The sequence below is a fragment of the Ciconia boyciana genome, chromosome 1, assembly GCF_034638445.1.
Source record: "Ciconia boyciana chromosome 1, ASM3463844v1, whole genome shotgun sequence".
NCBI lineage: Eukaryota > Metazoa > Chordata > Aves > Ciconiiformes > Ciconiidae > Ciconia > Ciconia boyciana.
In genome coordinates this window covers 208,542,521-208,614,609 of record NC_132934.1, presented here as the reverse complement: position 1 = coordinate 208,614,609, position 72,089 = coordinate 208,542,521, and the positions used below count along the sequence as shown (strand labels likewise).

General features: G+C 38.7%; 1 protein-coding gene across 1 annotated transcript; it reads left to right on the top strand.

Annotated features, from left to right (window-relative positions):
• The first annotated feature begins 13,196 nt into the window (after positions 1-13,196).
• Positions 13,197-61,614, top strand: DEUP1 (deuterosome assembly protein 1). Its single transcript, XM_072858888.1, has 14 exons — positions 13,197-13,217; positions 20,595-20,620; positions 22,802-22,973; positions 24,315-24,410; positions 30,826-30,960; positions 33,946-34,059; positions 36,493-36,705; positions 41,441-41,586; positions 42,213-42,318; positions 43,882-44,076; positions 45,112-45,198; positions 48,131-48,330; positions 54,764-55,064; positions 61,444-61,614. The coding sequence occupies exons 1-14, from the start codon at positions 13,197-13,199 to the stop codon at positions 61,612-61,614; spliced, it is 1,983 nt and encodes a 660-aa protein (XP_072714989.1).
• Positions 61,615-72,089: the final 10,475 nt, after the last annotated feature.

Genomic DNA, 72,089 nt, shown 5'->3' with positions numbered 1-72,089 from the left:
AAATGAATAATTAATGTCATGGCCACTGAGTTATTGAATCCCAGCCAAGAGAATTATTGGATAAAATGGGAGGACTTGCTAACGAAGCCAGGACTCTGTTTCCTAAATATTGCACGTACAATAAATAGGAAATGGTCATTGCTGCAACAGCCAAAGATAAAGGATAGATAGACAAATGAGAATATAATTAATATTACATCAACTTTCCATATCTGAAAGTTAATCCAAATGGTTTGCTGAAAAGCATATAAAGCCTATGACAAAGTTCAGAGTTGAGTCCAGAACTCATGAGTTCACAGAACCACCCTCCTTATTTGCTAAAGGTTATGACTGAATAAATTTGGCCTTCATAGTTTCTTTTTTTGCAATAACCATATATAAGAAGTCCTAAAATCCACACAGACTGACTGCTTTCAAGCATCCTCTGATACTTCAGGTGATCAGTTATCCTACCAAATAGTTCCATTGGCGTTAAGTGCATGGTTTTGGCACAAAGCATGAAATGCTTCAGGAAAATTGCTGAAATGTAGGTGTGGCTGACCCCACCTCACTGGTCTATACATTATGTAGGAAGAGGAATTTTTTGGGTGGGAGAAGTGAAACTAAGTAAAAGAAAATCCTGGACAAAGACCCAAAAAATACTTACACCAGTGAGATCTATCTACCTGTTGAAGAAAACCTCCAGAAGAGTGCCACTGTTTCAGTCAATAAAATCTAGCCTGGATATAAAGATCATTAGAATTGGCCTTTAAAGATCATTATGACCTTGAGAGAAGTAGGTAATGCAGGAGGTTCTTTATAATACTATGAATCGAGGGGGGAAAGCTATTTTTAGTCAGCAATTTTATATTTGGTTTTTCAATTTAAACTACTGGGAATGTGGAGAGCTGAAAATATTGCTTTAATATCTCCCCAGCTGTGGACTTTTTCTGATAAGATGGAAAATACTAATATCACCTTATATGTATGCAGCTGCCTTTGTCCCAGAGGATCCTAGGACATCGACAAGCTATTCATAAAGAAAAGTATATTCACTCAATCATAGATTGCAGCAATCACATATTCGTCAGAAATGCAAAACCAGTTAGAACGAGAGACTAAATAAGGACATTTTGCTCACTGATCTCATACGCAAACCCCTGTGCTCACAGCGTATGATTAGACAACCCTTAAAGTCAATAACTTAATTATTCTACAGTTGGATTTGAAAAGTAAGTGGCACCAGAAAGGGAACAAAGTGGAGCCTTTCCTGAGATGGTAGAGGATGCAGAATACAGCATTTCTAGTCAAAGGTAATTTTTTGCCTGAGTGTTCCTAAACAAGAATGTGCAAAATAGCTGTGAAGGATTGATATGGAAGATTTTAAAGAGATGGAACTGGAATTGTTTTAAGGCAGAGCAAGAATATTCAAGATTGTGAAAGGATCACTATAGAACAATTCCATGGTGGCTCTCATGTTACTAAATAACCATATTATTTTGTTATTTAGGAAACAATTATGTTCTTACTGAACCAAGACCTTCTCTGCAGACCTATGTCCACAGTACATCTGGTTTTAATGGAACATTATGAGAGTAGCTACTTTAGTTCTGGAAATAAAACTATATTCACCATTCAAACTTTCTCCTTCGTACCTGTTGCAAAAGCTTGAAAGGAGGATTGATTCTCCATTTCCTATTTGTTCAGTCCTCTGTTTCAGCTGACCTGTAATCCTTTCCTGCTCCAGCAGCAATGGAGCCATGAAAGGCAGCATGCTTGCATGCACGATGGACTCAACAATTACATAACACAGGTACATCATAAAATTGGACCAAAAAGCATAAGCATTGTATTATGGATACAATTTGTCTTTTGAATGCCCCTTTGCCCAGCACCAGTGTCTGTATAGCTAGCAGCTCGCATCCCAAACAGCCCCAAATATACAAAGGTGATTTTGGTCTGTACTGGCAGAATCTCATTCCTCTTACTTTACAGCGAACTACTGTTCTCCCAACTCCCTTCACACGTGTGCTCTGTATCTACCCTGTCTGCACCAGCACTGCTCCCATTCCCCTTATTCTTTCATCTACCTAGTCCTTCCTCAGCCTTTCTCAGGTCTTCCCTTAATCCTGGTGTTTTTCACACACCACTCTGGTGTCTGTGAGGGCTGCTACAGGACCATCTTCTTTCTCAAGTCTTGTGTTTCAGACAGGAAAAAGGAAGCAGAAAGTAAATCCCTTTGAGCAAAGGCCAGAGACAGAAATAAAACCAGGGCTGACTTCTTTCCTACTTTCTTGTCACCACTTTACAGTAATGGTATCAGCTTCTAAAGTATGCACACAAAAGAAAAACAGATCTAATGGCTGTTTCCTAGGAAGGACAATGGAAAAGGTGACTAATCAGAGGTTGAAGTTCTTGAAATTCAACAGTGATGCTCCTTCTTATGCTACTGAAAAACTGGTGCAAACTCTGGCCAGTTATTCACAAGAAAAACATAAAATTTGACAATGTCCAGGTAAAATCAGTCTTTGATATCAGTAGCATCAGAAAACCATTCCCTGGATATACAGTCTTTGCTGCTGGTATCTTCATTGCTTTGCCTTGAGATCTGGTCAAGGTCAGGTTGGAACCAGCAAGTAGCAGAAGAAGGCAGGTTTGAATATACCAGCGAGGAAAAACACAGCCCCCAACCCAAGAGGGCTCAGCCAAGTTCCGCCAGGGCGGTCAGCAAGAGCAGCTCCTTTGAGAAGAACTACGCCTAATGCCCCAGAAATGTCCAGCAGCAACTTGGCCAAGCAACCCCAAAGCTATGAAAGGGCAGAGGTCAGAGTCAGCTGTAGTGTTTGTCTTGCCGCACCTACTGAGTTGGGAAATCAGATGCTTCAAGAGCCATGCCTCTCCAAGAATCTTTTGTCCTGGCCAGTCAATCACCCAGAACAGGTGTAAGATTCAGAGTGCACATTTGGGTTTGTGTGTGCTTGCATACATGTGCGTGTCTGTGTGTTTCCCCATGGGTCCTGCACATTTTTCCCCTCTAATTTGAACAGCTACTCTCAATAAAACTGAATTGACTGTGACTTATATCTGACCAGTTATTCTTTTAGATAACAGCATAATGCTTACAATATAATAATTAGCGATGCCTGGGATAAAGTTGTATTGTGGTCTTATGAGGTGGTGGTGTCCAGGTTGGGAGGGAAAGTCGAGGATTAAGGCTCCACCCTTAGAAGTCATCTGGTTCCTCTGCTGAAGAGTGGGTGAGCACTCCAACCCTCATTTTCAGCTTTTAGAAAATGCAGAGTATTTCTGTTAGCTCAAATTCTATAGGAAAGTCTTGCTTGCCTTTGCTTTTTCCAGCAAGCTGAAGCAAAGTTTCCATTGCTGCTGTTGCTGTTACATATCTGAATGCAGTTGGCCCTGCAAGGAGCACTCATACTAACCAAAGTTTCATCACTGTGAACTGCCAGCTGTTAAGCAGAACTTTATGTTCAAGTAGGTGCAGTATTTGCTCAGTCCAAACTCAGCCTTGAGCATGCAAACGATCAACAGCCTGCAGAAGGCAAAGACAGTAAGCAAATGTTGTGATACTGTGATACTGTGATACGGGTATTTGCACTCTAAATAGAATGATGACTCCCAAGGTCAGAAGGTTGAGTTTAGATGTTAGATTGTTAAAAAGCAGTTCTCTGTTTCTAGAGAAAAGCAAGAGAGTGACATAGCCAGTATCATATCTGCCTGTATCATATCTGAGTCATATCTATCATATCTGAGTCCCTAACCTGACTGACCAAATACTCCTTTACAGTCAAGTCAAACAGGGCCTTAACTTTGCCAGAGAAGCCAAATAGCTCAGGCTTCATAATGAACTTCTGTAGAAGGTAACATAGCAATACATTTTAATTGCTCTATCACTGTACCCCAATACTAATTCTAAAAATAACGACATTCAGATCATTAGAAAACCAAACAGTGAACCCAAAGATAAAAGAAATAAAATTAGTTAGGGCAGAGTACATGATCGTCCAAGCATAACCTGAAAATACCATCTTAATATAACCAATATAGTGTTGCATTCTATATGAATACATTCTTATGCAAGTGAGTAATGTGAACTCCCATGTCATCTCCTCAATTGCTAACTCTGAAACCCTGAATGACAACCTAAATGTCAGCACTGTTAATTATTTCCCTACAAGTTTTTTTCAACAGGATATTCACTTAATGTGCTTGAGTCAAAAAAGTAAATCTTAAATCTATGCAAGATTACAAAAGTTCCAATTATCCACCCTTCAGCTGTCAAACTTAAATGTGACCAAAAGTAGCTTCTACAATCCTTATCAAATTTCATGCCATTGAAAACTAAATTTGTGGAGATACCATGAAATAATTTTAATTTAAGATGAAACAAAATGCACAATTTGTTTCCTGTAATCCCTTCAGACAGTACAAACTCAAGTTTATGCTTTAGAGAGCTTATATTTTTCTATAACATCTATTTTAACTAGAATAATTTTTAATAAATCCTTATGTCAGTGTGGCACAATATAGCAACTGAAGCAACTGTGGCACGATATATAGCAACAGATGAAATGCACGATATGAAGTTTAACAGAGTCTTTTCTCTTTTTTTAATTACAGACAAGATCACAGACAAGAGACTATTTCATTTTATATTTGTAAGTAAAAAAAAGTTAACCAAGAAATATTCTTGTCTATAGAGCACTAGAAACCATCCCCATGCTGCTAAACCATAAAGTATTATTTTTATGTTGCAGTAGCAATAGCTACAAAGGAAAGACTATGCCATGCTAAAAGATGTTGCAGTAATGCTAAACATTATTATGAATTTCCAGAAAAAAATAATCAGAAAGCTTTAAAAAAAGAGATTTTTCTTTTGTGCATACATCATCTAGCATTACATGGATGAGGTTCAACAAGGCTAAGTGCCGGGTCCTGCACTTGGGTCACAACAGCCCCATGCAACACTACAGGCTTGGGGAAGAGTGGCTGGAAAGCTGCCGAGCAGAGGAGGACCTGGGGGTGTTGGTTGACAGCTGCCTGAATATGAGCCAGCAGTGTGCCCAGGTGGCCAAGAAGGCCAATGGCATCCTGGCTTGTATCAGGAATAGTGTGGCCAGCAGGACTAGGGCAGTGATCATCCCCCTGTACCCAGCACTGGTGAGGCTGCACCTTGAATCCTGTGTTCAGTTTTGGTCCCCTCACTACAAGAGAGACATTGAGGTGCTGGAGCGTGTCCAGAGAAGGGCAACGAAGCTGGTGAAGGGTCTGGAGAACAAGTCTGATGAGGAGCGGCTGAGGGAACTGGGGTTGTTTAGTCTGGAGAAAAGGAGGCTGAGGGGAGACCTTATTGCTCTCTACAACTACCTGAAAGGAGGTTGTAGAGAGGTGGGGGTCGGTCTCTTCTCCCAGGTAACAAGTGATAGGACGAGAGGAAATGGCCTCAAGTTGCGCCAGGGGAGGTTTAGACTGGATATTAGGAAAAATTTCTGCACCGAAAGGGTTGTCAAGCATTGGAACAGGCTGCCCAGGGAAGTGGTGGAGTCACCATCCCTGGATGTATTTAAAAGACATGTAGATGTGGTGCTTAGGGACATGGTTTAGTGGTGGACTTGGCAGTGTTAGGTTAACGGTTGGACTCGATGACCTTAAAGGTCTTTTCCAACGTAAATGGTTCTATGATTCTATGATTATTTTTTGTCATCATTAAAGAATGACACAGAAGGATTAACTTGTAATTGTCACAGCAACAGGCCTAATGGCACCTTTATCCCCTTTCTGCATTCTCTCAGAGCACTACCCTTAATTTTCAGGTTTCCTATTACAGGATAAATTCTTACAGTTCTCCACTTTTAGACTAGGTCTCAGCCTACAGTATGACTCATCAATAGGTTTACCTGGCAAATCCAACTAAATCCAAGCTCTTTCTGTTCTTTCCTTCAGTGATCTCATAAGCTGCTTAAGAAAAGAGTAGTTTTCAGTTTAAACTAGAAACAAAATATTTAGAAACAGCACTTTGCCTCTATGTCTGTATTATGTCAGGATTTGTCATCTCCTGCCAGTAAATTACTTAGGCACCTTCAGAATCCTCAGGCAGATTTTATGCCTGTCTAATTTTCACAAATGGAAATCCCTCTTGCAAAGGTTCTTTTCTAAATGTCATTCTTCTCTTATTGCTTATGTCTTTGGGATTTTTTGGTAGGTTTTATTGTCTCTCAGTGACTTCTGCACATTTGTTGATGGATGGCTTATACTGAGCTATTCTTTTTCCTTTCTGTCTGTTACTTCTAACAGAGCTTCTGTAAATTAAGTTGGTATGTTCATAAACATCCAAACTAACATAGAGAATGTAATTCTTAAACTATCATAGACCTGCTAGGAATCCATCACGTAAATATCACTAAACCCCTGTGATTTCTATGCTAAAGAAATGAGCCTGTTTCTTATGAGAGCTACACTGAGCCTACTGCAACAAAATGTTCAATCAAATTTGTCATCTGAGATTGCAAGGTAAGGTGTGAATATATCCTGTAAATAAAAACTGTATTTAAAGTTAAATACACAAATGCACTTAGCTTTTACCTACCATTACATATTACACTACAAAAATAACACATCCTGAAGAATTCAGTGACAAATATCTAGGAAGGATAACCAGTAGGTATATAACCATTCATCACTTAAATTACAACTCAATTATGCTACTCCCTTAACACCACTTCTTTTATTCTGCTCTGGAAATATGCTATATTGAATTGGATATTATTGATATATTATTAGAAATGTACCAAATTCTCAGAATGATTATTAGACTAAAAGCATTTTGCTTTACTTAGGACTTCTTTAAAATCTCTTATTACAATTTGGTGGTGGAATGGATTTGTTAACAGGATTAATGTTTCCCCTCTTTCAGCAAAGTCTGTTAAAATAGCTATGTGCTTCACAAATATTATCAACAAGAGCTCGACTTCACGTAAAGCCCACACCAGTGACAAAAGACATCTTGTACGACAAGACTCACTTTCCATGCTTCTCTCCAAAACAGGAACATCTGTGGCATATACTCTGTTGGTGACAGGATACCTGCCAATTATGTGTTGCAATGTGACATAAGAGAAAAAGTGGAAAATAAATTCAGAGTTGCAGACATTGAAAGATCAATATTTCTCTTTACACTACTTCTTCCAGTTTTTCTACTGGAGCTGTATAATCTCACCTTGGTGCATGCATTCCAGGACCAGGCTGAGCAAGGAGCATGCTGTTGAAGGTATAGAACATTATATCCTCTGGATCATTACTTGGCTTTCCCTATACTCTCTTGTTACCAGCTAGTTGTGACAGTGGTATCTTCCTAGCTAATTCCCCTTGTTTTTGTAGAAATATCAATGTTGTACCTTGTCTTGTTTGACATTTGGTCATACCCTGTTGTGTTCCTGCCCTGATCTACCTCCTTTTTTTCTGCAGAAATGTGCTTATAGCTTTCCATTAATTTTAATCTATCAACTGATTTGAAAGTAGTTTCCTTTTTTTTTGCTGGCTATCATAATTTGTAAAGCATGTGTAAAGCATGTTCTTTAAAGTCAACAAGTAAAAGTTTGGGGTCTCATAAGACAAGCTCTAGTCAAGAGATGATGTGGATGAGCAAAAGCAAATAGAAAATGTCAAGAATTTGATATGGGATTTTTTTTAATATAGTGAATGAGATATTTAAAGGCACATCAGGGAGTTAGAAACACAACTCTGGCTAATGGCAGTGGGAATTGTCCTTCTAAAAAGCTTTGAAAATGTTGATATGTAATTTTAAAATCATTTTTCTGTATTTTTTTAAGTTGCCCCCCCAATTCTATTTGACCATGACAGATGGAAGTTAAATTTCTGAATAACTGATTACCACTGAGAGACAATGAGACAGGAAGGAAATTAATATATATGCACTGGGAATATGGCTGAAAAGTTCACTTCAGTTGCTCCAGATGAACAAATAGAAACTTGCTGGCAGATACATTAAAAATTATTTCTAGTACATAAGACTTTAAATCATCCTAAATTGAAGTATTTAAAAAAATGATTGTAAATTTCACTATTTTTTAAAAAAACCTTAAAACAGTATTTCAATTAGAAGAAATTATATTTGAAACATTTCAGGTATCAAGAATCAAATGTTTCAGTGTGATTTCTTCACATTAATTCTATCACAGTAAGTAAATAATGAAGAAAAGTGTAATTACAGAAGTGTAACGAAGAAAATGTCTTCAGGGCTCTGAGTGCAGCAACAGGTCCCGCAACTTCCTCCCCTCTTCCCCAAAGGTTTGGCTGTCTGTCCTCAAGGCCAGCTCTGACATGGTGCAGCCATAACCTGGGGTCAAGGCTGCTACAAGACAGAGCCATGAGATGCTGTGTTGAGGGCCTGTGCCCTCAGCTCAGGAGTAGCTTTTTAGCTCAGGGCCATACCCCTGGGCCCTGTCTGAGCAACACCATAGCTGTGCCTGTGCTCAGCACCGCACCTCGCTGCTCCTAATTTTGCTGACTTGCCTTCCAGAGTCACCTTAGGTCTGCCCATTGCTGTAGGCTTGTCTGGCTATCCCTTGGCTGTGGCGGACCTCAGTCACTGTCCCTGTCCCCACTCTGCTCTACTGGCCGGGTGCTGTGGGACTGCGCTGTGCTGGGGAGAGCAGTGCCCTGCACCTCACCATTACCCTCAGCTCTGGGCTCGCCTGCCCTCACCCAGCAGCTGCTCCTGCTGCTGCCTGACAAACAAAGATCTAAAGCATTCCTGGGATACTCCTGGAATGAAATACAGCCATGAAAAAAGTGTAAAGCAAAAATAAAAACATTTTTAGTCATCTTTAAGAAAACTACAAAGGAAAATGGTCAGTTATTTTCTAGAGTGAGTAAGCAAACTTTATCAGGAACTTTCCTGAAACTCTGCATATAATTTTATTTAAATCTTTCATTTTAAAAAATACTTTTCACAATTCACAGCTTGAAACAGTATTTCTGCTGACATGAAAATCATCTGCCTTAGCACAGTAGGTAGGAAACAAATGAAATAGATTATTCCTTAGAACCAATATTAAAAATGCAGATCACTCGGCTAATTTAAGTAAATAGTCCAAGCAAAACAAACCAAAAGCTCAAAATTTAGTGTACATAAATAGACTAGCAGCTCCTGAAAATGCTCCATGCAATTTCAGGACAATAAATACAGAGTGAATTGTACTGTCCAGGTAGAAAAATTCCCTGGTGTTTGAATAGATCTATAAACCCTAAGTTTGGAAGCACAAATTATTACTGTAAAAAGTTGAAATAGCTGTGAGCCTTCAAGTGTTTTGTTGTTGAATAAGACAGACCGAAGTTCACAAAAATGTAGAGAAATGTCATCCAAATCTAGGTCGTTTGCACAATAATCTGAAAATCATTCGAAGCCATTTTACAAAAGCATAGCTAGTCATTCAGAAAGAAAAGGGTAATGTTCAGCCTTTTCATTATCTAGTAATAATAGCTTTTTAAGGGGGGGGGGGGAGAAAAAAACCCCACTCTGCCTACTGATTTCTTAAATTATGTTAAAGCAAAAGTAAATGTTCTGTATCCCGGGTGTTATTGCCTGAGGTGAAATTCGCTCCAGCTTCCTTCAAATCGATGGGCGGCTACTGGAGGCTCGGGGCCCTGCGAGAGACACGGGTGACACCGGGGGGCCCGCGCCGCTCCCCCTGCGCCACAGCAGCTCCGTGGCGGCCCCGCGGGGCCTCTTCGCACCCTCCCTCCCTTCGCAGAAAGCAGCGACAGCCCTGTCACGCCCGAGCCCGCCGGGCTCTGCCCCAACCCCGCCGCCCTTCCCTCAGCTCTTCAGCAGCTCCCCGCCGCGCCCTCCAGCACCCAGCCGGAGCTGATGTCCTCCCCTCGAGCCCCCACCACCCCCGCCCCGCCCCTTGCCCCACCGCCCGCCTTGCTCCGGTGGCCGTCCCGCCCCACCCCGCGGCCCCCGGCCGTCCAGCCCGCCTCCCGCCTTCCCGCCTCGCCCTGCCGCCCTTCGCGTTACCGCGGCGACGGGAGAAGCCGCCCGGCGCTGCCCGCAACGGCCGCTGGGCGCGGCGGGCGGAGACGGCGACGGGCGGGAGTTGGGGCGGGATGGGCGAGCGGGAGTGAGCGGGCTGCGGAGCTCATGCCGCCACCACAGCGACATCGGGTGCGAAAGGAGCGGCGGGGAGAGCCCGGCAGGTAACGCTCGGGGAGGGGGCGGCCGCGGCACCGCCGCCCTCGCCGCCTGGCCCGCCGCGGGGGCCCGGGGGGCGCCGTGGGTGCCCGGTCTCCTCAGGTGCCCGGCGCAGCCAAGGCTGCCCCGGTGCCTGTGTCACCTCAGGTGCTGGTCTCCTATGGAGTCAAGGGTGGTGATCCTGTGGCAGTGTCACCTCAGTTGCTGGTCCCTGTTAGAGACACGGCTGCCCTTGTGGCAGTGTCACCTCAGGTCCTGGTCCCCTGTGGAGCCAAGGGTGCTGGTCCTGTGGCAGTGTCACCTCAGGTGCTGGTCCCCTGTGAAGCCAAGGGTGCTGGTCCTGTGGCAGTGTCACCTCAGGTGCGTGGCCCCTGTGGAGCCAGTGCTCCTGTGGCAGTGTCACCTCAGGTGCTGGTCCCCTGTGAAGCCAAGGGTGCTGGTCCTGTGGCAGTGTTACCTCAGGTGCCTGGCCCCTTTGGAGCCAGTGCCCCTGTGGCAGTGTCACCTCAAGTGCCAGGCCCCTGTGGAACCAAGGCTGCAGTGCCATGTGGTGGTGTCCGCACATCTGTATGTACTGGTACCTATGTCCTGGAGAGCCCTACTGCTCACCCCCACGAGGAATTAGGGCTGTTTCATGCCACCCTGTCACCTGTAATGTGGCTGGTTCCTGTTCTTGCATGCAGCCAGGCTTGCTCCACGTCCTTGTGTCCTGCTGGACCTGCAGAACCGGACTGGTCCCAGCAACAGTCTTGTTCTGATCTTTCTGCCGAGGTACTTGAGGGCTGTGTGTGTCAGTGCCACATCTGCTAAGCAAGGGAGCGAATAGTCAATGGGAATCCAAAATTGTGTTTGAGAGCAATTATAGCCTGAGTACAGGTTAATTAGGGTGTGTGAAGGTATGAGAAATGGTTGATGAATGCAGCCATAGATCTATGACAAATTTAGGTTTATGTATTTTAGAGTGTCTTGGCAAATCATTGACATCACACAACAGGGAATGATCCAAACCAAACTGTTCCACATAGAAATCCAGGGCTATCCTCAAACTAGCACCACCTCTAGTAATGTCAGTGCTACACCAAGTGCGAGAGCTGCTGAGCTGACTCCAGAAGTTTTTGTCTTGCCCGTTCCAGCCTGTAATTAGAGCTACATTCCCCTGCCCCTGTTGTTTGCAATGAGAAAATTAGAGAAATTGAAAGGAAAGCATAGAACTATCCAGTATGCACTACTTGGCTGTGTAAATGCACGCATTTAAGAATCTGAATTATTTGATTTTTGTTGTTTCAACAGGTTAAAACGACAATCAGTAATATGGAGCAGGACTTAGAAGTGTTTCAGGAACAAGCTGTTGCTAAGTAAGTAATGACTTACTGTCTGGGAGTTGAATATGTAATGCAATTGAAATATATGTGTTTATTAAAAATGTGAAACACAAAATATTAATGATTTTAGAAGCAAATGTGATTCTCAATTTCTTCTGCTGCTTTCTATGCAAACTAGAGGAGTTACTGATAATTAAGACAACACATCTTATTGCTTTAGCTAATAATCTACTGACAGTTTCTGTTAGTTATTTAAATTTTTAAATCTTCATACCTGAACAAAAGAGGAAAAAATGAGAGCTCTGTGCAGTTTTACTAAAATGTTAAGAAATGTTATTCTAAACTGTTTTAAAAAATAGTTGAAGTTGCTAGGCTACAGCAGTATAAACTTACATATCACAGCTCTTAAAACATTCAAAAATCTTAAAAACAAGGCTATTAATTGCTAAAGCCTTAGTCTTATTTTGCACTCATAATAACCACAATTGTTCCTACCAAATATTAAGTGCACCTTTCATCACAATGCAATCATCTTTTTTTGACATAATCCAGGTGTAGTTCTTTTAGTGTTAATCTAAAAAAATATTAGTACAGCAGAAAATCTTTCTAAAGAAGTGTAAACATGGGTGAGATTTGATGTAGGACCTCATCCCATCCAGCCTGTTCAAGGAACACAGCACTATGAAAAGTACTTCCCCATATAATGAGCTAAATAGAATATTTACCTACCATAATTTGTAAATAAATTTATTACCTATTTTTCATATAAACCAGTTTCTTTTATCATTATTACCAAGAAGCAGTTCAAGGTAATATGATGCATATTAAGTGTAAATGTATTTCTTAAAATAACAGAAACACACATATTCTGGCCCAGTAAAGTGTGGAAGTGTGCTCTGTTGTACTGAAGAATAATGTATGCAGTTTCTGTGATAGAAAAAAAATGCTGCATTAAAATACTATATTCTGAACAATGTGGCCCTTTTTTTTTTGGCTTTGAGGGGCATTCTTTTTGTCAGTGATATGACTGGTAAATATGGTCATACAAAAACTTGAATTTAAAAAAAATCAAAATATTGCTATTCTTTGGACACTTTTTTAACAAATCAGAAGCTTATTTCAAGAGTTCAGATCCTGCCTGGTCTTTGTTGTAATTGACATACGCAAAATTTCAGGCCATTGCAGATGAATCTAGAGAGTGATTTGTCCCATCATAAACCAGTATTCTAGGTAACTATTTATTTCTACTAACTATACAAAGAATCTGGAAGAGTAGTTTAGAATGCGCATGCAATGATAGGAGACATTTGTTTCAGTCTATGCTGACAGTATTCCAGAAATAGTGCAGATAGCTTTAAAATTTGGGAAGATGGCTAAATAATGGTGGTAGAAATTATGACTATTACATCCCAGCTGCAAGAACTCATAAATCACAAATTATCCATCCACAGATGTGGATGATTCTGTATGGCTGCAAATTGTTAAATAAATTAGTTGTAGTTCATATAATGGAACTTTGGAGTAGAAGATTCTAACGGACTATTGTATCACAACAGGTTTATATATTTCCTATTTCTAAAGCAAGTTTTAAGAAGAGAAAAGGAATGAATATTGGCTCTGAAAGCTGGGTTAAGGATCAAAAACTAATGAATGTACTATGTAAGATGGAAATCTTTGTTGACATTGTTCTGCATAGGTTTTGCTTGTGTTTGCATAAATATGGTCATACATAGTTTCCTATTTGTCAGCAAACCTGAGTAATAAGGGAAGAAGGCATGAAGTGGAGACTGACAGAGTGAACCAAACATTTCTTAACATGTCAGTTTCTAAATTACAGCTTTATTCTAAAGTGTATGGACAATAATATTCTTTCTATGTCTATTAGGAAACAATCAGAAAAATACAGATCTGTGCACAACTCCAAATCAAAAGGCAGATAAATAGAGCTAGAAACATCTAGTGCAAAAATCATTTGTGATAAAGGTAAAGGCCTGGAGTTGGTAAAACTTACTATCTGGATTTTGGTTTCTCTAAATTTGGAAACATTATATTTTACATGAAGATAAATAGTTATTAATGACAGCAGAATATGAATAATCTCTATTTTCACCAATATGGAAATAGAATGAAAGAAGACTAAGAGCTTGCCTACATCACTTTAAAAATGAGATACCTTTAAGTGTTTTGGGCTGTTTCAAAGCAAACGCAACCAAAAAAAAAATAGCTGCCACTTGCTTAAGTATAAGTCATTACTTCCATGTATGAAAAATCAATTTGATGAATGTGTTCAGCAAAGTGGGGATGCTGAATGCACATGGGTAAAAAAACGTATGTATACTTCCTTGTTTTATGGGAAAACTTGTTCTTTGTGTGCTTGTTTACCTGATGGCATATTAAACAAAGGATACCAGAGTTTTCCACATTCCACATCCAGTGATCAAAATAAATTATCATGATTGTGTTACTATATCATTGGCCATATTCCGAGGGGGATAGTTAGCACTCTTTTCAAAACACTGAAGGGACTAAAATAATAGTTACAGCAGCTAGTAGTACCTCTGTGCTTTGGTGGGGATAACTGCCAAATACATCTTTATGCAGATCTGTTTGTAATGCCACAGCCATGATACAGAGTAGTTCTGGTAGTAGAACAGCAGCAGTAATCTACAGCTTCAGGTACAGCTTTCCTTTTTCAGCTGCAGGTGTACCTAGAGGATCTAGGTAAGGAAGTAGACAGAGAAGGTGGAGGTAGACTGGGAAGCTGTTTCAGCAGGGATTTTTCCTTCAACAGCTTCCTTTTATATATTGGTGGTTCTAGGTTCAAGAAACATGCAAGAACTATTCAAAGAAAGTTTTCTAGCAACAGCTGCAGAACTTGCCTTGCGCGGGATGATCTGAAAAGGATAGGTGAAACTTAAGAGAGAAGGATGTCAGCCATGGTGGGTCTGAAAGGGTAACCTGATGATCCAGGCTAGAGGTTGCATTTCCTTTGAAATTTTTAGATGAGCCACGTGACACACAATAAAGAAAGTACCTATTTCTGAAGGCTAAAACCAAATAGCTGAGTCATTGCTGGTGGTTCACCAAAGTGTTGCCATGAGGCTGGAAGGGCACAGGTCCTTGTAGCAGTGTCATAGAAAAGGTAGTCCTGATGCAGTATCACTTCATCTTCTGATTTTAAAATCCCATTTTATGTTCCACTTAGAGGGAATGAAAATTTGCTGCATCATTAATGCTATTTTGAGATGAGTTTCAGGCACCTGGGGAGCGGTCATTTTTGTTTTTGTGATACGTACATCACAGTGTACTACTTGCTTGCACTTTGGTTATTACCATTCTATGACTCATATTAAATTTTAAAATGGCATTGCTAACAGATTTAACATTAAAAAGGCATTAAGATTTAAGTGTGTATTTAAAAATACTTTCCAAGCTTAACATTGATAATGTTAAAGTTTCAAAGATTTGTTGATATCAAAAAGTTTTAAAGAATTTTACTTAAAAAAATCATATTGAGTTTTAATTATCACAGAATCACAGAATTGTATAGGTTGGAAAAGACCTTTAAGATCATCGAGTCCAACTGTAAACCTAACACTACCAAGACCACCACTATACCATGTCCCTAAGCACCACATCTACACATCTTTTAAATACTTCCAGGGATGGCGACTCAACCACTTCCCTGGGCAGCCTGTTCCAATGCTTGATAACCCTTTCAGTGAAGTAAAATTTCCTAATATCCAGTCTAAACCTCCCCTGGCGCAACTTGAGGCCATTTCCTCTCGTCCTATCACTTGTTACCTGGGAGAAGAGACCGACCCCCACCTCTCTACAACCTCCTTTCAGGTAGTTGTAGAGAGCAATAAGGTCTCCCCTCAGCCTCCTTTTCTCCAGGCTAAACAACCCCAGTTCCCTCAGCCGCTCCTCATAAGACTTCTGCTCCAGACCCTTCACCAGCTTCGTTGCCCTTCTCTGGACACGCTCCAGCACCTCAATGTCTCTCTTGTAGTGAGGGGACCAAAACTGAACACAGGATTCAAGGTGCGGCCTCACCAGTGGCAAGTACAGGGGCACGATCACTTCCCTACTCCTGCTGGCCACACTATTTTTGATACAAGCCAGGATGCCATTGGCTTTCTTGGCCACCTGGGCACACTGCTGGCTCATATTCAGGCGGCTGTCAACCAACACCCCCAGGTCCTTCTCTGCTGGGCAGCTTTCCAGCCACTGTTCCCCAAGCCTGTAGTGTTGCATGGGGTTGCTGTGGCCCAAGTGCAGGACCTTGCACTTAGCCTTGTTGAACCCCATACAATTTACCTCGGCCCATCGATCCAGCCTGTCCAGGTCCCTCTGTAGAGCCTTCCTACCCTCAAGCATATCAACACTCCCGCACAACTTGGTGTCATCTGCAAACTTTCTGAGGGTGCACTCGATCCTTTTGTCCAGATCATTGATAAAGATATGAAACAGAACTGGCCCCAACACAGAGCCCTGGGGAACACCGCTTGTGACCGGCCTCCAACTGGAGTAAACTCCATTCACCACCACTCTTTGGGCCCGGCCATCCAGACAGTTCTTTACCCAGCGAAGAGTACACCCGTCCAAGCCATGAGCAGCCCGTTTCTCCAGGAGAATGCTGTGGGAAACCGTGTTGAAGGCTTTACTGAAGTCTAGATAGACAACATCCACAGCCTTTCCCTCATCCAGTAGGCGTGTCACCTTATCATAGAAGGAGATCAGGTTAGTCAAGCAGGACCTGCCTTTCATAAACCCATGCTGGCTGGGCTTGATCCTTTGGTTATCCTCTACATGCCGTGTGATGGAACTCAGGATGATCTGCTCCATCAGCTTCCCCGGTACCAAGGTCAGGCTGACAGGCCCGTAGTTCCCTGGGTCCTCCTTCCAGCCCTTCTTGAAGATGGGTGTCACATTTGCTAATCTCCAGTCAACTGGGATCTCCCCAGTTAGCCAGGACTGCTGGTAAATGATGGAAAGGGGCTTGGTGAGCACATCTGCCAGTTCCTTCAGTACTCTCGGGTGGATCTCATCAGGCCCCATAGACTTGTGAGTGTCTAAGTGGTGCAGCAGGTCACTAACCATTTCCCCCTGGATTATGGGGGCTCCATTCTGGTCCCCATCCCTATCTTCCAACTCAGGGGGCTGGGTACCCAGAGAACAATTGGCCCTGCTATTAAAGACTGAGGCAAAGAAGGCATTAAGTACCTCAGCCTTTTCCTCATCCTTGGTCACTGTGTTCCCTCCCCTGTCTACTAGGGACTGGAGATTCTCCTTAGCTCTCCTTTTGCTGCTAATGTATTTGAAGAAGTATTTTTTGTTGTCTTTTACAGCAGTAGCCAGACTGAGCTCTAGCTCAGCTTTGGCCCTTCTAATTTTCTCCCTGCACAGCCTTGCTACACCTTTGTAGTCCTCCTGAGTTGCCTGCCCCTTTTTCCAGAGGTCATAGACTCTCCACTTTTTCCTGAGTTCTAGCCAGAGCTCTCAATTCAGCCAGGCTGGTCTTGTTCCCCGCCGGCTCATCTTTCGACACCTGGGGACAGCCTGCTCTTGTGCCTTTAGGACTTCCTCCTTAAAGAATGTCCAGCCTTCCTGGACTCCTTTGCCCTTTAGGGCTGCCTCCCAGGGGACTCTGTTGACCAGTCTCCGAAACAGGCTGAAGTCTGCCCTCCGGAAGTCTGAGGTGGCAGTTTTGCTGACCCCCCTCGCCGCTTCTCCACGTATCAAAAACTCTATCATTTCGTGATCACTCTGCCCAAGATCGCCTCCAACCATCACATCGCTCACAAGTCCTTCTCTGTTTGTGAACAAGAGGTCCAGCGGGGCACCTTCCCTAGTTGGCTCACTCACCAGCTGTGTCAGGAAGTTATCTGCCACACACTCCAGGAACCTCCTGGACTGTTTCCTCTCTGCTGTATTGTATTTCCAGCAGACATCTGGTAAGTTGAAGTCCCCCACAAGAACAAGGGCTAGCAATCGTGATGCTTCTCCCAGCTGCTTATAGAATAGGTCGTCAGTCTCCTCATGCTGGTTAGGTGGTCTGTAACAGACTCCCACCACAATATCTGCCTTGTTGGCCTTCCCCCTGATTCTTACCCACAGACACTCCACCCTAACATCACCATCATCGAGCTCTAAACTATCCAGACACTCCCTAACGTATAGGGCTGCCCCACCACCTCTCCTGCCTCGCCTATCCCTCCTGAAGAGTTTATAGCCATCCATCGCTGCACTCCAGTTGTGCAAGTCATCCCACCATGTTTCCGTGATGGCAACCATATCATAGTTTTCCTGGTGTACAATGGCTTCCAGCTCTTCCTGCTTGTTGTCCATGCTGTGTGCATTGGTGTAGAGGCACTTCAGCTGGGCTGTTGTCCATGTCTCCTTCATAGAGGAACACCCCTTGTGTGCTTTGAGGTGTTTCACTGGTGTTTCCCTCTTGGCTCCTCTTGCCTCAGTATCCCCTAGCTCAACTCTGTTCGACTTAGCTGTGCCCCAGCGTACCCCGCACATCTCAGAGACACAGGCTGAGTGCCCTCGCTGGCACCCGCTCCCTCTAACCGTGGCACGTCATCCCTCAGCTTCCCTCAGGCAAGCCTGATATTATCCCCCTCCCCCTTCGAGTCTAGTTTAAAGCTCTGTCGATGAGCCCCGCAAGCTCCTGAGCAAAGATTCTCTTTCCCCTTTGAGAAAGATGAATCCCATCAGACGCCAGCAAACCTGGTACTGTGTAGGCCATCCCGTTGTCAAAAAAACCAAATCCGTGGTGATGACACCAGCCACGGAGCCATGAGTTAATAGATTGGGTGCCTCTGTTCCTTCTACTGTCACTGCCCACAACTGGAAGGAGAGAGGAGAAAATAACCTGTGCTCTGGAGTCCCTTACTAGCCGTCCCAAGGCCCTGAAGTCTCTTTTGATTGCCCTGGGACTTTGTGTTGCAGCTTCATCGCCCCCCACTTGGAAGAGCAGTAGTGGGTAATAGCCCGAGGGCTGTACCAGGCTAGGGAGTATCCTCGTGATATCCTTCACCCGGGCCCCAGGGAGGTAGCAGACTTCCCTAAGAGGAGGGTCTGTCCAGCATATTGGACCCTCGGTTCCCCTCAGAAGGGAGTCACCCACAACTATAACCCATCTTCTCTTCCTTGTGGAGGTGGTGTTAATACGAGAGGTACGTTCTTCTGACCTGGGCAACACCTCTGGTGTAGATGGACCGTCATCCCCATCCTCCATTGACTGGCCTTCCACCTCCAGGGCCTCATACCTGTTGTACAGAGGCACCTGGGGAGGAGAGGTGGGCAGGGAGGGCCTTTGCCTGCCGCCATGAGCGTGGACTTGCCTCCATTCACTCTCCTCCTTTGAGCTGCTGCCTTCAGCCCGGTGTGGGGAGAATACAGGATCCCCTTGATCGTGGGTTCTTACTGGTGGCTGCTGCTGCTCCTGTTCCTGTCTCGGGGGGGGCAGAGCATGGCACCACCAGTCGATCTCTTTCTCAGCCTCCCTGACGCTCCTTAACCTTTCTACCTCCTCCCGAAGCTCTGCCACCATGCAGAGCAAATCATCCACCTGGTCACACCTCACACAGCTGTCCACTCGGCTGCCATGCGTGAACAGTGAGAGGCCCAGGCACTCCCTGCAGCCCGAGCCCTGGGTGGCCGCATGTTTTTGTGGGAGCTCTGTCTGGGTAGCCACATCCACTCTGGCGAGCACAGAGGGGATCGCTTTCTGACGAGTGAATACCATAGCTTAGTTTCTTCTGAAAGGATGGGGACTACCAAATGAACTCACTTTTCACAGTTCCTCTTGAGCTAGTAGGGTGCCTTCGCCTTCCCTACACGCCCTGCCTGCACGAACTGCCACGCAAACTGACGTGCCACGCCCTTCTCATGTGCCACACCCTTCTCATGCGCCATGCCCTGTTTGCCCGTCCTGTTCGCCGTGCTCCTGGTCGCTCGAGCTCCCTGGGGGCTGCTCTTGTATGGGAAGGGAATTGCCGCCGTCACTCTTGTCCCCTATCTTAATTATGATATAGTAAATCTAACAGATTTGCTCCAATTTCCTGTAATAATTATCAAAACAAGGGATATGCACCATTTAAGCACCAAAAAAATATATTCAATAAACACATATCCATGTTAAGGAACTCTTTTTGTGTGTGAGACCAGTGCTTGACCCAGAGTACAACCTACAGACAGGGGACTACAGACAGTGTGTCTGCATGGGCACTGGGAGAGCAGACATTTGGAGAATTGGTTGAAGAGCTGGGGTGTGAAAGATTACTAGAAAAGAGAGGAAGCATTTTCATGCTAGCATTCACACAAGATGGTGGTATCAACTACCAGTTTTAAATTAAAACTTGGCTTGCACAGCTATTTACATAAGAGGAACATGTTAGTTAGCTTACTGTTCTTCAGCAATGTGCTGGCAGCATGCTTAGCAATTGAAGGCTCACTGGCAATAGGGATATTACCTCTGAGTGCGTGGCTCAGCTTGTGTTTGGTTAAGCGTGGTTCTGCGGAAGTAGAGTTCCTAATTGCTTGGCACATTCTTGGTTGCAATGTCCCCCAAAAACATATGCCAGATTGTAATGTTCGTGACACAAAGTGGCATTCTGTGCTAATTTGGGGTATTGAAATCCTCTCCAACACTTCCTAGGATGGAGCGGTTACAGGCTTTTTATCATTAACCCTTTTGTAGGTTGCTGCTACATTATTCAGGTGCTGCACCATCTTTTGTCTCTGTGTGACTGTCTCTATGGCAATTATTTCATAAAATAATAGCTATGCTCATTTTAAGGGAATAGCTATTGCTCATTTTAACAAACCATCATGCCATAGAGTTATTAGAATGACTGCAAACTGATTAGCGATTATAAAGGCACTTTATGGGCACACAGAGGTGCACACAGAGGTGTGTACTGTCAGCAATTAAGAGAATACACAGCTTTTAAATTTTTATAAATTAAAGAACCAATTAAATTACAACCAGTGGCTATCACTTTTACTTTTGGGGAAAATGTCAGTGAGATAAATAATATTATTAAGAGGAAAATGGAACATATCATAACTTAGTGTCACAGCATTCTTAGATTATTTTAAGTGAAGAAACTTGTTTATCAGAAGGCTAAATTTATTACCATGAAAAGTAATAGGTTACAATACATTTTTTGCATCAGCTTAGATATCAGGAGGGATAGTTAACAAATTTATGAAAGAATACAATTGCTGGTTTTATCAACAGGAAATTCAATATAGGCTTCTAATCAAAACCATAAAAAGAAAGAAGATACTTGAAAATTATGCAATAGTATGAGGAAATGGAAATTAAATGCAGGTTAAACTTCAGTTGTACAATGAATAGTCACTGTGACAGATGAAAAAAGTGAAGAGAAAGCAGGTGTACCCCTAAGTTTATTAACAGTATAACTGGTTGAGATAAGGGAGAGAGAGTTGACAGTGGAGAAACAACATTTTGTTATTTGTACCTTCATTTAGATATGGCAGTAATTGGATACACTAATCTCTACATTGTTGCAGAGGGAAAAATGCAGAAATTTTCACAATGATCAGATCATACCATTGAAAAGAATAGTTTGAAGACTTTAAATGAGAAATTTTTTTTCATGGCCAAGATAAGGTTGCAATGACTAAAGATGACACATTTCAATACATTCCAATATGTGATAAAGATAAGATAAAAGTATGTCTTCTAAAGAAAGTAATAAAGCTGTATATTAGGGTAATTTATAAATAGAATCTCGTATTTAGAAAAAAAAATGTAAAGCAGTTAAAACTATAACAGGAAACAAGAAAGGTATAAAAAAAGCTCTAAAAAAGAAGTGGAAAAGAAGTAGAAAAGTTTATCAACAGTTAACTCATATGAGAACCGGATATGCAGATAACAGATGCCACTAAAAAAATTGTGTGGAAAGTAAATGTTTACAGAAAGTGAAATGAAAGAGATGCTACTCCTGAAAAGTCTGAAGGTTCAGTACATTATTCCACTGCCTAAAAACAATCAGTGAAAGGTTTTCCTTGACTCCAGTGAGATACATGCCCCTTTTGGTACTTAGTATAAAAATATCTACATCCAACATTCTATGAGCTCTGAACATACTAAAAATGCTTAGAAGTTGTGGTATTTTTTTAAAAAATGAAGTGGATAAAAATAATTTTATTTCAATAAATTATATGAAGCAGGCATTACAGTGGTAAGTCTGCTAAAGGCTTTTATCAAAAATACTGTCTTAACTAATTCTGATCTCGTATCTCAATTTAAGTAAACTGAGATCAAATTGAAGTCTAATGATTGACAAATGATAGATTGTTTTTGGTGATTTGTAGTTAATCATAGTTATAGAAAACAGTCTGATTTTTTTTCCATATGACTTTATGAAAATTAAGTTTTATAGAAAATGTATGGGCTTATATACATAGTTAAGCAATTAGTTCAATAGCTAACTCTTCTTTGTAACAGTCCAAAAGCAGGTCTGAGTGTTAATAGAATAAAATTCCCCTTCTTTATTTTACGGGGAGGAATTAGGCAGGAGTGTACATTGTGTCCTTTATCTTTTTCCCAAAGCCTAGAATCCTAGGTTAAGTGGATAAGAGGCAGTAAGTCAGGAAAATAAAGTGTTCAGGAACATTTCAATAAACAGTTGTATTTAATTGTGATATAATTTTTTTTTCCAACTGGAATGTTTCACTGAAAGTTGAAAAGATTCATGAGTTCTAGAAAGATTCTGACTTTTAAATAAATCATTGCAAATCTGAAATGCCAGCTATAGATTTACAGATTGAGAGAAGCTATCAGTTCATAAAACAATCGAGGTTAACTGGGTAATAAACTCTCCAAAATACTTCAGGAAAAAATACTTCAGCAACTTAATATTCATCTTCTCCTACTCTTGTCCATTGAGGTTTGGGCCTGGATACTTTCAACTCAACTTATGGTCATTTGACAGTTCATCCCTGAAAAAGTGAGAGGATATCAAACAGCATTTAAGCTAGGCAAAAAGTCCAGAACATGCTAAATAGTCTGATTTTGACTTCAGGCAAACTTAAGAGAGATGAAGGGAGATTCCACCTGCATTTGAAGGCATCATTTAGCTTTCCCATTTGTTTCTTTCTGATGTTGAAAAGTGGTTATTTCCATCAGAATTAAAATAAAATCTTAGCAATGTAAATAAAAAATTGTTTTCTCTCTTATTCTATTCTTTATTTGAAAAAATAAATCTTTTTTATATATTATTAGAGCTTCTCCATGTGAAGCTGAACTTCAGGAATTAGTGCATCAAATTGACATCATGGTAAACAGCAAGAAAGTGGAATGGGAAAGGAAGATGAAAGCTTTAGAAGCAAAGATGGATATCCAGGATAAAGAATTAGCAAGTGCCCAAAGCAAACTGGATCAAAAAGGTCAAGAGGTATTTAAGAATATCACATTCTATAAAGAAAGTATTTACTCTGGGAGTTAGTTAATAGTATGCTTTAAAAGCTCTATAAGGAGACCTGTTTGTTCTATCATGTAAAAATACCAAACACCCTTTAAAGGTCACAAATTATCCTTAGTGTTTTGTTTTAAAGTGTGCTTCTGTTCTGAAAAGTGATTGTAAAAATGTCATTGAAAGTCTCATATTTCTTCTGTTTCCCTAAAGTCTAAATTAAATATTCTCAGTTTAGCTGTAAAAAGATAATTTGATGCTTTTTCTAAATGCCAACACTTCTAGTTTCACCAGAAATTTTAAATGGAAATGTACAGTTCAAAAAGTTTCACAAAATTATGCCTTTGTAATTCCTGTTTATACCTGATTTTTATCATTTTACATGATATACTGTCTTTGTATGATAATTTTATTATTAATAGTGAAGATTAGAATTGTATTACCACTTAGACTTGCTTATCAAACTGAAAGCCCCAGTGTACCTGATGTTGTCTGTACTTCACAGTCTTGTCTGCTGAATATTCATTCAGAAGCATCAGTAAATCCTAGCACAGCATTCAGTTCTAGTTCAAGACATCTGAAGTTAGGAGCTTACACATGGGCATCCTTGTGTGAGCTAGGTGTCTAAACTGCCAGTGGGAGTTTTGAAAATGAAATAACTCTCCCTAATGAGCAATTAGGAACTTGCCTTTAGTCATTGCAGTCAGAGGAGCCAAGAGAATAATTCAGCTAGCCAATCCTTAAAGCATCAATTTATTTGCCTGTACGGAGATTTATCTGAAATATTTTAGCAATTCCACCTAGCTTCCAGCTGCCCCTCCAGAAAAACATAGGTGTCATGTACGCTGTCATATTTCTCAGATCTCTGTGAAACTCTCAGATAATTCAAGATATCTCAATGGTACTGTACTTAGGGAGCTGAAATGAGTCTACAGTGTCTCCCAATAATTTTACATAAGTAGTTGAAAGTCATTTATATGATTATATAAGCCATTCAAGCAAAATTTTCACAACAGGGCACAGCAGTTCATTTGTGTAGTTGGGTCAGAAGTGCTTTTATTAAATGGTCTTTCATGACAGAATCATACAGTATTATCACTAAATCATATGAGATTTTTTTACTATAAAATCCCTAACTTGATGTTGATACAATCTGGGTTTGTGGTATCCAGTTTTATTATTAAGTTACAGAATGAATTTATATTTTTAATATCTATCTTTTAAGCAACAGTCTTCTTTCAAAGTTTCACATGACTACTCCAAAAATGATGTATTTTGGAACACTTCAGAAAAGGTAAATTTGAATGCTTATTCTAACTGTAGGTGGAACTACTTCAACAGAAACTGGAAGACTTACAGAAAACTAAAGATGAAATGGCTCAGAATTACGAAACTCAGCTTCAAGCACTGAAATCTCAAGTAAGAAAAATGTCAGTTTCATTATTTTATGACTGCAGTAGAAAGAGCTTATACATGCCTAATGGTATAGATGTACCTTTATGGATTTGGGAAAGATGAATTTTGTCATACAAGCGAGGATGACTACAGCTTCCTACCAGGTTCCATTATCATTTCTGTACTGACATGTCCAAGCTCTTTGGATGGATTTTGATGTAATTGTGACATCTGTTATGAAGATAGATACTCCATTTCCTGACTTTGGACTAATAACCTAAAACCTTGGTGAATGAAGAAAATAGATAATTAGATTCATGCTAATAAGACTCTGATGCACATTAGGAATTTTAAGACTGAAACTGTATTTGCTATAATTTTTTTCTGGTTGTAGTTTGCCTGATTTACAGGGATTATTGAAGTGGTCTGATAGCTTCCCATAAGGGAACATAGTATCAAAACTAGAGTACCCTGGATTATTGACATTGGGAATTTGTTTTGGCTTTGCTTATTTCAGTGTGCACTTCAGTACTGCGTCCAGCTCTGGGGTCCCCAGCACAAGAAAGACTGTTAGAGCAGATCCAGAGGAGGGCCACAAAAATGATCAGAGAGATGGAACACTTCTCCTGTGAGGAAAGGCTGAGAGAGTTTGAGTTGTTCAGCCTGGAGAAGAGAAGGCTCTGGGGAGACCTTATGCAGCCTCTCAGTACTTAAAGGGGGCTTATAAGAAAGATGGAGAGAGACTTTTTACCAAAGTAGCGGCAGGAGAAGGGGCAAGGGTTTTAAACTGAAAGAGGGTAGATTTAGACTGGACATAAGGAAGAAATTTTTTACGATGAGGGTGGTGAGGCACTGGAACAGGTTGCCCAGAGAAGCTGTGGATGTCCCATCCCTGGAAGTGTTCAAGGCCAGGTTGGATGGGGCTTTGAGCAACCTGGTCTAGTGGAAGGTGTCCCTGGCCATGGCAGGGGGGTTGGAACTAGATGATCTTTAAGGTCCCTTCCAACCCAAACCATTCTATGGTTCTATGATTATATGATTCTATTTGGCTGTGTTTGCTCTGTGCCTGTATTTTTGTTTCTTCATTACTTTTCACTTCAATCATGAATCTAAATTCTTGGCAAAATTCAGTCTGTTCTGTTTCTCAGATTGTAACAAGTTAACATACACAATTCTACATTGTTTTTCCTGCTATTCTACTGTTTCCTTCACTGGATTCTCCTAACAGAGATTTAGGATTCCATTCCATTTCCAATTACTTCCTTGGAAGTAATTAAAAATTTCTAATCATCACACTTATTGTAGAATCATCTTGGATTGCATAAATTGGATATCATTATTTTCATTTAGAGATGATAACACTTACCACCCAAATCCATCAAACCAATAAATGTATAACTTATTTTTAAGGTTATATTGTCTTTAGTTTATTTTTTATTTTATATATGGAAATTTATTTGGCAAACAGTTCTGTGAGTAAGCAGAGAATGTTTTGGTTGTTATGTAATTAACACTTTTAATCATTTGGGAAAGTAGAAACAAAAGCTGTTTTATAATTTACACAAATTACCAGAAAAAGAAATATCTGAGCATGTTTATTGAGAAGCTAAAAATCATACAATGAAAAATGGTGTTACGTTTTACGTATAAGTTGTAAGGTACCTTTAGCAATGCAGAACTATCCCCCAAAATATAGCAGCAGATCTCTCTTTTCTCATCCTTTATCACATCTCCTGCAATATTTTTCACTTTTTTTTTTTTTAATCACATACTAAAAATGACTGGTTTTATGTTACATGTTGTTGCTAAGATCTTCACTGAAATTGAACTTTCTGAAATTGAAACTCCAGGTCATTTTTCATAAAGATTTTTATTTTGAAGTTGTTAATTAGCCTACAAGTCCTTTCCATGGTGTGGTGGGTTGACCCTGCCTTGACGCCAGGTGCCCACCAAGCAGCTCTGTCACTCCCCTCCTCAGCTGGACAGGGGAGAGAAAATATAGCAAAAGGCTCATGGGTCGAGATAAGGACAGGGAGAGATCACTCACCAATTACCATCATGGGCAAAACAGACTTGACTTGGGGAAATTAACTTAATTTATTGCCAAACAAATGAGAGTAGGGTAATGAGAAATGAAACCAAATCCTAAAACACCTTCCCCCCACCCCTCCCTTCTTCCCGGGCTCAACTTCACTCCTGATTTTCTCTACCTCCTCCCTCCAGCAGCGCAGGGAGATGGGGAATGGGGGTTGTGGTCAGTTCATCACACGTTGTCTCTGCCGCTCCTTCCTGCTCAGGGGAGGACTCCTCACACTCTTCCCCTGCTCCAGCGTGGGGTCCCTCCCACGGGGTGCAGTCCTTCAGGAACAGACTGCTCCAGCGTGGGTCCCCTGTGGGGTCACAAGTCCTGCCAGCAAACCTGCTCCAGCGTGGGCTCCTCTCTCTCCACGGATCCACAGGTCCTGCCAGGAGCCTGCTCCAGCACGGGCTTCCCACAGGGTCACAGCCTCCTTTGGGCAAATCCACCTGCTCTGGCGTGGGGTCCTCCATGGGCTGCAGGTGGAGATCTGCTCCACCATTAACCTCCATAGGCTGCAGGGGGACAGCCTGCCTCACCATGGGCTTCACCACGGGCTGCAGGGGAATCTCTGCTCCAGTGTCTGGAGCACCTCCTCCCCTTCCTTCTTCACTGACCTTGGTGTCTGTGGAGTTTTTTCTTTCATATATTCTTAGTCCTCTCTCTGGCTGCTGTTGTTGCGCAGTTTTCTTTTCCCCTTCTTAAATACGTTATCCCAGAGGTGCTGCCACCATCGCTGATGGGCTCAGCCTTGGCCAGCGGCGGGTCTGTCTTGGAGCCAGCTGGCATTGGCTCTGTCGGACATGGGGGAAGCTTCTAGCAGCTTCTCACAGAAGCCACCCATGTAGCCCCCCTGCTACCAAAACCTTGCCACGAAAACCCAATACACATGGGCAAATACAATCTGTTTTGTCTTTGTGTTTTTTTAAAGAGTCTGACACTTCCTAACCTATACGCTTCTCTCTGTAAACCTGGTTATACTTCTTGCCAAGATTCTCCTTTTTAGTTACCACTCAGACCACCTAACCTTTCTTTGAGTTTCCTGATTGCTTCTCCTTTTATCTTTATGCAAGAAGTTTGGATTTCTAGCTCTTTAGAATATACATCACTTTCCCTATCTATGCCTCCAAACATTTCATTCTCTCTCAGTCATCCTATTTATTTTACCAAAGGTTCCAGCACTGATGCCGTTTGCATTTTATTTTCTGATTCCCATTCCTCCCCTTTCACCAAACAATATTTCTTCATGAAATATCCATCCAGTGCACATTGACCGAAGAAGGAAACTATTAAGTGCCTAAGTCTGGAGGCCTGCCTAGATTCTCTAGGTGATAAACAGAAAGTTTGCCTGTCTGAACAATTCCAAGCACCCATGCTAGAGAGTAGGACTATCCCACTCTGCTTCTCTAGCTTTTACTACGTCTCCTTATTGAGTTTCTTTCTTAAATTACAGTGCTGCAGTGTCTACAATAGAATGACTTTAATGTCCTCGATTCTCAGCTGCACAAACTCGTATCTAAAATATAGAGCTTCCCTGACAATATTAATCTTTGCCTTATCTCCTTTGTCTCCCTTCTTTTGGTTCTTATCCTCACTTGAAAGTTATACCTCCTTCTACACTATAATCCTACAAGCTACAATTTAGTTTTGAACAAATGGTGTGAGTACTGTTTACCAGTAGCATTGTATCTTTCTCTGCAGAGGTATTCTTAAAATCCCTCCCAATTTTTGTTCCTTCTTCATCTTGGTAGAAATAGAAAGGATCACTTTTTCTAGCTCTAAGAATCCTAGGCTATGCAAAACAAATTTCTCTCTGATATACTGCTTCTGTGGTCCTTAGTGCTTTTTACCCTTGCTATTGATAAAAGCAGCTGTTTAATGAGCAACATTCCCACTGAACTGATTGTTTGCCTGTCGAATGCAGTAAAACCTGTATTTTTCTTGTATTAGGGAAATAATTCCTGATATGTAACCTGAAACTCTTAGGCCACACTGCTGCACTTATTCAAATGTACAACATTTTGTCATATTTAAATAGCAAAAATTTTAGAGGTTCATCTTCATTACTTTCTTCCTTCTTTTTTTTCTATATTAATGTTTAGTAGTTATTCTCATTTTGAAAATGACAGAAATCCCTCAGCAAAAGAACAAGAATCCATTCTTGCTCTAAGCACTTTAGCAACTAATTGCCTCACTTTTAGACATTTAAAAGCTAGATGGCTACATCTGAGCTACCTCAGGCTCCCTTTAGAATCAATGGAGGGAAATGGACACCCCTAGAATATCATTCATGTCAGTGTATGATGAGAATCTAAAATAGCTGAAATGACTAAGCATTTGGAGGCAGCTTTCTCTAACGCAGAGTAGCCCAGGCTCAGATGTCTAACTTTCAGAAATCTGAACTTAGATGAATCCTACCCCAGAACTCACTAAAATGCCTCATCTTTTTTTTTTTTTTTTCATTTGTACAACATGCAAATAGAAAAACTTGGGCCTTATTTTTAAAGCAAATATCTAACAATAAATGGAAAGATTCTTGGCTTTTAGTCTAGTTTCTGGTTGTGATAACATCCACACTATAATCTGTCTGAAATATCTTACGTTATCTTTCATTAAATAAAACTAATATTCAAACTAAATTTTCTCATTTTGGCCATTCTGTTCCTTTTTAGACTGATTTGCTGAAGTGTTGGGTCCTGTATTTCCTAGCCTTTTTAGCTTGAACAGTCAAATACCTGTCTTCCTCTGCGTTTGCTCTTCCTAGGCAGTTCACATGTGCCATAATATATTTAAGAGCAAAAATCCTGTTAACTGGAAAAGGATATCTTTCTTCCAAACACAATGATTTCCATGTTGTTTGAGCCTGGATAATCTGATCCATTTTAAGTATTTTATCTTAACTGTGTTCTCTGGGAAGGTCAATTTCAAATATAGGCAGCTTCTCCGCAAGATTTGATTTCGTTTTGAAGGTGATATCTCAGCTCTGTAAGTCCATGTTACAGGATTTCTATTCAGAAGTTCCAAGTTGGTCAAATCAATCCTTGGACCTCCCCATTTCATGAAACCTTCTAACCTAGAACAATCTGTCTTCTGGTCATCTCTTCAATTATTTTTGCTGTTCCATATTATGAGTTCCCAAAATAATCTCAAATGTCTCCAGGAAGTTTCCAGATGATTTTTTAACTCCAGTTTCTGTTCTGTATCTTTTCTGGACTTTTTTGGCAGTCTTTGTTATCTGCACAGACCTCAATTGCTCATTCCAGATAGGTTCAATAGGATTCCATTCCATTTCCAATTACTTCCTTGGAAGTAATTTCTTTTCCAGACAGTAGTTCGCTTGAGCAGTTGACAAAAATATGAGATTTTATGGATTTTGTTTGGTTAGGCAAAGAACTTTATGTTAGGGTCAGAATTTTTTAAGTAAGGCTGTAATTATTACAGGGAATGTAAACCATCGTATATACCTGAATTTAAAGGAACAAAACAACAAGAGACGTGATCAGTATTCGTAGTTGTAAGCTTCTTTTCTAGTCAACACTCTTCACAAAGGTCTTTCACTCTTCTTCCCTCAAGACCATATTTTTATTGTTTCCTTTAGTGTTTCCTATCCTTGGTTTTCCTTTTTTTTTTCAAAACCAGATGTATATATCTCTACCAGACAATGTCAGTTTGCTGTATCAAACCAGTTAACGGCCACTAGCCCCTTTGCTTGTGCAGTATAGCTAACTGTTGATCAGACTGGCCATTTTTCTGAAGAGGCTGGTAACCTTCTGAAGAGGCTGGTACTTATACTGGTACCTTCCCTTCTCTGCCTCTGACTCCTTTGCCTCTGACTCCTAAGTCATGCTTTCGTGATAAGATCAATAGGCACAACAGTATTAATTGTCTAATTCTCTTTGGTACTTAATGGTTCCAGAAGAATGCAGTCATCACATACATAACGTTTTAACAATTTTCATTATAAAAAAGAAACCTGCAAGTTTAAAATATGTTAATGATAATCCTTCATTCTGGCTAGTGAAGCACCCTTTAAAAATGTCAACACAAGATGGCAGTAAACAAGTATAGAACATTTCATATAAACATTGTAGAGGAAATGACACTGTGGGTAACAGTGCCATAAAGAACTTGGGCAGAATTAAGTAGCTGTCAAATGAACCCGTTTGAACAGTTAGTTAACATTTATATCAGAGCTTAGTCTTGTTCATCTCTAAGAAATTAACTTTATTAATTGATTCTTTGTTACATTGATTAAATATTTAGAATGCTGAAGCTGCAGTTGGCTATTCTAGTGAAAGAAAACTTCGGCCACGTGGTCATCTTTGATAGATTCTGCATGTTCAACTCTGCTTTCATTTTTAGTTTTCAAAGTTGGCACATAGTTATGAAAAGCTACAGTCACATCAGTTAAAACAAAAAAAGGTTGAAAGTAGAGAAAAATGTGAGGAAAGCCTAGAGACACCATCTGAACAGAGCGATTTATACAAGAAACTGGAGGTAAGATTACTTTGTTATTATATTCTACTTTTAGTATGCCTTTAGAACTGATTTGTGGTTTACAGTTGTAAACTTTAATTTCCTGATAATTCTACAAAAAATATATAATTTTCTTGCTCTGGCAAGAAAAGGTGCATAGTTTAGTATTCAGGGTTTGTTCTTTTATCCAAGTTTTATTAGTGTTTTTAGTAGTTTTATGAGTTAATGTAGATAATTTTCTTCATAAGTATAACTATAAATAAATTTTACTTTTTTCCCGATGGATATATGTGTACTGGATAATATAATCTGTTGAGGCATGAGACCTTTTACATATGCAGGATACTGTCACGTAATACCTACCATTAATTCAAGTTTTATAGAGAACTTTGACCATGTAGGGCTAGATAGAAAAAGGATTGAGGATTAGAAAACTTTGTTATACACATATCTGGTCAGCACCCACGTGCCTGAGGCAATCCACAACCTTGACCTCAGTACCTAGTTTCCTTAGGTAACACATGAAGAAGGATTAGGCACTTAAAAATACTTTCCACAGAATCCAGCATAATGAGTGGGGGCTACATACTATGAGATGCTCAGGACAGGATTCAGTCATATTCCCTATCCCTCTGGACAAAGAATGGATTTTAGCCGACTTATTCTTGGATACAGGAAGATAACTGATTTCTGATCATAACTCCTGGCCTTGACATCTCAGAGTTAGAAGTTACTTTATGATCTGTGGAATAATCTAATATTTATTGGGCCAACAGGAGAGTTAGCCAGCACAGAGAACTGGCATATAGAGAGTGTGCCTCCAAGTGATGGCTTCTCCCCATATGCTCTTCTGGCTACACTCACCGCTGCAGAAACTGATATCCAGTCTCGTTTCTTATAACTGAGTGATGTAATCTCTAGCTGTACTAATTTTTGCTTCTTCATTTTTACTTACCCAATAAATTTGCTGGTATCCTGTGCAAAGTGAAACAACTTCAAAAGGAAGCATTCCAGAGCCTATTGAAAAACATTTGTTTGTTAGGTAGAAAATAAACATGGGAAGATTGTGGTTCAAATTCTGTCTGGAGAGATTATTAAACTGAGTCTTTCACATATGGGGAGAACAGTCTAACCACTAGTCTGATGATGCATAGGAGGATCACAGAAAAAATTTACATTTTCTCTGGCCATCCATTGTAAAGATCATAATAAAGTAGTGTGTACCTCGAGCGTTTACTAAACTGGGTCCTGTAGGGAAAGTAAGCAGAGGAATACCAGTTGAAAGTGTGAGCTAGTTGTCTAGTTGCTAACCATTGTGAAGACTTACAGGCTTATGGTGTAGATTTATGTAGATTTATGATCTAGATGATTTAGATACTTTGTGAACTTGACACTCAAACATTTAAGATCTAATAGATTTTAAGTACTTTCATCCTTAAGCTGCAATTAAGAAGGGTTTTAGGATCTTTATTTTGGACTTGCCTGTCTTCTATGTTATTCTGTAAGACATAGGACTAAGTTCTGTGACCTTCATGTGGCTGTTCCTACAAAACAGGACACATCCTAGACACATCCTAGCTCTACATAATGTTGCTGTCTCTTCCACATGGAAAAGTCCTTACCATCAGAAAAGCTACTATGCTTTGGACTGCAGCATAGCTGCCAACATCTGCTACCACAAGAATAATGAATGGATTATACATCTATCATTGACTAAATATATCACCACTATGAAGCTGTCTGATCCAGCTAATTTGAGAATGACCTTATTCAAGATTAAAATATGAAAATAATGTAACACAATGCTATAATTTTATTAATTATGCAGTATGAAAAATGAGTGCTTGGAATATATTCAGCAAATTCTAGTATTCAGGAAATAATTACTGTGTTGAAAATCTACTAAGCTCAGCAGTGCTTTAGTAAGGCCTTGAACCTTCAGTCCTCATTAAGTAGTCTGAAACTCCATTTGTATCACATTTTGTAACATGGGAAGATGTTTATTGGTTTAAAATGCCAAAGCAGATATTAGGAAAGCTATAAGAGAAGATTTGTATTAATCTATGTTGGAAAGCATTCGATTTTGTTTCAGTAGCAAATAAAATCTTATTTTTAAAAATTTGGGGAATATGCCAATTTAGGATGATTATAAGAAATCATCTATCTTTTTGAACCAACATTTCCATTGTGAAAAGAAAGTTCTCATAACAGCTTATAAGTATTATAGTTTTCACTGTATAAAACAGTATACTGTTATTTTGCTAATTCTTCAAACTAAAAGAGCAACGGCTCTAGTAACTGCAGTTCTCCTACTTAATTTGTAGGGTACTGCCTTTAAAGTCTAGTTGTGAACTTATAAGATCTGGTATGATTTAAGAACAAATTCAAATACACTACAAATAGGAATACACGTGCAAATACAAAACCAGTATTAGATAAATCTGATGTAATAGAATTTGTTAAACAAGCCTTTGTTTAAACTAGGTGAACTCAGAACCAGAAGCAGCAATTATAAAGAGAGCAAGAAGTAAAATTTATTCACAGTAGCTGATGTCCCATTTATTAAAAAAAAAAGAAAAAAGCAAGCACTCAAAACATTTGTCTGAATATTAAGGATTTGATTCCTTGCTGATTAGTCTACTTGACACTAATAGAACTTTAAAGTCACAGGAACTACCCTCCAATAAAATGGGTGTATTATAGTCATAACTCTAAGATCTACAGCAATGGAAGTGATTTAAAATACTTTATCATTTTATTCAATGATTATGTTTACTGCCCAATTTTTTCAGATTAACAGCCCTTAAGACTGGATTTTTTCTGGTGGGGATGGCTGAATGGCTGGTTTATATCATTGGTTTTTTCCTCTGTCCAAAATTATGGAAAGATTATGTATTAATTAAAAAAACAGGTTTTTCTTAGAACTATACAAATTACAAAGTTATTTAGATTAAGGAAAAAAGTTATTTTCCTTGTGTTTACTAGCCTTGTTTTGCTGTCTTTCAGGAATTTAAGGCAAAATCAAGAGAATGGGATAAGAAGGGGACAATCTGCCAAAATTATCTCATTTATTTACATGCTCAACAAAAATTATTGTCTGAGAAATGTAATTTATTTCAGGTAAAATTCCTACCTTCCTGCTTTAGGAAGAAAGTGAGCTTTAAGCTCAGCTAGAGTTATTTTAACTTAATTTGAAAATTCTGAACACCACTAAGCTTATAGTGAATCTGACAATAAATGGATATATTGGTATTGAATATATTGCTTTAGGTAAGGCAGACCCATACTGAAAGATCTAATGATGCATACAGTTATTTTAATTTTATTTTTCTCATGAATCATGATGAAAATTACAATATTTCTGATAAAAAACTGCAAAAAGCAGTGCATGTTCCTTTTTACTTTTTTAAGTATACTGTGGAGATACTTTTATCTTCTGTGCTTTTTACTAATATGCAATTAATTGTGATGACAAGTTATTGAAAAGTATCTTACCAAGTAAGTAATACATGCCATTACTATGTTGACTCAAATATAAAGTGCCCTCAAATCTAAGATAGCCCTCATTTTTCTGAAGATCATATATACACATTAATATAATTTATGCAGAAAAATGAATTTCTATATGCTACTCCAAAATCACACTTGGAGTTGTTTGTTGGATTACTTATCCCTTTTTTATCATATTTTCCAGCTTTCAAGTTACCATTCAGTCCTTGGTTGACTTTGTGGTTCTTTTTTACTTGCCAATTTGCTTATTACTTTTTTATATAGCCTATTGATCTAGCATATTTTTATTTTTTTAATTCCTTCCACTCCAGAACAAAATATTGATTTAATGATGTCTTGATGACCTATCCTGCTCTAAAAAAAATTACAAAATAACTTACAAATTAACTGGGCCACAAGACAGCTTGAAAATTAAGTTAAGGGGAAGCCAATTATGTTGCTGACTGGTAATCCCCTTTTCCACTGTTACTAAGCTCATTGGATCTTAATCTAGTGAAACACTTTATTAACAATTCCTATGAGATTCTTCACCCGTATCCAGAGTTTCCAAGGATGACAGTTAAGTTTTGTTTATAGATGCTGAAAGCATTGGAACTATTGAACTTCCATACAAATGTGTTAAAAAAGCAAGGCTTTGACTAGACAAAACTACCGACTGATGCATGATTATATAGTTAGACACGTCAAAATAGAGTACTCAGGGTGATCATCCACATTTTTGTGTTGAGGCTTACATCACTGCCATCAGTGAACTTTCTTTGAAGGCAATTTTCTTCACAATTGTAACATAACACTGACTAGTTCATTAACTAGAAGTCTGATGGACTGTTACCCCTTAAGTGTTTCAAAAGCATTAATTGGTCCTGTATCTTTGTCTGAAATTCCTCTTTTGTGAGATCTTTGATTTCCAGCTGGAGTCTTGCACTATATTTTTCACAGGATGCTTTGACATTTTGGTGTGTCAGACTCCATAACTTAGATGTCAGAGGGACCTTAATTAATTATCTGTAAAAATTAAACTTACCTGCAAATTTCTTCGGCTTTTTATTTGATATGCAGCCAGTGGTCAGTTCTACTTAGGTGTTCAGCCAACACAAATTATGGGAACATAGTCAATGATATCAAAAGCTGTCTAAAGCATGCCTTTTTGCAGTCCTTATCAATGAAATATGGTATTTGTAACCCTATTTATTTTTTATACACATTTTCTTGCTCAACTTGATCTCTGCACATGATATATGGTTTACAAGTTACATTTTGTTGTAATTTTTCAGCTAATTCTCAGTCTTCTGAAGGAGTACTGCTGCTTGTTAATCTCCCAGTAGAGGGATCCATGTGGATAATTTTTTAAACAGCAGAAACAGTTACCATAGTAATTATGCTTCTTCACGATGCCTGTGAATTCACAAATACTGGCAATATAAATTTTCTCAAGTTTTGGGTTTAGGATTTTAATTAGTACAAGAAACTGAATGGAGTGTGGGACTCTGCAGAATGTGCAAATGATTCTTCCCCAGGTTTAAGTAAGGATAACGATATCAAAGAAGTACAGTTACTGTAGTAACTGAGCTGTTTATACATGAACTATGTAATGCTAGCCCTCTAGTCAAAGGTTAATACCCATCCTGAGGCACACACACACACAACTCCTACTGAGTTCAATGAATCAAAGAAGAACATTTCTCTCAAATTATTTTTTATAGGTAACTGCTTTGAGTAGGTCATCATAATCACCTTTTTCACATTTGGGGCTAATTAACATTAAGTGCTAGGGAAATACACAGCAGAGGAGAAAAATCCTTGAAAAAATTCTGTGTCCTTGAAAGTTTCTGAAACATTTTTCTTACTGAGGGCAAAGAACTTGAGACTAAAAAAGGAGGTATCCTTTAGAGAAGTAATGCAAACTGTACCAATTGTGCTATCTTTTGTAAACAAATACTGGTGAAAATGGAAATAGCTTTATGATTTTAGTAGCAATGGTTTGGTCCTAACAATTTACATATAATTATTTAATTTCATTTAAAATATTTTCTTGTTTTATAGAAGCAGACCCAGAATTATCAATTCCAAATAAGGAATAAGAAACAAAACCAAGAAGAGATAATTACCTATGGCCAGCCCGAAAGTGAAAAGGATGAGTTGATTATTGAAAAACTAAAGGCAACTGTGAATGAAATAGCAATGAACAAGAATAAACTAGAAGAGGAAAATCTGAAACTCCGGGAGGATCTAAAAATGTACCAAAACCAGTGCCAGGTAGTAATAGTTTTTCTTTTTCATGATGACTGTGGAATTAATGTTGGAGCATTAATTATTTAGGAATATACTTCAAAAAGTTGTATGGAGATGCCTATATAAAAGATCTGTACATTCGCTATATTCTTTGCAGGAACACAGAATGAGCTGTGAACAGTACAATTTTTTGAGTAACAAAGAGAAAACAGAAATATGTTTGATATGTTGTAGTATATTTTATTCTTGTCTGTGTATCTAGGGTTTTATAACTTTCCTATATCCATAGCATCTACAGGAACTTAGCCTCATTCACTTGGTTCCTTGTATATAAATGACTTCTATGAAATCTCTTTATTTGATTTACACCTTGTTGTACACTGTGCCATAGAGTTAGTAAATAAGTATATAGAAAAGTGTATGGTATACTTTATTATTGAGAGAAGATTTTGCAGTCAATGAATTTTTAAGTTGCCAGCCATGTGAAAAACCATGAATTTTTATTTTATCCCTAGTGTACCATTTTTCAACGTAGCACTGATCTATGAGGACAGCCATTTGGGCCTCTTCTTTTGGTCATGAGTTCTGACAAGACAGAGATAATACAAGATCTTCACAGCCTTTTTTATTAGCTATGTTTGAAACAGATCAGGAATGAGATTCTCATTGCTGTTTTTTCCAAGTAACATATTCAAATTATGCTTTTGCTTATTTATTTAAGCACTTCAAGGTTCAGTAATATATTGAGTGGCCTACAGTGACTTCAACTCTTTCTGGAGAAAGATAATCTATTTCTGTTTATAGACAATCTTGAAGACTTATAACTTCATATGCAATATACTTTATAGGAATTAACATATATGTGGTGGAGGTTGATTTCAGGTGTTGTCGGAACAGGCAAGTATAGCACATGTGTTGCTTATACTTTTCATTTGCACATTAGTTCACCGAGTCATTTACCTGTATACAAGTGTCCTGATTTTGGCTGGGATAGCGTTAATTTTCTTCCTAGTAGCTGGTATAGTGCTGTGTTTTGGATTTAGGAAGAGAATAATGTTGATAACACACTCATGTTTGAGTTGTTGCTAAGCGGTGCTTACACTGGTCAAGGACGTTTCAGCTTCCCATGCTCTGCCAGGCGCACGAGAAGCTGGGAGGGGGCACAGCCAAGATAGTTGATCCAAACTGACCCAAGGGCTATTCCATACCATATGACATCATGCTCAATATAGAAACTGGAGGAGTTGGTCAGGGGGCAGCGATTGCTGCTCAGGGATGGGCTGGGCATTGGTCAGCGGGTGGTGAGCAATTGCATTGTGCGTCACCTGTTTTGTACATTCTTTTATCATTATTATTATTATTTTCTCTTCCTTTGCTGTCCTGTTAAACTGTCTTTATCGCAACCCATGGGTTTTACTTTTTTTTCCTGATCCTCTCCCCCATGCCACCGGGGTGGGGGGGAGGGTGAGCGAGCAGCTGTGCGGTGCTTAGCTGCCGACTGGGGTTAAACCACAGCAACAAGTTATCGGTATGCAAGCAAAAGCCTGTGTTTTGGGGCCTGTTAAAAAGGCTGCCATCAAAAGTAGTGGGACTAGAATATGGAGTGGAATAAATCAAAGTGGAGAGGGAGGTGCTAATCTCTTCTCCCTGGTATCCAGTGATGGTATGCGTGGGAATGGTTCAAAGCTATGCCAGAGGAGGTTTAGACTGGACATTAGGAATCATTTCTTTACCAAGAGGGTGGTCAAACACTGGAATGGGCTTCCTAGAGAGGTGGTTGATGCCCCAAGCCTGTCAGTATTTGAGAGACATTTGGACAATGCCCTTAACAACATGCTTTAAGTTTTGGTCAGCCCTGAAGTGGTCAGGCAGTGGGACTAGATGGTCATTGTAGGTCCCTTCCAACTGAAATAGTCTATTCTAGTCTAGTTTAGTCCAGTCTAGTCTATGGCAACTGGAGCAGGTGGATAGATGCTATATGACAGAGAGAGTAGATGTCATTGTGCTATAGCCTTTAAGAAAATCTTCAACCAAGAGGATTTTTGGAATTGTGTGAATAGCATACAGGAGCTGTAGGAAGCACTGAAGACATTTTAAGTAAAAGTGGAGCTAGATGTACATAACAGTATCAGCTAAAGGGCAGAAAGTTGCAGAATAACTGTGCTGGTGGTGTGGAATACTGCTATGTTAGTTAGAAAAGCCACATTTGCAAATAGCTGCAGAAGTCATATACACTGATATAAAGTCAATGTATGGTGAAAATGTGTAGCTCAGAGAAAATATTTTTTTAGAAATGTCTGTATGAGAAAGAAGGAAGTGCAAGGCCTGTTGTCAGCCAGAAGAAGTAAGCAGGTTTGCGTGAAGGAGTGCTAGGTGGAGGACAGGAATAGTTGGACCTGATGTGGGTAAAGGAGGGAGGAGTAGATGAGGATCTTGGTGGGGAGAAGGCTGATGGCAATGGCAGCAAGCCTAGTATTGTGCCTCATAGATCTTCTATGCCGATGACCATTTCATCTCTGCTTCTAAATATTTCTCTCATATTATTAATTAGCAAGGAAACAGTGATGAAGTGAAATGTATGGAAGACCAATTTGTTGGCTGTACAGAAAATATGAACTTTAGAAGATCCAAACTGAGACTGCAGACTATTTCTCCACCTTATGAATGGTCTGACAAACTTAATTGCAGCCATACATGAGAGGCAGCCTGAAAACATCACACAGGAGGCTTGGTTCTTGGAAAGTCTGCATGAAGTCAGCTGCTGGACACTAATTTACATAGAAATACAGAATATAATTGTATTTAAAAGGTTGAACAACTTTGAGTAGAATTAGAACAGGAGCTGATCAGGAAATTTTTGAGACTTGATATCAAACACGGCAAGCTAGTTGAAGCAAAACTTTTCACAGAAGAAAAGAGAGGATTTGGTAAATTTTTCAACTTGAGACAGACTCTTATAAATAGAAATATAAAAAGTTATATTTCATTACATATTTTCTAAAAAAACCCTGAAGTTTTCTGGTTCAAAATTAATTTTCATTTTGGTGTTTTAACTAGATGCAATAGATATTTCCTAAAATAATAAGTGGTACATATCTAAATGATTTTTTTGAAGTGATGTGTGAAACTCTTGACCTGAAGTTCTGTTTCAATTATTATTGTGGCTGCTGCTGTGGCTGCTGTTGTTCCTGCTATTATTACAATTCACAGAAGAAAATACAATATATGTAAATATGTATGATGACTGCAGTCTGCCACAGATGCTATGACTTCCACCACACAATTGTGCAGCATTCATTTCTCTTATCCACCCCACACTGAAATCAGAGGGGTAACCCTCTCCCAAATTCATATATTATAAAATAATTGTGGATATTTCTTGAATGTTGAAGTCATGAAGATGATCATAAGCAAGTCTTGCAGACAATTTTAACAATTCATTAAGCTTTATTTCACTTGAATATGTCCAGACTTGCGTTTCAGGGTTTAAAAAAGCTCTCTCAGTCTTAATTTAACAAAGGATAAGATGAATGAATCTGTATATGCAGTCCCTATAAAAAACGTAAAAGCGCTTCATATCTGTCTTCAGCAGCCCTTCCAGCCAGAGGAAAACCACAGGCTTCTTGGAAGGAAGGTCATTCTAATATGAGGCTCTAAGGGAAATAAACCTTTGAAGTTCCTTGCTTGCAATGTCATTTCTGGATTCCAGTTGTCTTTTGAAAGTTTAAAGGCTTTATTTTTGCTTTTAGACATGGAAACTCTATTAAAATAAAATGAAGAAATTATGAAAAATACTAGTGGTTTTAGTGTAATAATTTTAAAAGCAAAGGATCAACATCCTTGGAAAATCTTTTTTTTTTTTAATCTTGAACATGCTTTTGGATGTTGGGTGAGAGGAAATAAGTATTCTCTGGATATTATTATTGCAAGAATCTGATTATTATTGCTACTTTTGTTATTTGTGGGTTATATTTCCAAGTTCTTATCTTTAGTTTTAAGTATATTTTGGGGAATTCTGATTTTTTGGGGAATTCAGATTTTATGATGCCAAATATAACATCTATCTTCAGGTTGTCTATCACATTATCAATAAGAAATTAAAGGTAAAATAGAGACAAGATTTGTGGAGTCCCTAAGAAAAATCTTTTTGTGATTGTTTAAAATTTTGTGATGTTCATTTAAATAAGCAATTAGCTCCATGCAGATAGAACTAGTTTTGGAGATGATTGAGCACACACCTTATCTAAGTACTTAGGTCCAGATATATCTGCTCCAAGCTTCCAGGCAATGTTAAACGAAGACATGCACTTAATCCTGCCTTTCTATAGCTTTGTAGTTTTCAAGCTTATAAATTTGTAAATGCTGTTAGGAAAATAGAAAATGCAATTTACTTATGGCACTATTCCTGCATGTGAAGCATGTTCTAGGATGCAGAAACAAGCAGACTGTATATTTTAGAAGCATTTAGTACAATAAAGAACTTCTGAATGATGTTTCCTATGATAGCTTCAGAGGCATATGCATTGGAACATTGCAAGAGCTGAAGAATATTCAGCATCTGATTTTTTTAGATGACATTTCTGGAGAAAGGAACTGACATGAAAGCAATGCCTTTTTCAGAAATGAAACTCAAAATAAAAGCATGTATGTCCTTTCATACAAATCACACAGGTATCGAAAATTATGTGTTAAAATACAGCATTTTGAGCTACTACTGTCTCATTTTATTTAACTATTCATGTGTTTGCTTGTTTCTTAGAACATGGAGGCAGGCTTATCAGAAATGAGAAACGAGCTGCAGTCACGGGATGCTCTCTGGAGAAGGATACAACTAGAATGCCAACAGTTACATAAAGAATTACTGAAAATCAGAGAGTATAAAGATATGCAGGAAATTCAAATAAAGTATGTATGTTGAAGACTATTTAAATTAACAAGTACTTCTGAGCTAATAACTTTTCTTACATTTGATTTTAATTAAGTCTGTTTAAAGAGACACTCTGGATTCAAATGTCAGATTCTAAACAATTTTAGAGTAAACATTTTCATTAGCAATTATATATTACAAGATTGCAGGCAATAGATGCAGGCTCTGTTAAAAGGCTTTAATGCTGCCTAGATCTTTACAAATCAATGCATTTCATTTATTTCTATTTATATGTTTACAGTGCCTTCCATTTTCTCAGCATTAAAACACTTTGGAAGTAGTGTGATTAAGATTCTCCCTAACTTCCTTTGAATAAAATGTTCATCTTTTTATGGTTTATCTAATTTACCATAGCTATTTGAGATTATATGAAATACTAATCTGCCAGACATTTCAGGATTCTTTCTGCACACACTTGCATTGTCCTTAACCTCTAGATACCTTCCAAGATGGAACCTGGTTTAGGACAAATCTTTTGGTTGTTTTGGTTTTTTTTTGTTAGTGAGCAGGTCTTCCACAGTTTTACACTGAGGAGAGGATACTGTAAGGTAAAGGTTATTGAACATTCTGCTTGCTTCATGTTTAGTTTATTTCTTATTTAAAGGCATCAATCATCTTGTGTACCACTTACTGAGCAACTAGAAAATAAAAACACTGAGCTATTACTATTGGCACAAAGTCAAGAACACCAACAAGAAGAGCTAAACAAGGTATTTCATATTGTTAAGTATTTCCAGATCTTAACTGCAATGTGGGATTTTAAAGAGAGCAGAGTACTGACCTTGGGTATGTGTATATGCAGAAGACAGCAGGAGGATAAATTGTAGCTGTAGGAGAGTATGAAGTTTTCATATACGAAAAAGTTTTCATATATGGTTGCATTTCTGGAGGTAGTTGTATAGCTGTACAACTGACATTCTCATTCTGTGCACTAACAACAGAGCTAGCTACTTCATTGAAATAATAGAAGAGACCATGACAAAGCATCACTGATTCAGATAATACCTTGCAAGTAATAAACCCTCCAAGGCTATGAGTAATTCATAGGCTATAGGAGGTAAGTAGTAGTTTGTAGGTGGTCTCAGATGTAAGATATGCTAACAGATCAACTGATACAGGTCACTATGGCAGGTACCCACACAAGGCTAAGCTTAATCAGTCACCTGCTGCACAGTCTAGGGCAGTGCTCTTTTGTTTGAACTGTGCATCACATTGCATTGCACATTTCAGAAGTGCTGTGTGCAAGCAGTAGTGGCATGGCACTGTGGAATGGCATATGGCTTGGCAGGCCAAAACACTTTGGGAGTAGAGGACGCTCAGAACTCCTCTTACAGGCATGTTGTGGTTTTGCTGAGTAGCAGTGTAAGCAGGAATATCTCTAATTGGGTGCAGCTGACTTGGATGCAGCAATTTTGGCATGATAGTCATGATCTAGCTCTTAGATTTTTTGCATCTACATCTATTTGTTTACAATTCCAGTATTTCTGTGCAGTTTGCATAAATAAAAATGAAATGCCATCTGCTAGTGATTGTGTACAGTACTATGAGGAATTATTAAAATGGGTTTAAAGATTGTTATGCTGGCTTTTGTAGTTTTGTTTCTTACAGAATACAAAGATCTATCAGTACTAAATTGTTGGCTATAGTAGAAAGATTATTAAAACAATCTTTGTGTTGATTCTTTGGAGAACACTGCACAGGAGATAGTGCAGAAAGCTTGACCTTAAATTTTATATATAATGGCAGGAAAGATTCTCATAAAGTGATTTACCAGATATACTCTTTATTTCTAACATAGTTTCTCATTAAAGAGTCTCTAGATTGATTGATTTATATTGCTCCCAAGTTAATTTAGGCTGCATTAAACTTATTTTAAACCTAAATTAACTTAGGAGCAATATAAATAAATCATACTTAGGTTTATTGAATGGATATTTCCTTGGATATTCTTTTCCATAAATTCCAATTCTTAAAATTAACATAATTTTTGTTACATTCTTTTTAAATGTTAATTTAAATGCCTTGTATTTTGTTCATTTCTAATACTAAATAGGCAAATGAAAACACAAGAGAAGGGTTGAAAAAAGATGTAAAAATAAAGCTATGTGCATTGACTCATGAAGACATTTTATTATAAAATCTCAAAAATCTCTGATTTGGTTAGAAGAGTTGGTGTCTTGGAAGCAACAGCAAAAAAGTCACTAGTAGGTAGTAAGTGATGCAATCATATTTACTGCACAACATTTTTTCTTTTTGAAACATATTTGCTACAGATAAGAAACCATCTTTATCAAGAGGAGCAGTCCCATTGCGCTGAGCAGGAAAGAATGAAGACAGAAATCTCTGACCTGACAGAAGAGCTTCATCAGGAGATCACTATAGCAACTATCATGGAGAAAGCTAGTCTTCTGGAAAGACAGTTAAAAATGGAGTTAGAGATAAAAGACAAATTGTTAGCAAAACAACAGGTATGCAAGCAGGCAAAACCAGCCTAGATCATTTTATTCCATACTATTGATAATAACATACATTTTCTGTGAAAAAAGACATTACATTTCTTGCTGTAGCTTTCATCAGCAGTGCTGTAATATCTGTGAAGTCTTACTAAAGCAGCCAAATTGATACTGGAACAAGAAAGCACCAGTAAATGTCAACTGTACATGTAAATTGCAATTCATTCTGACCATCAAATGTAGTTACCATTTTAACATGCAAAAGATCTTGAAAACTTCCAATTTGTTGTTGTTATATGTGCTCTATCATTAGAACCATTTATTAGATTATCTAGAACGTTTCCTAATTTTTCAGGTTTTTTTAAAGCTTTTTGAAGTATGTTTCAAATCTGCTTAGAAAATTCCAGTAATTTTAAAGCTGAAAACTGTGAGATACTAGTGTTTTAATGGCGAATTTCAGTTTTTAAAACAAATACGTTATCTTCATTACTTAGTGTTGTAAACCAAAAGAACCTTCATATTTAGAGGTTTCTGGGTATCTCTGAGTTTTCTGAGAGGGTCACTGCATATTGAAAATTGCGGTTAATGTAATACTTTACTTTTGACAATAGGAAAGTTAGTGTTTGGGAAAATGAGAGACATCTGCTACTGTATGGCACTCTTTACCAGGCCATATTCCCTATTGTATCACTAAAAGAGTGGATGTCATTCCTAGGCTTCATGACTAGGATTTAATCCCGTTTCAGTGGCCTACAAAATCTGTCCCTCTTTGTATCTCGTAACTGCATGTGAACTCCCTTATTTTCCTAAGTCATTACTTCTTTCAAAAAGGTAAATGAAATCAGAGGTGTTGCATTTGTATATTTTTTATAGCTGGTTTAAGACTTCTTTCTGCTTTAGTATTGCTGCATTTAAGAAAAATATTATAGTTAGTTTCATAATTCTTTATGTATATTTTGTAAAACTAAACTTACATATATCTATACTCAGTGTTATTTCAAGGTAACAGTAATATTCTCGTATTTAACTAAGAATTTAATCTTTTCCTAGTTGATGGATTTCCGATACAAAGTTATCCAATCTGAAAACACATATCTAAAAGAGATGGTGGAAAACCAGGAGTGTAAAAGTTGCATGGTATTTTTTTTTTAATCTACGCAATATGCAAAACAGTTAGTGATATTTATTGTAAATGTAGATTGAGATCATGGCAGATTTAGAGATTTCTGGCTTGTGTAAACTAAATAAATAAAAATAAGGTGTGTGACATAATCAAAACCAAGTGGTATTCACACACAGCCTGAAGACGGGCGTAGCTAGGAATCATTTTGACCTTAATTCTACTAAACTAGAAGTAAGCTAAATTTTTCAGTAACTGTCTAGACACTAAACAGTTTCTGGAAGCCTATTTTTTTGTAAGTGATGTCACTTATTTCAGAAAATATTTATTTTTAAACAGTCATCATTCTCACAGATACAGAAATATGTCCCTTTTTTACTATTTTACCCCTTTGTTCATAGGATATTTAAATAACAGTGTAAAAAACGGACACGTTTTGCCCCCACCCAGCTTATTTTCAGAGTTCAGTATTTATTTCTCTCCAAACAGGGGTTATTTAAAGTCTAATTCATAAAAAGTGTGCCATAATATCATGTAGAACTATAGTTTATATGGATATAATAAATACTATATACGCTGCCTTCCACAAAAAGCTTCAAAATGTCCCCTGCTTACAGAACATCTGCAGTTATTGTATCTATCACTAGAAAAAACACTGGATTGCTTGTAAATACTGCTGTAAATACATCTTTGGGGGATTTGTAGCCTGTTAGTTGTCTTACTGTAGACTGACAAATGCATGAAAGAATGTCACATTTTTCCACACCCTTAAAATGGCACGTATCATAGAATCATAGAACTGTTTGGGTTGGAAGGGACCTTAAAGATCATCTAGTTCCAACCCCCCTGCCATGGGCAGGGACACCTTCCACTAGACCAGGTTGCTCAAAGCCCTGTCCAACCTGGCCTTGAACACTTCCAGGGATGGGACATCCACAGCTTCTCTGGGCAACCTGTTCCAGTGCCTCACCACCTTCATAGTGAAGAATTTCTTCCTTATATCTAATCTAAATCTACCCTCTTTCAGTTCAAAGCCATTACCCCTTGCCCTATCACTACATGCCCTTGTAAAAAGTCCCTCTCCCGCTTCAGGTAGTGGAAGGCTGCTACAAGGTCTCCCTGGAGCCTTCTCTTCTCCAGGCTGAACAACTCCAATATATGTCTATCAGTGATGTATTACCTATACATACATATACAATATTATGGATATTTGTATGTGTATATATGATATATTATTGTGGAAACATAGATGGATGTGTGTATGCTTATCTAGCTCTTCTCCACAGTGATATTCTTCACAAAGATGGAGAAGAGATGTCTGACAAGAATCCTTGTAGATATCACGTGTTTGTTAAATTTTAACAGTAAAATCCCGTTACTAGATATACCAAGGTCACTACACATATCAATGAGTTTGTGGACTTAATAATTCCTTCCTACTTTACTAGTGTATTGTGAGCATCTAAACATTAAAGATTGTGAGGTATTTGATATTAAGATTGCAGGGACTGGAGAGATTTTTACGGGTGTGTTTGTACGGTACAGTAGAGCACTACGCAGACCCCTCAAACCAGTGCCAGCCTAAGTCAGTATGGTATAATCGTCATCAGGCAGGGTTACTTGTTTAGATTTCAAAAGCAATTTATCTGTGCCCACTCAGTTTTGGGGTTCATGCCATTATAACCGTACTGCTGATTCTAGAGCTATTGGTGGTAGGGTGACTTAGCACTCTACTTCTTCGTCTGTTCTGTCACTCCTCTCCACCTGGAGACATAGCTGAGCCCCTGCCCCCCATCCTTGCATACTAAATACTAAATTTTCTTATACTTTCTGGCATTTCCATGCCAGCTTGGCTCATAAATTTCCCCTAAAACTAGCTAAGCAAGGCAAGGTTTACAGGAAGAGATGACATCAGACCAGTTAGTGCAAGGAATAGACAAGCTTTCAGGTGCAGGAGCCCAGTTGTGCTAGTAGTATACTAAGAACTAAATCCTTAATACTCATGAGTTACTGGGTTCCAAAAGAATGAGGTAAATCTAGAAATATATGAAAGCGCAACTTAATAAAATGTATGGGGTTTTAGTCTTTTGTGTGTAATCTGATAAACCTTTTGAGAATTTTCTGTTGATGACAGTATACTGTTATTGCAAATATATTTACACAATGCAATGCAGTATTCTGCAGAGAGGCAGTTCCAAATTAGCTAGCTCATGTGTGCAGCATAGACTTGATAAAATAAGTGACAGGACAAAAAAGGAATGGGTATCCTGGCTAGTCAACTTCCAGAGCTAATCTCCATCCTCCCCTCTTGATATCCTAGTGGTGAGCCTCTTTAGCCCCTGCTCGCAGTGCACATGTTGCATGCATTTTCAGTATTTTGACCTGTATACCATGTGGGCTAACCCAACTGAGAAGCAGGGTTTAGTAACACAGACGGAGAGCACTGTGCTAATGTGGCTTTACTTTACTGCTTCTGAAACTGAAGGTGACTGTATCTTGACACAGATATTAAATTGTGCCTGTAGACATACCCTGTATCTAGTATAGTAATGAACTTCCATAATTTTTCATGTTATTTTTGGTGGAATTGTTACTGGAGGGAGCAATACAGTCTGCAGCTATAGCTGTTATGGTTGCTTTTATGTCATAAGTTTTACAAAGCGAGCGATGAATTTACAACAATAATATTTTGAATGCATGTTTGTTGAGAAATTTTAATTTGTTTTATTGTGTTGTAGAGGCTGTTATCCCTTCTTTTCCGTTTATCTACAGTGGGTTTTTTCTGGAGGCAATTCTCTTGGTTTGCTATAAATGCTGCATGATTACATATGGTAGCTAGGTCTTTCTTTAGCATAGAACATTGTTTTGTCTTTGCTTGTTAAAAATACTAACATCCATTTATTGTGGAAAAAAATAACTATTTAATGATGGTTTTATCTCCTTTCACAGAGTATAGATTTATCTAACAAAGAGCATGGAAATTTCACAGATTCCATTCACAAACTGGAACATGAGAACGTAAGATTACAAAATAGTCTTGTTAAACTACAAAATGACACAGAAACATCGATACTGGGTTGCATGGATACATATGGAGAAACAGAGCACAGCTACCAAACCCATTCAAAGATGCAAGAAAAGGAAGAGAGGTAATATTTAGATTGTACACATATATGAAACTTCCTGTAAGTTTTTGGGAAGCATCTAACTGGGCCAAACTGTTAAGCTTTTTTTCTGTTTCTGTTCATTCAGAACTCCCATCGACATAAATATCAGACCTAGTTAGTATATTTGTAAGCATTTCCTACATTTTTCTGGGTGGCTAACTGAATTTGGCAATAAATGAAGTCCCAGAAATGTTTGATCATTATTTTAATATTTGTCACATGAAACAGCTTAAAAAACTTTTTATGTGCTGCTTAAGTTATTCTTAGTTCCGGGTTTTGCAGAACAGGACAGAATGTATTTTTACTGACAAATAAAAACAAGACAAGGAAAGGATATAAAAACCAACATGAGAGGTAAACTGCTCCACAGGAGGTTATCTTAATAAGCAGTTTGAACTACAACTCCTGCTGAAAAGCTTTGTGTCCTGCCAGTTTCATTTGTTGGAAGTTTCATTAAATGTATTTTAATGCCTTGTCTAGTTTTGGTGTTCTTGGGTGACCTGATTTTTAAAAGAAAGATAATTTCAGATGCCCTGAATAAATCATTACTACATTAAACTTCTTGTTAGGGAAAAATAATGAGACTTAAGAATACTCAGACTCATAGAAAACATATTGTAGTGATGACTTCCTTCTTAATTCCCTGTATTCAGTGAAGCACTGAATTACCTTCAAACATGTTATAATCATGGCATTGCGGTAATAAAAAGAAAATTAAACTCCCTGCTAAACAATATTTCACAGTACAGGAGAGTAAAAATTAATAGGAAACTAAATATTTTGATCATTTGTAATAAAGAACTTACATGATAGCGCTAATATAAAATAATTCTGTGAAGCAAAGTTTAAATAATTTGAGCCAAAATTGTACAGGTTAAGATTTCAAACTCATATATTCAGTCTTTGGCAAAATTGAAAGTGATTTTCTTTCTGCAAAATGGAAAGGCACACAGTTATATGTAGCTACATTCTTGCCTAAAATTTCCTTTTAAATATGATGTTTAGTGTTAGAGGTAGTATTCATGTGTATGTAAATATATATATATATATATATATATAAATAAAATATGTCTGCATGTACATATATATATGCATATACATAATACACACACATATATGTACGGAAGTGCAGCTATGGCTGTTTTCCTGCTAAGCTTCAAATGGTGTTGAAGGTTTTGCTGAAACAAATACTTACAAAGCAAGATACAGACTATTCTGCACCTGTAGGTCTCATAATTTCACCAAAAATTGGTCAGCGCAATTTTTGCTCACACTTCCACTCTTCTTAAGTGAGAAAAAGTAAGATTTTTTTTTTCCCATTTTCTCAGGAATTACACTTGCTGTACATGAGGAACTGTGAAATTTCATTCATGAGAATTTAAGTGTAAGAGACAATAGAACTATGCAGGTAATTTGCAGGATTTTGATTTCATAGCCATTGAAGACTGACGTTAAACCAAAACTGGGAGAGAGAAATCTGGGAGAGCTAACCTTCCTCACAACACAAATCTCAACCACACTACTGAACACAATTTAAATTATGATTCTAATTAATCTGATGAAAGAGATATATTGAGCCTGGTTTTCAGGATCTAAAGCATGCATTTGATTCCCTAAATGAAAAGCTATTTAGCTAAATAAATACATACACAGATTTCAAAAAATGTGCAAATTCCTCGTGTATTGTATATACACATCAGCCAGCCAGTCTTTCTAAGACTGAGTCCTCTCTATACTGTCAGTTCTCTGTTCCCAAACAGGGAACTACCTCAAGATTTTCTCAGAAAACTAAAATTAAAGTTTCAACCATCAAATGTATGCAGATAAACCAGGCACTTGATGTTGGTTGAGTTAAACTCTGGGGTATCTTTTATTTTATTGTGAGCACAAACCATGTTATTTCTGTTTTAATTTGCAGTTCTGTTTCCATGGTAATTATGGCACTGGAGAAAGGGCACAAAGACTTTTTTTACATAGTAAAAAAATAGAAAACATGGTGTTTGTGCAAGGCGGGAGGGGTGTTGGTGTTTTAAACAGTAATTTTCAGAAGCTGTACTTTTTGTTTTTCCTATTTGCATTCAGAAACCTAGAAAGGTTTGCACGATGACAAAAAATGTCTTCAACCAAGTATATTCTATAATATTTTTCAGTCATGTCTCACAATCAGTATGAGAATCCTAGGCATGGGCACAGTCATTAGTTAGATAGGAGACCTCTAGAGAAAATACAGGAAATTGCAGGAAGTTATATTAGCGATTTAGAAAGAGTCATGATTTCTCCTTTCTTTCAGTGTACAGTGAATTTCTAAATATTACAAAGTAAGATATGCAGGAGAGGCATCTTTTTGCTAAAAAAGACTGTGGCCACATCCTACCTATAACCACTTTAATTAATTACTGTTCTCATATATGATAATTGACTTACTTCTAATTGCCATTTACATAAGCTTTCCCCACCCTCAAGATTTCAACCCTTTATTTAGCCCTTGGCCACATACAGTTGATTTAAATTTTGGCATGGTTGAAGAGGGCTTTGTCTGATGAAGCTGATGTGTTCAGCCTGTTTCTTCCAAAATTAAAACATGCATGTGAGTTCCCAAATGAAAGGCTACTTATTTACCATAAAAATATACACAAAATAGGTAATTGGTCAAGCCAAAGTGCACTTTCATCGTGTGGCAAAAGTGAGGGGGTAAAGGCTAGGTCTGAATGCCTGCTAAGGTAGCTGGGGATTGCTTAAAGGATCTGTGTTGACAGTGAAGTATCTGTCTTAAGGAGGTTTTCACTACCCTTTGGAGGTCACACACTCTTAGTCATACTCACCACTGTATCAGGTATTGCAGTAAATAAACTGGAAGCAGTGAAAACAATCTCTTCAGGAAAATACTTTTAAACCATTTTTAAAATCAAGCTAGCAGTTATACTTGCAAGGTAAAAGCAACGACATGAATTCTGAAGACATTCTGGTCATTAAAGATCTGTTGTTTTCTTTCTCAAGACTAGGTATGTCAACCAGCACAAGCTGTGTAAGGAATGTGTTTTGCACCACTGAAGTAATTGATCGCATAGGGACCAGGCTGATTTTATATATGAGTCTGCAAAAATTGATCCTGTGTTAAAGAAATTTCTTTGCCCTAGGTTTCCCGCAGCACAGTCTCAGACATCGTATCCCAGGAAAAAAAAAAAAAAAAATTAATTGAGTGGTACAGCAATAGGAGCAGCTCAAGCTGGGTGCCTCTGGAGAGGGACCCAGAACAAAGAAATCTCTGGGCATTTATACTCTTACAATCCATGCAGCCGTTCTTCATGTGCTCTTCACATGCCTCTCGGTCCAGTGGTAATTTTTGGTCTGGGGTCTTCTTGTTCCTTAATGGATTCTTTCTCCAACTCCAGGCGGGCTGTTAGCTGTTCTTATCTGGACAGGTTGCAGCTTCTGCTGACCGCCTTGGCCTCCTTATCTTCCAGTTTGCACTGGTCTCAAGGCCATCCTTCACATAACTAAGCAACAGTTCAAGATAAGTTCAACTTTTTCTAGGTGAAAGTTCATAGCTTGGGGCCTAAGCCTTCAGCAACTTTAGCTACTCATGCTAGAGCAAAACTACTCAGACAAAAGAATACAGTTAAAAGAATTTAGTTAACTAAACTTAATTTGCAACACCTGTCTATATAAATTCCCTTTGCAAGGACATTGTTCTTTCACTTCTTGTCCCCTATGTCGCCATGTCAACAGTGATATTATTTTTGTGAAGTATGTGTATATGTTAAATACTCTCTGACAGTAAACCCACTGAAAGCATAAGTTATTCAACTGCAGTTACAGTGTATTTGCATTGCCAGTGTTAACAAATGGACAGTTTTTTACAAATTTGCAGATATTTGCTTACCTTTACATTTGTATTCAAAGTAGAACTCTGTTCTTAGATATTATTTTGCACTGAACTGGCAGAAATTTAAACCCCAACTGTGAAATCTGTCTGAAGTGAAGGCATAGTATCCATATCAAAGCACCTAAATGTAGGTGTCATGTTTTTTCAAGATAGCAAACAGCCCCAGCAATCCTATGGATTACAGTAGGAAGTGGAGTTCCTTTAAAAAATCAGTCCTTTTTTGGGGTGTATCTGGTTTTACTATCTAAAAGCTACCATAACTGTAGGCACCCAAGTCTGAAAATTCTGGTCTTAGTGAAGTAAGCTATAACATAACAGTAATAACTGTTATTAAATACATAGAGAAGCAGTTCTGGGGGAAAAAAAGAACACAGATCACATAGACTTTACTGGGGGTTTACAGAGGAAATTACTTCTAGAAAGGTCAGAACACAAGATGAAAAAAAAAGATCTGTGATTTTATTATTCATGCCATCTATCTTCAATTGTGGCAGTTTTTTTCACTGTGCCCTTCATCCAAACAACAGATGGAATGGACTTTAAAATAGGGGGGGAAAAAAAGAAAAAAGGTTTTCTCCTGTGCCCAAAGAGCAGTGTATTTATTTAAAGAAAAGCATGAAAGAAAGGAGAAAACTCTGCCCCCATAAAGGTAAACATTTTAGGTGATTTACAAAACTGGAAGGTTTGGTGAATATTCTCAGAGAGTTTTATGTCAGGATGTATAGTAATAATAATATTATAGCGTCCTGCTTATAATTTGCTTTCCTGTAGCATTCAGAGTATCTTAATCACTACTTCTTTTATAATCAGAGAAAAATATGTTCTTCATTAGTTCTCTGAGTTGTTCTGCACAGTCCATTTATGGAGTACTCAGTTTCATGTTTCAGGGCTTATGTACAAGCAGGGTCCATTAAGACTGCACAGCCACCCTCTCCCAGCACCAAATATTTAAATTCAGATTAGAAAATGATGGTGTGATCTTTCTGCAGAAAGCACTGTCCTTTCCCTGTGCTTGGCAAATTCTTTTTTATTAAAAAAACCAACCCTGTTTTCCTGTTTTTATTAAAAATAAAAGCTTGGATCTGAGCAGCACTGCATACTCTTGAATATTTATAATAATTATATTTTAGTGGCTGAGAACTTGATCTTTAAAAGCTTTTATAGCTGCATTTCAAATTAGTAAAGTGTTTCAGGATATTTGCAATGATAGGATCTTTTCAAACAGCTATCATGTTTAAGTATAGTAGTTACCTCCCAAGACTAAAATTTCAATTTTATCATAAGCGCAGACCTCAGTAGAATGGAAATTTTTACCTCAGCAGAACTATTGTAATAGAAATGTAATAAAAACTGAAATAATTTAATTTTTTTGCATGTTTTGGTATACAATACAAGTAAAGATGCAATTGAAAATTAGTCTAATTCAGCAGACATCTGGGCAAGCTAGTCTCAAAATTCTCTGCTCTTACCAATATGGTTTCAGAATTGTTCAGTTAACAGTCAGGAAAAGAAGATCTTTTGAATGAGAAGAAAATAGCTTTCTTTTTTTTTAAGTTGCTGTTAACCATAATATTTTTTGCTTTACAGAACTACAAATGAATACAAATATATGCTTTCACATCTATTCTGGTCACTGTAAGTGGGATACAAGAGTTACAGAACATCATAATAAAATACTTAAAAATTCTTTTGTAAGCTTGAAGATTTCACTTATTGTTACAAAAGCATGTTCTTGTACAATTTTTAAAAAGTGTATTTTAAAAATTTCTGTATTTCTCATATTAATCTCCAATGTGTTATCATTAAATCAGTGGCAAAATTAGTATTGCAGTAAAAATGCAGGATCAAAGATTCCTGTACTATTTTTTTTACTTAACTTATTTAAACATTTATTCTAAATTCTAGGTATTTGAACATAGTTGTTTAAGGTGATATTAGATCAATATTGACTAATTATCCAACCACTAATAACAGTTTTTGCTGCCCATCTGACTTACACTTTCATCTTTCACTTCCTCTATTTGTGTGGCTAAATTCACTCTAGTTCCTATTATACTATAAGCTAAGTTATCATGACATGGCTGAAGAGTACTTATATAGCTTCTTCCTCTGAAAAGCTAAAGGGATGATAACCTTTGGCAAAGGATGGGTGACAAACACTTAAGGAGTATTGGTATCTTCAATACCTGAAGCGAGTTTGTGTTTTAGCTCTTGTCTTGCCACAATTATATGACAAGGTCACTCAACTTTAGCTCCAATGAAAGGTTTTAAATTAGTGTGATTTAGGTCACAGCTGAAGCAGACAGAGCATGCACACTCAGACATTTACAGTGACTTAGGTGGAAAGTTGCTAAATTGCTGCAACTTGGTAATGCTTAATCTTATGCCCATAACTTCATGCATGAAGCAGTTTGAACAGCTAAGTAATCAAAATTGCACAAACAAGTAAAATAAAAAAAACGCTTGGCTTTGCTGTGATAGCTTAGAGTTTTAACTGGTTTTTATACTTTGATTTTTTTTCTCTTTTAGAACTTTTCAAAAGAAAGATGCATGGGAAATGGAACGTCAGCAGACTGCTATGTTCACAGCCAGTGGATACCACAGAAACTGTAGTCCTGCTTTATATGGCCAAGGTGATATCACCGGTTCAAAAAGTGATAGCGCTTTGTCTTCTCGTACACTTCACAGAGGTCATGAAACAAAAATAGATTATAAATGTCCATCACCACCAATGGGGTATCCTTTGGGCTTTGGTGGGCCGTTCCCTGAAAAGGACAGAACAAGCAGCTTACTGAGACCTGCTTACAATGCAGAAGAAATCAAATTATCAGTAAGTAACTATTTTCCTATAACACATATATTCTCAAAGATCCATCTGTGGACCAAATGCAGACTTGGAGGAGCCAAAAATTAGATCACCCCTGTTGTCATTATTATTTATCCAGTGCCAGCCCAGCAAAAATGGAAATACCTTATCCTAACATAAAGGCAGTTTTTCTGGAGATTAAACATCCCCTACTGGGCCATACCTCTGTACTAATAACGATGCTGATAATTACCTGCCATTACATGACTGTGAGAGAGATTTCTACATTTCAGCTCATTGCCTTCTATATTGGAGCACTCTGCTTCATATTCCCTTCTGTAAGGGCACCCTGCTTTAAGTGTATTTCCATAATGTCTGCAAACTTACTGCCTTAACTGCTGTTAGACAAATCAAGTTTCTACAGCATTCGATTGATGGATGAAATTAGAGGAATTGCAGCAACTATTTTCTATGTGTTAGCTATTGTATTCAAAAAGGAACAGAAATTATAACTGCTGTAATCCTTATTTGTCTTGAAATGAAAGAGTGATAGTGCAGCATTATTTCTTTCAGTCTTCATAGGCTGGAGATTACCAACCTCCATGACAAGTGGGATAAATCCCACTTTGCCTAGGGCAACTTCTTAGGAAAACCTTTCCATAATTCTTTGACTTTAGATCTCTCTTTGAGTTTTATCCTCTTCCTTAGTATATTCTATTCTTCCTTAGGCCTTCACTACAGGCTACTATTTTTTTCCACTTGAAAACTTAGCACTTGTTTTCCAGACCTCAAACCATGCAGCCACACCATCATTAAATAATGGAACTAACAGGTTAATAGGGAATGGAGTGTAGCCATCTCTATGTCCAGCTGTGATACGTGCATCTTTGTACCCAGCAGATCCTGAACTGCAGGTGTGTGGCTGAGCCTGTAAAGAGTGAAGAAGGAAGACTTCAGCATTGACTGGGGGCAACCAATCGGCAATTTTCTTGCCACTCGTCACTTTAAGTAGGAGAGAAGAGGCATCATGACACCAACAATCATCTTCAAACAGTTTATGGTTGTTGTACCCCGGTTCTGCTGTCCACTTCAGAAATGGTTGCACATCCTTTCCTGTCGGAGACATGGCTGCTGGAAGACTGTCTTCATAGTCCAGAATCACACTGTAGATAGGCAGCACCATAGCGATGGCCTGCCTGGGAAGCCCTTCCCTTGCAGTGCCGCCCTTCACTGACCATGGTCCCGGCAGCTGTGTCCCAGTAGTCAGAGAACAGGGAGAGAACCAGATAGTCCTGGGTGTTTGACCTCACTTCCATTTTTCTATTCTTATGCTTCACAGGAATTTTAAGTAAATGGCTATTGGTTTCTCATGGCTTCGGAGTCTGCCTCTTTAAACTGCTAATCGCGAAAAGAATTGTTTGGACTTTTTCAGGAGAGTCTGATAAACACCAGCTCTTCTCCTCTCTTCTGTCAGAAGTGTCAGACAGAGACACCAGACCACAAAGCTTCTGTTTCCAGCCAGCCCAGGGAAAATGTCCATTCTGAGACACTTTTGCAAGCTGCAGGGAAACCATTTCCCAGCTGGCACTCAGGACAGGGTCGATGCCAAGACAGTTGACTAGATTATAAGGAAAACACTTTCCAGCTGGTGTGTGGGCAAAGTACATAATGAAACTATTAAGCAAGGGATAATTCTCATACAGTGTCTAAGTCCAAATCAGTGGCATTGAAGCAGGTACAAGTTCAGAAGATCGCCAAAAGTCATCACTCAGACTGACATTGGATACCACAGCTTTAGTGCAGAGATGATTCAACAACTCTAGGCCTCTGTGTTCAAATGGAAAGCCATTGCGTCAAGGAGACAGAGGAAAAAACCATACAATATGTTGTAAACCAGAGTTCTTGGACAGAGTTTTCAGGACTGATGTTTCACCTAAGTGAAATCTGCAGTATGTTCAAAACTTTTGAAGATGTTATAACGGCCCATTTTTCTGAAGAATATTTGTAGCACCAGTTGAAAACATCGGAATTGCAGGTGATGTCCTGATACCTACCAAAATTACTCTGTTGGTATTTAGGGGAGAGAAAATAGTCTCTAGGGCTTTAGAAAAAGACTTATATCTCTCCTCCCAGTAGAGTCTTCAGACAACCTTAGTAAATGTTCCACTGGAACCTCTGTCCTTTCATGTTCGTACTTAAGAGGTTACTTGTGTAGAGAAAGTCACTCCTGCCTTAGAGTAAACTAGAAAGCTCAGCTGGGATTGACTGGAAATTCCCATAACCCCAAAAATACTTGTTTCAAGGGTTTTCAAATCTAGGGAAATACTCTTTCTCTGAACAGTACTTTGGGGTGTGCTCTGTTTCTGAAATGAACAACTTCAGAAAATAGTTGCCTGATCCATTCCCAGTTTCTGGGAAGACTATTCCATAGAACAGTCCAATGTCCAGCTTCAAGTTTAATCTTTCCCACAGCAAATAAATAAATAAATAAATAAAATAGGCAATAAGATTATTTGCTGCTTCAGATTAGTCTATTTCTACAATTTCTCCATTTCAGCTGGAGCAAGCAGTTATGTACATTGTGCTTCCCAATCTGGGTCTTTAACTTGTAGTCACAAGTACCTTCTCATGTTTGTCTTCAGATGATGGATAGACATTGTCTGTTCTTGCTTTCAAGACTTGGAAAGACAAGAAAGACTTAAGCTGTATCAAGAAAAATTTAAATTAAACATCAGGAAACGTTCTAACATTAACGATGGGAAATTGCTTAATAAATAGATTGCAATGGAAAGTTGTGGAAATTCTACCACTGGACATTATTAGGAATGATTTTGGCAGTCTTGAGCCTACCCTGAGGCATGCTGTGGTCCATGCCTCTCACTCTTAGGCATTACTATTACCTAGCTGGTTAGGTACTTAGGCCCTCTAAAAACCTTCCTATATGGCTTGGTGATTTCCTAGGCATCTGAATTTTGATTTTCATATATGAGCATGTTGAAGACAGGCATCTGTACCTGCTGCCTAAGATGTATTGCAGTGTAGGGTTAGAGGAAACTACCCCCAAAAGCCCCCAAATTTAGTTGCAGTGAGACTAAAATTAGCCAGACCAATTTCTAGTCCTAGTGTTACAAGAACTTTCCTGGAAAGTAGAAGGGGCTAAACATGAGAAGACTTTAACACTCTGGGATTTGACCACTCATGATTTGACCACTAAATGTTAGAATATCCCAAGTGTTAAAGCTTTCTTGCTGCCCTGCTGAGACAACTCATGGGGCAAGACAGAGATTAACCCTATGCAAATTAATTAGGCAGTCTGTGAGAGAGAATAGACCTAGCTTCCTGAAGTGCTTCTCCCTAGCAATCCAGAGCTAACTCAAAAGCACTTTGGGTAATTTTTGCTTAAGGAGAAGACATATTTAGCAGATATTTCATATGTGGAAATATGCATCTCTATCAGGTGCACTCCCTCATTTCCAGCAAATGATGAGGCAAAAAGGTGATTCTCATTACTGGTCTACACCAAAGAAATATGGGATCAGCTGACACTGTAGAAATTAAAAAGTAGACTCCTTGTTGCCTAACTACCCAAACAAGTTAGGGTGAAAGCTTAGCAATGAACCCATTTCTATCCAGCTCCAGTTAGAAAACTGAAAGACATAAAAGAAGTGTAATCTGAGGAAAAGAAATTCAAAACTGGGGACCATGAATCTCATCTGAGACATGGGTTAAAGCGGTTTCTTTATAGTTTTTCTTCCTCAGGCACTGAACATAAAGACAATAAAGAACATAGTGAAAGAACAGACCAGATGCTTGGAAAGCAAAGCTTAGTTGCTAACAAGAAATGTTGCCTTTTAGACCTGTTTAGAGACTACCTTCTCTCAAAGTGCATAAAAACCAGTGCATTAGGGACCTATCTGAAGTGAGAGTGATGTCTGACCCTCGGGTAAGGAGCTGTAGGGAACCATGATCTGCTTATTCTAAGTGATAAACATTCTTCTCTCAACTCTGAGGAAATTCAGAAATGTCTCATTTGAAGTTTACAGTGTATTTCAAGAAAAACCACATCAAAGTAAGTACAAGTTGAAGCAAAGGTCCCTAGCATTTTAGGAAGATACCTTGATCATGAGGCCAATATGTTTCTAATGACAAGTCAGCAATTGTAAACATTGTTATAATGAATCTCTGAGAATCTCTCATAACTTGATATAACATTTCTGAAGACTAGCACTCGTGTAAATCTGCTGTCCATATGGAAAAGCCTGACGTGACTCTTTTTTCTCTAGGTGATGACACCTATTAAATTCATATTTCAGATTCACATTTTCCCAGTTTCATACACTTCACACTGGAAGTATTTTATTTGCTCAGTATTGAATCAGTGATTTCAGAGCTGGTATTTAGTAAGTGAAACACATGGTGATTCTTTAAGTAAATCCTCTAAATCCAGTGTCTTCTTCATAATACAAAAGCCTTCTTCAAATACTTCAAAATAGTACTGCCAACTCTATCATTGAATCCAAATGTCACAAGGAGATATATTTGTGACCTAGCCCATGAAGGAATAAATGTGCATATAGCCATAGCATTCAAAATCTCAGGAACAACTCTTCATATGAAAACAATGATGATTTTTTATTTTCCTCAATGATGAGGAAAACCAGAAGGCCAGTGATCTCCCTCCAGAGTTTCTCAAACACTGGAAGATTCACATTCTTTCTTATCCCTGCTAGTGCAGGGATAGATAGAAGAGTGTTGCGGCACAAAGTGATCCAATACCTTTGGGTTCCTTATTCCTACATGGCAAATTAAGTCACTTTTTCTTCCCTGCCCTGTTAAAACACTAATTTGGAGGGACTGAGAAAAGGAAGATTCTGCTTTATCTGTGAATTTCATTTTAGGAGCCCTATACATCAGAAAGCCTGTCTCACTCTAGAAGGATGGTATTACATTCAGAATTTATTTCCAGCTATCGCATACTTGCTGTACTTTGAAAAGAAAAGGGGTTTCCTATAGGAAATCTCAAAATTTCATCTCAAGGTCTGCTGCAAAGAGTTTGAATAGAATAGTGCTTTAAAGCATTTCTCTAGTTAGTATCTTTTGGCCTGAAAAGCTGCTCAAGGGCAGTTTTAAACCAGGCTGAAAGCAAAGACCAAATCTGCCTCTAGTTGCTGTGGAAATGGGGAATATCCCATTCTGATACAATGGACCCTAGAATAAAAATTTACAGGTGTAATAGAATTGGCCTTTTCCACAAAACATTTGAATATTTAAATGACTTGAAGCCATTCCTATTTGATGTGCTGACAGGTAAACTCTCCTTTTTACATTCTAGGAAACACAAAACCAGAGATTAGAGACTAATAACTCAATCAGTTATTAAAACTATTTAACATACAGTTTAATTGAGATAATAAATGTCAATCATCTTTCTCAATATATGATCATATAAAGACAGAAAATCATCTTTCTCTTATTCAGTATTACAGCTCCTATACTAAGTTTTTTCTCAGTTGACTGTTAAAAATTCATGTCATAAAATTGTATTTATCTATACAAATAAACATTGAATTTATTTAAGCAAGCACAGTATCTTCAGGCAAAGAAAATTATTTCATATTTCTTTTGATAAAGACATTCCAATGAATGCATCTTAAGTATTAGCAAAAAGAATTAACAAAAATTGATGCTTAAAAATTTATAACTTGTTCCAGCAAAGACTCACTCATGTCCTTTGCTTTATACAATTCTGCATCCCATGACAACCATTTTAAGACTGATTTTGCTATGGTTTATGTCTCAGTCTACTAAATGCTCATTAAATGGAAAGAAGATTTTTCAGTGAACTACTTGCAGCGAATAAAATTTAGTACATTCTCCAGAATATCAGGGCTTGAAGTTGATAGTACTGAAATGAGCATAGGTTTTCTTCCTTTCCTTAGAAAGCATCACATCACAGAAGCAGAGAGCTAAAATTACAGGAGGCAATCAGCAGTACTCACCACTAGTTATATTCCATAATTCCAAAAAACAGATTATTGTCCTCTGTCCTGGTCTAAATTATACAAATGACGAACACAACCTTTAGCTGATCCAAAGATTTTGGAGGTTCTGAAGCAGCTTAATTCTGTCTAATGGGATATTTAAATTTTTAATGGCAAATCTACATCCTAATGCTGTGAATATCACAGGTATTCAAACATCATGTTCATATGATGTCATTTAGGCACCAGAATGCCTTTAAAAATGTATGCCCAAATTCATGTTTTCTAGGAGAGACATAAAGCATTATAACATTATTAGCTGCAATAGGTTAAGATGTTTTTAAAATCTAAAATTTGATAATGTAAACATGTTGTAGTACTTGCTGGTTTTTACTAACCATGATTTTCTATTCATTGCTCAGTCTCCCTCTGAGATGTCCTTCCTTGCAACAACAGAAAAGTTCCTTCAGGAGGAAGAGAAACATACAAGAGAGTTTGAAGAACGTTTAAATTCACACCTTGAAGAACTGCAAAGACATTCTGAAAATACTCTAAAAAAATATGCCAGGATACAGCAAAGCAGGCATACTTAAGCCAGCCACACAATTAAGAAAATAAAAGCAAGTAATCACCCATGAGTTTCTTAGAACTAAAATCTGCAACTAGCTGCTTAATGTATTTAGGCACATTGCCAATAGCATGTATTTTTAACACCAAGGTTTCAATAAGATAATCATTATCCTACAGATTTAGGTATATTGTAACTTGACTATTACAAAATATCGTACTCTAAACATATTCTAAAATATACAGGTTGGTTTTGCATAGTTAAATTGTGTGCAGCATTGTAAATTAAGAAAGATACTTTCAATTCTGTGATGTACAGAGGGCTAATAAGTGGAATTATTCCCTTGAAAATATAATCAGCCAAGAGAAATTCTCTAGATTGCACAGAACAAGAATAATAGGGGCCTTTAGCCGTGTCATAGCTCCCAGCATAAAGAGCTTATCTATGCTCTGGTTATTCTTGGCTATAGAAATAGCTCTTGGGACTCTTGAAATTAGAAGTCTGAGCTCTTTCTTTCTTGTGCTCTGAGGCATGCAGGTCCGTGAGGAGAACTTGAATAGACAAAGCACATATTTTGAAGCCACCTGTATTGCCCCTTTTACCAGACCTGTAGACTTCACCTGGGGCAGAGCCTGATCTCAAGTGCTTTACATGCTTTACATTAATATGTCACGATTTTTAAATCCTGTCTTCAAAAGCACCTCTTTTGGTACTGATGTTTTGATACTGTGTTCGCTCATTGTTTAACTACATTGGAATAGGGAAAAAACCTTTAACTTCAGACAACTTGGTTCAGGTAGGGGCCTAAATTCTTTATATTTTTCTGCAACATAAGAAAACATTTTAAAACTGAGCAGAGTTAATTCAACTCCATGTGCCAAAAAACTGCATAATGTTGAGATTCCTTTTATTTGCAATTCATACTGAATTCTATTGCTGTGCAAGCGAAACAGAAATTACAGACAGTGTTGATGAACCACCAATTTCAGTGAAAGAGATACTGAAGAAGTGCTTTCCAGCATATACTGTTGGCAACTTCCTGGAAAAATCTGGATAAAAATAATATCAGACTGTCAAACAGCTCCAGTTTGTGAGTAAAAGAAGTCTCATTAATATTCAAGGCCACAGCAAAAATGTAAATTGTTTTTGGAAGCTATGTTTCCATTAAGACAAAATACACTACATCACACTTACACAAAATACCAAGATTTTAAATACCAGTTTGGCTCGGTTTGCAATAAAATGAGTAATGAAAATGAGGACATCAAAGAACCTTTTACAGGAAAACTCAGGAAAATTACTAGACTCAGCTGGAGGAATGAGGACTGAATAAAAAGATGATGGAAGGACATCTGAACAAACTAAATATATATGCATCCTCGACTCAAGGGGAGATGCATCTGGGAGTTTTAAAAGAACTAATGAAGACATTTAGGAACCTCTGGAAATGAAGCTAAATTTTAGGCTGGGAAGGATCTGTAGAAGCAAAAAGACAGCAAAATGTTGTCTTTCAGGAGAGCAAGAGAAAAAAAATATGGGCTATTGGCCAGTTAGCCAGATTCTTTTGCCACTGCAAGATTTAAACGTACAAGACAGCATGCTCCAGATCCTCAGAGAAACCTGTGTGTCTGAGTCCAGTCCAGGCCCGAGGATCCCTCTCATGATACCGGTCTGTCTGATGATAATGAATGAATGAATGAGATTATCAAAAAAGTAGTAAGATTTTTTTCTAAAGCTTTTTAAGATCTGGCCAAGCTACTAACCTTGGCTAATGAAACAACAGAGTTGGTTTCAGCCTGGCTTTTGTGTAATGCCATGTAATAAACTCCCCATGAAAAGCACTGAAAACTGCAAAGTACCTGTATCTGAGCAGCCTACTCGTTTACTGTTATTTCCTCCTCGGAGCATATTATGCCACAAATGTCCTGAGACAGGATGGCTCAAAGGGCCGTTTTTTTAACACATACTTACCTGAAAGGTCACCCTTCTCTTTGCCAGCCAAAATCAGCAAAAGTTCCTCATCTGTCAATCCCCAATTTAAACAAGAGCCCATTGCTGCCAGACATAGTCAGAGCCACGCCGCTGGTTCTGAATACTTTTAACTGTATTAAAAGGTAGAAACTTGATTGAACTGGTGAGAGGCTTCTGAAGGAAAATACATATTCCTGATGTTAGCATGCCAAAAATAGTGTGTACAACATGTACCACATTTCAAGTTATTTGGAAAACTTTTTGAAGAATGATGGACAGCAGAAATAATAAAGACTGAGAAATGATATACCTTATGAACAGGGACTGGAGATGTATGTGTATTGTCAAAAAAAGGAATATTCAGAAGGGTCCAAGGCTATAAATGTCTGAAAGCACCAATAAAAATGAAAAAAATGAATTATTAATCATAAGTTCATTTGACAGGACAAGGTGCAATGTTCGGGAGCTAAGGATTAGCCAAAACACACAGAAAATTTCTGTTCTACTTTGTGAATAGCTGGGCAATGGAAAATTCTTGTAAGCTGCTGGACTTCTTTTATGATTTTTCAAAGCTTTACCAACAAGCATTTTTTTGGCTCTCAGTTGAAAGACTTGTTTTAAATAAGAAGAACAATGGTTCAGGCTGCCACCAGCTTTTTTCGCTGAAGGAAAACCAGAGGTCATGTACACACAGTTGCCAATATGTTTCATTGAGATATAATTTTGAAATAGTTGGTGGTAAAAGAGCGGCCAGACCATTGCTGTCCAATTCACTTCCCAAAACTTACTCTGATGGGGCTGTCGGTGAAATGACAGTAACTGAACACATTTAAAAGACACATTTAAAAGTGGCTCACATGAATGTTGGGTATTTAGTTCATTTTCTTCCTACTGTTTCTTACTCTCTTTTTTGTATGGGAAATTTAGGAGTATGAGAATGGGAGGGTGACAGAGAGATGGCGGGTACTCTGAACCATGTGGGGAGGAATGCAAACAACAGCTGCAAAACACAGCGCCAAATGAACACAAAATTGGACAAACGTTACAAAAAATCACAGGCACGGCTTTCTTGCTTCTCCGATGGGTAGACTTAAACAATGGCTTTAGCTCACCCAGTCAAAGGCCAATAAATCTGTGCTGCGATCAGAGATACTACTGAAAGAGCCTAAACCCCCAGTCTCACTGTTCTGGCTTTATCATAGTGTAACTGGTTATAATTCCTGATTTAACGGCAGTACAATAGCGCACAGAATCAAGCCCGCCACCACTTAATAATTCAAAACTAACCACCACCAGTGGGAATGAGAAAGAAGTCCTCAACAGGGACTGTCTGATGAGATGAGCCCCTGGTGGTTGTGCATCTATGGTATGTCATGCCCCAGGTGATTGCGCATCCATGGTACGTCATGCCAGTCATCAAAGCTTTATTTACGCAGCCAGCTCCGGTGTGTGCTGAACTCCATTCAGTCCTGCTGCTCTCTGCCCCTGGGTCGCCCAGAGACCGAACCGCTGGAAGGAGGCAGAGGGCACTGGGGGAAGGTCCTTACCCTGTATTATACAGATGATGAGAGTATGTTACAGCAGCCAGTGGTATCATTCACATTTGCTTTTTTTGCCATTTAATTCTATGCAAAATAGCTATCTACTACTATTATCACACCAACTGCCTTCTGCTAGGGAGGTTTTTTTCTTCTCAGACACAGCAGTCTGCTGAGAAAATTCTAGGCTAAAGGTTGTTCACAGCAGAGCTCGTTTGAATTGGCCAAACCAATGTGGGAACTGTGTGTTGTTTTTTCCTCACTGTAGGGTTCAGATCTCAAAGTTCACTGTGTCTGAGTTACTATTTAATCACATGGACACCCTCAAATCCATAAATAGGCTGTAATTTAATGTACTGCATCTAAAATTCCACTAGTGGATTGAGCAACGCCCCTAGACACTGATGCACTGTGCTCCAGTGTCCCTTCCTAAGCCAATAAACCAATCAGTTTGTTCCTCTAATCTACTCTTAACCAAACTGCTAGGGGCTTTGAAACAGATTTATCAAGAATGTGTTTGTCCAGTTACCTTACGAGAACGTGTTTGCGTGCAAAGAACAGTCCCAAACCATCCCGTCACTGAATTTCCTGCGATAGATGTAGGATTTACTTGACTTGATGTCAACCCTGGTACAATCCCAGATGGAGCAAGAAATCCTACAGAAGTCCTGGTCCTCAGTATCCCACGTAAGCGCCGTAACAAGAACTTTTTGGTTGAAACTTTTCAACCAAATAAAGGTGGTGCACAGAAGACAACATCAGCTAACAGCTCCATCTGTAGTGATGATGAAGACACTCAGCTGGGACATGGACGGCAGGACTTCGCTTCACTGGTGCATAGCCTGTGAACTGGAACTCCCTGCCCTGGTAAGAAACTTCTCCTGGTAAGAAATGGCTCTGTGACACAGGTCCAAACCAGAGAGTCAAAGTGTAGGCTCTAGTTCACATCTTCCAGAGCTACGGGAGCATTCCAACCTGTATGCGTACCATTCGGGCACCGAACATTAACACTCTGAAAAAAGAATGGTGCGTTTCCTCTGCTGCGTGTATTTAAAAGCGCTGTTTTCTGAACATCAGGATGTGAATAAGCAAACATTTTGTTGTCGATGGATTGAAACGGAAGACCGAGAGCCAATTTCTCTCAGCTCTGAAAACATGTAGTTCTTCCTTCAGACCACGGGCAGTGTCGCTGGCTTCTCTCACTTGGTTTTGCGGAGCTGGGGCCATTTATAACACAGCTGGGCATTCACCCATTGCGGGAATACTTGATGTGATTCCTTAATTTTCTTAGCACTTGGAAGAGATTTATAAAACGCCATTCAAACCTTGATCTTTAAGTATTTGACTGAGATTTTATTTATGCTTTGAAAAATTATTTTTTAAAAATTGCTTCTATAACTTGATTATCAGAAAGCAATGGCAGGTTTTTAATGACTTCACCTCATATGGTCTTGGAAACCATATCGTAAGACGCTACTGAAGAAGTATCTCAGCATGAGTTTTCTGGTAAAATGCTTGTAATAAATCATTCAATTTTGCCCACAAGCTACTGTATGCTGGGAAAAGGTTTGAAACTCTATTTCTAAAACATTTTTGAAGGCAACTGACACTTGGAGTAATACATACAGTGAAAAAAACAGAGACACAGTTACACCTTTGGCTGAGAAGTTCACAGGAGTTGACATTTGGGCAACTGCCATTAACTTACTTCCCGATTATTTCTCAGCGATTTTTGACAGTTTCTGTCTACAGAGGCTTCAAACCATTTTTCCAAATGCGTGTTCTCACATCTGGTACTAGTAAAAGGGAATTTGGTAGAAAATGTCAGAATCCAACTTCATTGTTTACTAGAGAAAAATACTTTTTTTTTTTTTAACAATTCAAACTGTGAAATCAATTCTAGCTTCTGCATAAGGAACAATTCAGAATGTGTAACACTATTTTCCTCTCAATTTAGCACTCAGTAAAATTGCACATTTCAGGGAATTGAAATACACAGTCTCTTATTAGCATTAAGCTATAGGTTCATATTAATAAACATTTGGCTCTGAGAAGATGATTATCGTGACCTGAAGAATCTGCAGATGACAAGAGACAAAGGGAGGGCATAAGAAAAAGCAGCAGAAATGAAACATCTCATTAGAGAAGTAATCTTAAATATTATCGAACCCAACTGACCTTTTACCTCTCCAGTTGTTATCAGCCAGTTAATTGCTCGTATGTGTCACAGACTCAACTTTGCAGAAAATGAAGGGGAAAAAACCTCACATAAGGACTCTGAACAGTTTCAGGGAAGGCTTTCTGAATTACAAAGTTATTGCTTGGGCTGATAAAAAAGCCCTGCAGGCGGAACGGACTGAAATAAACCCGCTCCTCAGAGATGGGAAAGTCACAGGGACTTTGTTAGAGCCGTCAGAAAGTATCACAGAATGAGCAGGGATAGGAAAACCTTGGTTAAGAATCTGTGGAAGAGGAAGGGGAGGAAGAGCAATCTGTGGAAGAGGTTAGCGGAAAGTCTGCTCCTATTCTAGATGCCCAAGACACCAAGTACCCTGCAGAACACACATATTTAAGCTACACACGCTTTTGGTCGGTTCCTCAGGCATAAATTTCATTCAAGCTGAACACCTCCTTTCAAAAAAAGGGCAAACTATCAGAGCTCCATCGCAGCCATCCCTGACTGAGGATAAAATAAAAATAGGACAAAAAGGATTTGGTGCCGGGGAGAACAGAAACAGCTGGGAGACAACACGGACTAAGCAATGGCTTTTACAGATGCATCATTTCAGATCTCTCCGGTTGATGGGAGCGGCTCTCAGTACCAAAGCACAGATAATTTTCAGTCTCCATGCATGACTCAGTGAGCACAGGGGTTCCACAGCAGCCTTCCTGCTCGTCACTGGCTGGGTAAACACTCTTCTGGGCACACCACGATGACCATCTTGTCTGCGTAGCTTGTTGTGCATACATCCCCACTATGCTCCAAGCTGGGGGGGAGGAACAACCTAACAGTTCATCCAAACTCTTCCTTTTACCTCTTGGCAGATTTTGTTTTTCAAAAACGCCTTAGTCTGCAGGGCCAGCTTAATTCCAGGCAGTACCGACAGCAGTGGCACAGCGGGCGTCATGAGCTGTGGCCATCCCAGCATCCTTGGGTATCTGTCTCATTCTGAACTGGGTTAGTCTATACCTGGCCATAGACTCACCCCACTTTGGGAACATGTGCCTTAGGGCAGGGAATTGCATTTGCTTGCCTAAATCATTTTTTTGCAACACAACTTTGGTTGGCAGTAGCATTCTGCGCAGGAACAATACACAGGGTTAACACAGGAAGCAAGGCACGGTCTTTCGCTAGTACGCGTAAGAACAGTCCCATCGACTTCCCTGGGACTATCCCCATGCTGAAAGACAGCATGTGAAGTAAGGATTCGAGGGGTCTTTGACTTTCAGCACAGAAGTATTTCCTGCTACGCTTCAGTGCACTGTAGCATCACATTCTTCCTTCCTTGGCCTGTATTTAAACAGCAGTTGAGAGTTCTCAAATTCCCTCCCCAAAGTCTTCTGAAGCTTAATGAGTGCCTTAAAATATTTGGATGATAAAGGGCTGTAGAAGAATACAGGATTATTGAAGCATTTTGATCAGAATTTATAGTTTGATTTCTTAGAATAAAACTGCCTAAGCTGTGCTCACAGCTTCCTTTAAGTGAGGGGGAGAGGGGGATGTCACAGGACAGCAGCTCACTTCAGCAAACAGATTAGAGACCTACGTTACACTGGTGCTGCTTTTCCTTCCTTTAAAAAAGATAATTAAAAAAAAAAACAAGGGCTGTATCCAAAATCACCTTTTTATTGCCACTTTATACAGACTTAAATATTTAACATTCAGATAAACAATTATCTCTGTTTATGTAGTTTGTTATTAGTTACTTCACCATAAACTGGTAGAATCTCCCTTCCCAACTTCTTTAAGATTCCTTCCGGCGGATCCTGAAGTATTCACTTTGCATATTGGCATCTCACACCAAAAAGAAATTCTTTTTGAGTGAACTATATAGTGTTCAATGAAAAAATTATTAGACGATGTAGGCTTTCACAATAAGTCACATTTTTTGCAAAATAATTTGAAGATTCCAAGTAAGACTTCTGTCTTTTATTCAAAAAATAAATATATCCTTTCTGAATCAAAGCACTTCATATGACATTAAGTACAAAGAAGAAATGTACTTCTTTGGAAGTTCTGAAACAGACACACAAGAGCTCATGGGAGCAACATTATCCATAACAGCGATAAAAGCTGAAAGCTGATTTTTTACAAATTTATAGCAGAACACGATTTCCTTTTACAATATAGAGCTTCAAACAGATTTAAGAAAAACACTATTTTAAAAGTCTGAAAGGCACATGAACTGGACCATAAAACGTACTGGCACATTCACTAATACGTTTTATGTTACATTCCTAAAGAGAAACTGCGGGACCCGAACCAAGAGAAAGACTGAAAATACCAGCGAGTTCCTTTGTAAAGTACTAAAACAGTGGCAGAGAGTTCCTTTTGGCTCTTGATAAAATTATTAATACCCCAAAGCTAGAAAGTCTGAAAAGCTGCATCATTCAGTTGTATTTGGACGAGTCGCTACATAAACAAATACAACAATCAGCAGTACTACAACAGCCAGCGTGGGAAGCACAACAGTGGTGATTTGTTGCCGGGCCTCTTGCATCGCCTGCTTTCTCTCCTTTTTATCTTTGGAGGTCTCTTTTTTGGGTTTTCCTCTTAGCTGCCTCATCCTCCTCTTCAGATCTTTTGTTCACCGAAATGGGGGAGCGAAGGGAGTTCAGCAGCAGAAAATAGTCCAAGGTCTTTTGAAAAAAGGACTTGAAGAATTCTTTCTCCTTCAAGTGGTTGGCTGTGCAAGAAACTACAAGAGAGGAAAAAAACAATTCTTTTGACCAAGATCTACACATATTCTAGTTATTAAAACCATTTGCAGCTCCACTTGGTAAATCTTTTATCCAACTGGCACCAATATCTATGCAGCTTCTTTCAAGGAAACAGAATCGCAGTGCGCTTGCTCAGCTCATCACTAACACTTTCCCCATAAAAACTACAGCGGTTCATCACGGTGCACTGTTTGCCCAAGAGCCCTGAACTTGCACTCCATTAAGCCAGAACCAAAGCCCAGCACCACACATTTTCTCCTCCAAGGCAAACAAGGTAACACACCTAAAGACTTAATGAAAATAATACAAATGAGTCTTGCGTCAACACAGTACCAGCTGCCCCTTCTTGTGACAGCAGCAGGCTCCCAACTAATGGTCTGTGGCTCCCCACAAACCTACAGAACGAGGAAGGGCAAGCACGCACCCTGCCATAAAGAAAAGCATTAAGCGTTTATCATCCACACCAGGTATTTATTGGAACACAGGGTATTCTACAAGGAAGAAACGTGGGGAAAGAGCTGCTTAACTTACAGTTCTGGTTCTGCTGTCATAGAACAAAGTCTAAGCCATAACATGACTCGGTGCTGTCACCCTCATTACAGCTGTCATTTTTATAAGAAAAAGATCCCAAATGATAACGAGCCTGCTTACAAATGACTGGTGTAGACAAGCAGTCATTAATAAGGTAGTTGCTCTGAAGCATCTACTAGACCAATTTTTAAAAGCAGAAGGATCTATAAAGTGAGATTAACACAAACACCACACGGTATGAAAGCCTCTCTGGAAATAAGGAGAATTAGTAGGTGTTTAATATTTCCATACCCTGAGTTTTTTGCCCCTAAGCTGCCTACAGCTGTGTAATTCACTGACCATGCGGGGAGGAGGGAAGATGCCAACTGTTTGGCTCTTTTCCTCTTTGCCACATCCCCCATTTCTGCAGCAGCAGAATAGCTGGATACAGGCCAGATTATCTAAAAACAGATTTGGAGGGTAACAATTACTGGTGTCAAATACTGAGTTGAATTGAAAGTAAACTATGAACTGCTGTTTTGCATCACTCCCTAACATACTCAGAAGAAAAGATATCAAGAAATTAGTGGGTTAATGTAACTGCCTTCTTTCTTTCCTTCTTCTTTATGTGAAAATATGAAGACTATTTTAGCATGTTGCTGTAGGTGAGGAGTATGTGTCAACAAGCAAAGCTGCAAAGCTCGCTCAGTGCACCACAGACCTAATTTCCTCTTGGTTTGTCATCTCTGCTCAATGCTACAAGTTGTCTTATGACTACTTTAAAAAAAAAAAAAAAAAAAGAGAAGTGGTTTTTACTGAAAGTGGGATGCTTTCTGCTGGTGTTAGCACTGAACCTTATTTGTCAGCCCTGAACCTTATTTGTCAGCCTGACCACAGAAGCAAAACCGAACTCAAATGCCCACATACAAAACAAGAATCCCCACCTACAGGTTACATGCAACTACAAAGGAGTTTTCATCCTTTCTCATAACAGCAGCAACTGCCTGCTGTGAATCTCATCCAGCCAATTAGGTTGGTGAGATATTGCATCAATTCGTGTAAAATATCAAATAACTCTACTAACTCAAACTTATGGAAGTGACCAGACTATCAGAGCAACCATGTGGTACTGGGAAACCAAGAGCAAATCAATGGGTCAGTATTTCTGTCTTTACATGGTCCTTCCTGGATACAATCTAGAACAACAACAACACACCATCAAGTGTGACCGGATCTCAGCGTTCAGCTGGATTCACCGATTCTGCATCCCATGCGCACACCCCTTTCAAGCAGTTGTTTTCTTCTGATCATAAACTTTGGCAATTCGACGTGGGCTCTGAGGCAAACACTTCAGTTTTGATAAAGCATAAAAGGGAAATTTTGGTGACTGGGATGACTTTCAAGAGAGGAAACAATAAAGTTCAAGTCTGAGAAAGAACCAATTCCTTCTGCAAGCTGCAGCATTAGAATCAAAATACGTAACAGATTTAGAGAAACCAGAAGTGGTCAGTGAACTTCATAATGAGGAGGTAAATAGGAA

Excerpts from the sequence above, each read along its gene's own strand:
- DEUP1 (XM_072858888.1), top strand. The coding sequence starts at position 13,197 with ATGGAAATCTTTGTTGACATT. Across the intron at positions 20,621-22,801 it reads GGAACATATCATAACTTAGT|AGCTTCTCCATGTGAAGCTG; the intron begins GTCACAGCATTC and ends ATATATTATTAG. Across the intron at positions 45,199-48,130 it reads AGGAGTGTAAAAGTTGCATG|AGTATAGATTTATCTAACAA; the intron begins GTATTTTTTTTT and ends CTCCTTTCACAG.